At 44.8% G+C, this 71,547-nt stretch overlaps 3 protein-coding genes across 4 annotated transcripts; 1 reads left to right on the top strand and 2 right to left on the bottom strand.

Moving 5' to 3' along the window:
- Nucleotides 1–28,552: 28,552 nt before the first annotated feature.
- Nucleotides 28,553–42,147, top strand: LOC112893057 (protein MICRORCHIDIA 6-like). Of its 2 annotated transcripts, XM_025960212.1 has the most exons (20): nucleotides 28,553–29,181; nucleotides 29,308–29,382; nucleotides 30,147–30,181; nucleotides 30,426–30,504; nucleotides 30,596–30,685; nucleotides 30,770–30,845; nucleotides 31,412–31,491; nucleotides 31,786–31,811; nucleotides 31,922–32,056; nucleotides 32,583–32,681; nucleotides 34,229–34,330; nucleotides 34,416–34,562; nucleotides 35,365–35,457; nucleotides 35,934–35,985; nucleotides 36,065–36,176; nucleotides 39,262–39,482; nucleotides 39,554–39,636; nucleotides 40,232–40,302; nucleotides 40,851–40,893; nucleotides 41,483–42,147. In XM_025960212.1, exons 1-20 carry the CDS (start codon nucleotides 28,854–28,856, stop codon nucleotides 41,579–41,581), a joined length of 2,046 nt encoding a protein of 681 aa, XP_025815997.1. In that variant the 5' UTR covers nucleotides 28,553–28,853; the 3' UTR covers nucleotides 41,582–42,147. The 2 variants fall into 2 exon arrangements, with proteins under 2 accessions (XP_025815997.1, XP_025815998.1); XM_025960213.1 differs by lacking the exon at nucleotides 31,412–31,491 and having other exon boundaries at nucleotides 28,555–29,181; nucleotides 31,733–31,811.
- A 10,474-nt stretch (nucleotides 42,148–52,621) lies between these two features.
- On the bottom strand, nucleotides 52,622–54,790 carry LOC112894867 (polygalacturonase At1g48100-like). The gene is made up of 7 exons (XM_025962695.1): nucleotides 54,611–54,790; nucleotides 54,201–54,509; nucleotides 54,038–54,079; nucleotides 53,720–53,927; nucleotides 53,538–53,619; nucleotides 53,245–53,353; nucleotides 52,622–53,135 (listed from the first exon to the last, which is right to left on the bottom strand). Exons 1-7 carry the CDS (start codon nucleotides 54,779–54,781, stop codon nucleotides 52,728–52,730), a joined length of 1,329 nt encoding a protein of 442 aa, XP_025818480.1. The 5' UTR covers nucleotides 54,782–54,790; the 3' UTR covers nucleotides 52,622–52,727.
- Nucleotides 54,791–67,837: 13,047 nt separating this feature from the next.
- LOC112892544 (trinucleotide repeat-containing gene 18 protein-like) lies at nucleotides 67,838–69,120 on the bottom strand. The gene is made up of 2 exons (XM_025959683.1): nucleotides 69,013–69,120; nucleotides 67,838–68,482 (listed from the first exon to the last, which is right to left on the bottom strand). Exons 1-2 carry the CDS (start codon nucleotides 69,118–69,120, stop codon nucleotides 67,838–67,840), a joined length of 753 nt encoding a protein of 250 aa, XP_025815468.1.
- Between the last annotated feature and the right edge of the window lie 2,427 nt (nucleotides 69,121–71,547).

The following is a 71,547-nucleotide window of genomic DNA, read 5'->3' as shown; positions in this document are numbered from 1 at the left end:
CGGAACGCATCATTGGCTTTAATTTTCACCAACTCCATGAATGGCTCGATTCTTCCTGACAGATTGGAAATGAATCTCCTAACAAAGTTTATCTTACCAATGAGTTATTGGAGCTCCTTCTTTGTAGTAGGTGGCACCATCGTTTTTACAGCTTCTTGACTTTTTTAGGCCGATCTCAATTCCCCATTCATGAACCAAAAAACCCAGGAACTGACCAGCCGATACACCAAAGGCACACTTCTTAGGATTCATTCTAAGCCTGAACTTCCTAGTTCGTTCCAGAACTCGCCGTAGATCTCCTAAATGCCCTCAGCCGATGCAGATTTTACCACCACGTCACCAATGTAAATCTCCACCAGCTTACCGATCAAGTCGTGAAACATATAATTCATGGCCCGTTGGTATGTAGCACCAGCATTTTTCAACCCAAAAGTCATGACCACATACTCGAATAATCCCACTGCACCTGGCACTCTGAATGCGGTCTTGTGGATATCCTCTGGAGCCATAAAAATTTGATTATAACCAGCATTGCCATCCATGAAACTCAACATCTTATGACCAACAGCCACATTGATCAACGTTTCTGCAACTAGCATCGGGTACTCATCCTTTGGTGTTGCTCTGTTGAGGTCTCTGAAGTCTACGCAGACCCGCCATCGGCCGTGCTTCTTCTGTACAAGCACAATACTGGAAATCCATTCAGCATACCTGCATGGCCTGATGAAGCCTGCTACTATCATCTTTTCGACTTCTTTCTTGACTTCTTCTAGGACTTCGGCCTTCATTTGCCGTGCTCGTTGCTAGAACGGCCGAAATCCTGGCTTAAGAGGGAGTCGATGCTCAACAATACTTCTATCCAACCCGGGCATCTCTGTGTAATCCCAGGCAAAACAGTCCATATATTCTCTCATCGCCTCTCGCAACTCTGGATTTAACTTTTTGCTGATAAATGTTAGCCGTGGCTTATCCCCACGACCAATATCTACTTCTTCCAGCTCGTCAGCAGATGTAAACCCGTATCCTATTTTCCCTTCATCCATCAAGTCGATACTGCAAATAAACAACGAATATGAAGCGGAAGGATTTGGCCGATCGCAGGGATCGGCCAACTTGTTCTTTGCAATAATGTGTATTATCTTACAATCAAATGGCCGGCTGCTCGAGCAGGCCTCTTTGTGATCATTATAACAGTGTAACATGGATGACAAAAACAACTCGATTCTATTTTTTGGGGGCCGATCGCAGGGATCGGCCTTTCCTGTTACTTTCCCATCTACTCCGTAAGGCCAGTTGTAAGACCCTAATGTAAATTTCCTAAATTTTAATGAATTTATTTTGGCTTAAATAAAATTTCTAAGGTTTTTCTTGATTTATCTTGCATTTAAACTAATTTTATATCACAAGTAATTAAAACTTATTTAGGAGAGTCAACATATTTGTGCATTCATGCTGGTGCATCTCTTTTGTTTGTTTGAATGGTTTAGTTTGGATTCAAATTTGAATTAAAATGGATTTGAGTTTGGAAATTAGGAAAAGAAATAGAAAAGAGAGGAAAAAAAGAAACCAGCCCAGCAGCCCAAGTCTCTCTCTTACCTAACCCGCGTGGCCCACCTTTCCCTTTCCCCTTCTCTTTCCCGCAGCCCGGCCTGGCTCTCTCTTTCCTCTCTCTTGGGCCGGCTCCCTTTTCCCGCGTGGGCCACGCCCGGCCCAGCCGCCAGCTTCCCAGCCCGCATCCTCTTTCTCTCTCTGGCGGCCTGGCCCCGCCTGTGAGTGCCCCGCCTTTCCCCTTCTCTTCTTCCTCCGGGCGCCCGAACCCCCCCTCTGTTTTCCCCCTCCGCCGGCCCGGCCGCCCTGTCACTGCCCATGGCCCCGCTCCGCCGCACCCCTTGGCCCGCTGACCAGCCGAGCCTGCGCCCCCTCTTCTAGAAGCCGACCCGAGCTTGGATGAGTGCGAGCTGCAACGACCCCGCGAGAAGCACGGACTTCGTTGCACGGTCGGCTCGCACGCCGAGGCTACCAGCCCCCCTTCTTATCCGCAGCCACCCCTTGGGGGCACCCTAAGCCGCCGCAACCCCTCCAGCGCACCCCGAGCCCCTGCACCGCCACTCCACCGCTCGGATTTGAGTAAGCCGCCGACGTTGCTCCGCCCCTGCTCCGCCACAATTCATCCTTGCCGGCGCATCTTCGGCCCCTCTAACCCCGGCACGACCTTCACCGCCCGCGTGCGCCGCTGACCGAGGTGCCAGGAGCCCTGCAGCGCACCCCGAGGCCCTCCCCCATGAGCGCCGGCCTCTCCTCACCGCCGGGCTTCGCCGAGGGCACGTCTTCGCCGCGCTGCAACCATCCCGAGCCCACGGTGAGCTTTCTCTCTCTCCCTTCTTGGTGTAGAAACGGCTAGCGTAGCAGCAACCCGATCCCGAGGGCACTACGCCATCTCCGGCGAGCCCCGCCGCGCGGATCTGCCTCTCTCCGCCGGACGCCTCCCCCTGGGCCTGATGCCCCGTGCCAACCTCTTGAACAGCTGCCCAGTGCCGCAAGAATGCAGGATCACGCTAGGATCAGCCCAAAGCTGAGCCAGAACCTTAGCCGCGCGGATCGCCGGTGATCCCGTGCCGCCCCTCGCCGTGGTGAGCCTCGGCCAAACCCTAATCCGCCGTATAGAGTGCCTAGGTGAATCACCCATGTCGCTAGGCCATTCCAGACCCGGGCTCGAGTAGTTTTGACCCCCGGAGCCTCGAGTTCGAGGAGCTCTGGCGAGCCGAGCCGCGCGCCGCCGTGGAGTGAGGTCGCCGGCACCTTCCGCCGCCCACGCTCCTGATTCACCCTGGCCGCCCGATCGAGATCCAGTGGGCCTGAGCAAAGGATACTGGTTCGTGGCAGGGGATGGGTTAGAGCCGTCCGATCCGGGACCGATGATCCAGATTAGATCTAGTTAAGTAAGGGCTCGATCCGTTAGATCAAGGTCCTACAACTGATACACGTGGATACCGCTTCGCCGTCGACATTAGATCTGGACCATTAGCGTTAGATCCGGTGGCCCAGATTTAAAGATACCGCTTCAGCCCGCCAGTTTTGCTAAAGAGCCCCTTTGTTTTCCAGGAATCAACCCGCAGTCCACCCCTAGTTCAAAAGTACTTACAGTTAGGTCCTATTTTTAAGGTTTAGGCCCCTGAGCTTCCTAGCATTAGTACCCGCCGTCCATGCCTTGTGTTTTTTTGCATGTTAGACCCTAAGTCTAACCTTTAATTAGGTTTAAGCCCTTAGTTTTTGTGCAGAACCCCCTGGAACTCCTATTTTTCTTATAGAAAAGCCCCTGGACCTTGTTTTAACCCTAGTTTTCGCATCTTAGCTCCGTTTTAGATGGTTTTCGCGCTCACACGATCGTTGTAACGCGTAGAATGGCTTTAGCTTGGTTTTGTGTGCTATTTTACTGTATTGTTGTACTGTTTCTTATCTTTTGCCATTGTTTGCATGTATGTGCATGTGTGGACCATGTTTTGGACGTTTCGTTCGTGAGTAGACATTGAGCCACCGGAAGAGTACCAGGAGCCACTTTCTTCAGAGCCCTTTGAGCAGCAGCAGGAGAACTTTGAGGAAGGCAAGTATAACATGAATATCCTATCACTTTTAAATACAATTTCATACTGCATTTTAATACTGTATGCCTATAAGGATTTCCTAGCCACTTTTATCCTTTATATAAATACCTTGGGTTGCATTTTGGTTAGTTGTGCTAGGTGCTGCGCTCTCACATATAGCGGTCCTTTTTTTATTAAATTTGATTAATGGCATATGCAACTTGATTCTGAGAGTGGCCCTCTGTGCTGTGTGCTTGAGCGGCTCACGTCTCGTTAAAATATGTTTTTATAGAAACATGGTTTAGGGGGCCAGCACGGAGCTTAGTGCTTGGTTGGCCACTCTCCATAAGGACCGGTTCATAGAGCGACAACCTGGGACAACCGCGCAACCACAAGACTGGAATGGGACGGTCTTGACTTACTAATTAGGTCATTTTGGTTTGAGAGTAACTTACCTGCGGGGCAAGAGGGGTGGTAAGCTTCAATGGTCCCTGCTCCTCCGGCTTGGTCTGTGCTGTGTGCTTGTACCCCCATGAGGTGGGCCCCATCGTCGCTGATCCAGAAACCTTAGCGGTTACACCTTACTAACGTGATCCTTTGTAACGGTCTCGCAGTGCGCTTGCTAGTCATCTCACCTAAGGAAGTGTGATAAACAACTAGCGTAGCTCACGACTTGTGGGTAAAGTTGTGCAACCTCTCGAGAGTGTAAAACTGGTATACTAGCCGTGCTCACGGTCATGAGCGGCCCAGATCCTCCGTCTGATTAGCGGGGTTTACCTTTGGTGGTTTTGGCTTGGTTCTCAGTAGACTCATGGTTAATCTTGATTAATTATTATGTAACTTGGTTTATGGTAATTCATCCACTTGTAGTAAATAGCTTTAATAAAATTTGCCAAGATTAAAAGCTAATGCAGTTGGGTCAGCTAACCTTAGAACCTTATAATTCGTGTTATACTTGTTGAGTACAAGTTGTGTACTCACACTTGCCTCCTCTACTCTTCTGTTATCTTTGGGGTATCTTCGACTGCTGCTCAGTACCAGGCAACGTGGAGGTCTACATCAGCGGACTCGAAGATTTCTAGGCATTGTCTCCCAGCCGACGTCCCTGTGGCGCCCTATTCTTCATGTATTTATTTTACGCTTCCGCATTTCTTGAACTGATTCTTGATTCAGTTGTAATAAAAATATTCATTTATGATTTATACGCTTTTACTTCGAGATACGTGTTGTGATATCTTGATGATTCTGTTGTATATATGCGTGACTTGATCCTGGCGCATATATGATTGCTCGATTTATGTTCTTATAAATCTGGTGTGACACTAGTGGATAAGACCATCCTCACCCTGTTTTTTGTAGCTTCCACGCGGTCGCAGCCCTCCAAGCTAATCTCTGAGATCGGCTCCTGGTCCTCCGCATCCCAGACACTCATGGCGGCATGTGAAACTTCAACAGAATCGTCCGCGTGGAGTACTTCTACTTCATCTTCATCCCATTGAACTAGACACTGGTGCATTGTAGAAGGGATGCAGCAATTGGCATGGATCCAATCTCTCCCAAGCAGAACGGTGTATGAGCCCTTGCTGTTGACTACAAAAAACGACGTAGGGACGGTTTTACCTCCTACCGTCAAATCCACGCTAAGGACTCCTTGCGCCTCTGAAGTTTGTCCGTTGAAATCACTTAGCGTGATGTTGGTTTTGATCAAGTCCCTAACAGAATGCCCCAACTTGCGCAGCACTGAATACGACATTATATTAACCACTGTTCCTGTATCGACTAGCATCCTACTGACAGGCTGGCCGTTTATGTACCCCTTGAGATATAAAGCCTTCAGGTACCTGTAATTCTTTTCTTGGGGCTTCTCGAATATGACTGGTCATGGCCCCAAGTCAAGCTGAGCCACTGGCACCTCCTCATGTCCTGGTGCATGAAACTCTACAGGGAGAACAAACACCATGTGTGCATCAGCCGATGTTTTCACATCGGCTTTCGACTTCTTGGGTCGCCATACCTTCTTAGAAGAACTCTATGCTTTTTGAGGTTTGTGGACCTTTTGCGCCAAATCTGGCCGCGCCTTCCTTAATTTTCCAAGTATTGGGCCTCGGCTTCTTCCAGGCTACGTAGCCGCTGTACCCTCCGCTTCTGGGACCGGTTGAGCCCATCAGCACACCAGCGTGGTCGGTGATACTTGTCCTCCTCATCTTCTAAATTTCCCACTGTATGTGTCAACTTGTCTTGTTCATGGCGGGGTTGCCCTGGTCCCAAACGCTGAAAAACTGAGGTGCTTCTTGTATCTTGCTTCTCAGAATTGCACTCTAGGCAATCCTTAAGGGTAGGTAGCCTTTTCATACCAGAATCCCAACAGTATTTGAAGAACGGGCAATGCCAATGATCTCGTGTATCCTCTCGCTTCCTGAGGCATTTCCCAGTGCGTCGCTCGTACTCTTCTTCTTCACTCTCGCATTGGAGACGCTGTTGATACTGATACTGATATTTTCTCAGAAGATGAGAGGAAACCGGTCGTTGATTCCTGACGTGCCTGACCTGTTCTTCGGTGATATAGTCTTTTTCTTCTTTTTGGGGCCGATCGCGGGAATCGGCCTCTTGTCTCCTTGTATGCTGTCGTTATGCATGCCCTGCCAAGTTAATACCGAGCGTAAAATCCAGCTGTCGACGTGTTGATCGGTCGTACCCTTCCACCATATTTACGTTCGGGAACAGTTGATTATCGACCTTCATGGCGTACTGTCCCAAAATTAATCGGCCTTGCTCAATAGCCGATTGTAACTGTCACCGGAGTTCCTTGCAGTCACCGGTACCGTGGGTGAAAGAGTTATGCCACTTGCAGTATGAACTCCCCTGGAGCTCCTGGGCTGTTGGGATCTTGAAACCTTCAGGGAACTTCAACTGCTTCTCCTTCAAGAGTAAGTCGAATATCTGTTCAACTTTGCTCACGTCAAAATCAAATCCTTTTAAAGGACCCTGTTGTTTCACCCACTTGCAGGGCACGAGCTTTGCCCCCCGTGCCCACTCCACAACAGCGATCTCTTGGTCGTCCTCAGAGTCTTCGGAGTCTTCAGCGTCAACCATTACTACTTGACGTTTGAACTTGTCTTGGTATAATTCTGGGTGACGCTGCTCGTATACTGTCATCTTTTGTACCAGATGTTTGAACTCCAGCTGGAAAACCAGATCTCTGACCGGTTTTACCAATCCCAAAGACGCCAATTCAACTACCTCCTTCTCTGAAATTCGAATCGAGTAGCATCGATTCTTGACTTCCCTGAAACGCTGGATGTACTCTGCCACTATTTCTCCCCGCTTCTGGCGGACCTGTGCCAAATCAGCAATCCCAGCTTCTGCAGCTTCTGAATGATATTGTATATGGAACTGTTCCTCTAGCTGCTTCCAAGTGCGGATAGAATCAGGACCCAGTGATGTGTACCATCCAAAAGCCGGCCCTGTGAGAGACTGCGAGAAAAACCTCACCCGCAATGGATCCAACACCGAAATCATCCCCAGCTGCGCCAGATATCGGCTCACATGCTCTATGGAGCTGGATGCTTCTGCTCCGCTGAACTTGGTGAACTCAGGTAGCCGATACTTAGGCAGCAGAGGAATCAGGTCGTAGTCACTTGGATACGGCTTCGTGTAGCCGATCGCTCGCCTTCTTGGGAGAATGCCAAATTGATCTCTCAAAATGGCACTAATTTGATCCACTGTATGAACTTCTGGGGCCGAGTGCGTACCTTCATGACTCGGCCCTGTTGCATAAGTAGCCAGCCATGCCTGTTTGTCGGCATCGACTGCAGATGTTCCTCCAGTTGTTCTCTGCGTGGGTTGCGCCGGGTTACCACCATCTAGTATATACGCACAAATATATCCATGCGGTACCTCCTTGGGTGGTTCACTGAAGAATTGGTGATCAGCAGGGTCACCTCCCACCTTGTATGTGACATATATTGGAGAGTTCTGTTCCTCTGGGGCGGCAAATGCGTAAGGCACTGGTGGTCTAGACTGAGAAGGCAACTCCCCTTTGTGACTCCCTAAAGCAGGTCCTGTTGGAGAGTACTGGTGTTTCATAATTTCCTACACCATGCGCAACGCAACGCGCTCGAGGGTGTTCACCAAACTCTCAGAATGTCGATGTAATGAGTGAGCCACCATGTAGCTGACTTCCTGGCGGAGAGCTCGCGTACATTCTTCCGTAGGAGTAGACAGATCCACTTTGTCGAGTGCCCCTTCAGATGAAAATCCCTTCCATCTGATGCCGTGGTGACGAGTTCTTTCAAACGAGCCGATGAGATCGGTTTCAAAAGCAACTTTTATTTCATTATACCTCTGCTTGTGCTCATCGGACAAATCCTCAAAAGTAATCGGGTTCTCGTCCGGCATCTTGACAACGGAAGTCGATGAAGCCGAAGAAGATGATGCAGTCGGTTGTAGTCTATGTAGTCGAAGTAGTCACTAGAGTAGTCGATGTAATCGGTGAAGTCGATGAAGTAGTCGATGAGGTCCCACTAGGCGTGCCAGAACGTGTTGTCGGTCGAACCCCACCGGCGAGCAGCGACAGGCAACACGAGGAGCCGGGAGGCTTCCGGGACTGCTAGTGGGTCCCGGTCCCTCGGTCAACGGCCCAGAAGCCCGGCACACGCCCTGGCTTGATGAAGTGCTAGGCGTGCCACCTGACCTATACCTGATCAGGAAGCTGTAGAAGTCGTTCGTCAGCTATTTTCCTGCATGCACAGCCACATCAAACATTAGTCCGAGCCGTGATCGGCTCTTACAACGACCCCGAGATCAGCTAAAGAAGCTGACGGAGTCACTGTACTAGATCGAACCTGTCTTCGTACCAAGTTAGACCTTCGGCTACCTTTCAGAATTGGCTACAAGAAGCCGATTGCCACGTTTAACAGATCGGATCTACCAATATGTGAACGCTTTATATGAATCCGATAGAAAGGATAAAAGCATGCTTTGTAATTGCCAAGCTAATCCAATCTGCGACGGTAAAAGCTTTCACCGTATGACCGGAACATCCTACGTGTGGTTAAGCCTAACGAACATGAAAGATAACAAAATGCTAACCCAAAGAGAGGCCTAAAAACCAACTATCAAGTCGATTCCCGGAACAATCTCTCGTTAGATTACCATAAGGCAGCCGGAACATTCAACCCGTTTCAAGGGCCTAATCATACGGATGTTAAACCAATTCCTTGTAACACAAAGAACTACCATAACAGATTAGGTCTACTAAGCAATAACAGAGCAAGGCGCTGCCCTTGCACCTGAGATCACGTACAAGAGTAGCTAAACGATTACGAACAACAAGAAAAATATGGATTTACTATTCAAAACCAATGCAGCATCATAATCGTTCAAGATAACTAGTATTACTCGCCATCAAAAACGCTTCAGTACGAGGAACACAAAGATAAATAGATAAATACAACGCTGCTCCGATCATGCAGAACATGATCGGAGCAGCATATCGATTGTGGTAGAACCAACCTGAATTATACCGGCTCAAGTACGCGAGTCCATTCCTAAGGGCTCCAACGTGCTTCAAACGGTATAATCCCTTGGTCTTTCGGGTAATGTCCCGATAAACCACCGAATACAGGATCAAATAAGGTTACCTCACACGAAGGTGAGTCCAGAGATACAGTCACCATCATATTTTACATCACAGAGAATTACATTACAAGGGTTTCCAAAAGGAGTACGAAGTTTTAAGTTTAGAGAAAACATTACAAACTGTTAAAGTTATGGTTTTTGGCAGCGGAAAACATACGCGATGATTTACAGCATGTCATGCTAAGCCCGGGCACGACATCACTCGGTATCATCAGTGTTGGCCGGGGACGGATCCCATTCCATGGACCAACCATCTGGAAGAGCACAGAGCCAAGGCAGGGAAAGAGTAGGGTCTTCAAAGACATTACCTGAAAAACATATAACTAGCAAGGCTGAGTATATAATACTCAGCAAGGCTTACCCGGGTTTGGGTATACTTTAGCCCATAACTAGACTCATGAAGGCATTGCAAGGGTTCTGAGTTATTTTTAGCCGAAAAGCAACTAAGAGTCTAACCTACTTTCAAATTTTAGCTTTCAGATTTTAGCTTGATTAGTCATCTAGGTAAGCACCTATACTAAATAAGCAAGATAGATATTATCATCCATCAAGATTATTTCATCAACAATTACACTTTTTACTCTATGTGGCAGAAGGAATAAGCAGTCTCAATCTTCGTCAGAGGCGGACGATTCTGAATCGAATTTAACCTTGCAAGGTAAACCTAACACACACGATTGGAACATCTACAGATTGTTCTGAAGCAACCATTTGCCTTTCATTCCGGGTCGTGGATCAGGTCCACCACAAGCGACTGTAGGACCGTACACACACCAATTGTGCAGGACATACGTCTGTAGCGCGACTACAAAACTCGTATTCCTGTCTGCCTTGCAGAACGTACTCCCGCACATCGGTGCGTGGGAAGAACCAAATTACGAGTGGTGGGAGGTATGTCCACTTGCCGGGCCGATTGGTTACTAGGCTTACCGCTTACCATATTTCGCGGTATGTGATTAGTATTTTCAAACGCTTAGCCACCACTACCACATGCTGCGACCTTAACCACTTTTAACAAAACAGACAGGGTAAACCTTCAGGTCATGATATAACACACGACCCTGTCCATCATCCTTATAGTGGTTGTAGAATTGTAAACAAGCAACTCCTATATCGCGCGAGTGACAGGAAATCACCCGACTTTTACCGGTCCTATTTAGCAAAGCATCTAAGCGAGAAGGACTTGGGTACAATACATTGGATTCCTAAGATTTTATGCAACTAGGGTTTCATTTCAACTCCTAGACGTAATGCAAGATATATAATATAATAATGAAATTGTAATACATTGAAATATTGGGATATGCATCGGGGCTTGCCTTTATTGGTGGGACTGAAGTTAGTAAAGTTAAGATCTTCCGAACTTTGGTTTAGGGCTTTAAATAATCCCTTGGTGATGTTCACTTGGTCTTCAGAAATATCCTCTGCAGACTCCTGGGAGATCTTGTAGGTACCGTTGTGGAAGTAGTCGTATCTACATGCAATGCAATATTACCTTCAAAGTGTGCACATGAAACTATCTTACTTCATAATAAAGTTGCAATCCAACATTCATTTAACATACTACTCACGTAACAACTTAAAAAGATCTGAAGCTAAACTTAGATAGAGCTTTAGGTGGACAACTAATTAAGATGGGCTACTTGTTGAAGATTACAACAAAGTCTATTGGAAACAACTGGGTTCAGCCGATAGAATCGGCAAAGGAGGGAGTTGTCTACTTTGCCTTAGGAAATCGGCTGATTTTCGTTTGAAAGAGAAATTGGCAGGAGTAATCTTAGTATATGAGTAGAAAGGATTAGCCGATTTGGTTCACCTGAGGTTAAATCGGCTGATATAGAGAGGAACATTGAAAGTATAGTACTTCAAGTACAGAAAAAGGAAGCATCTTGCCGATTGGATTATCAGCATGTCTTTGGTCTATCTAATTGGTTGGTGCATTGGTCTTGGCCTTAACCGATGAGGATGCATCAGGTTTAGCCGATTGATGTGCTTTGGTCGTGCCTAATAGAGGCGTGTCTACTGTGTTAGCTTACTGATCTAGGGTTGTGTACTTTGGCTTGTGTAGCCGATTGATAAGTGCATCGGGTTCCTAAATGATCGATGAAAGCATCGATTACTTTAGCAGAGGGGTGATTCCTAAAGCAGCTGTGTCTTAACTGAGATGTGCTTAAATGTTATCCTAGGTAACTAGGTGTGGTTGTATCGGCTCGATTACGTCAGCACAACAATTGAGTGACGTACAGCCGATTGGAGTGTGGTTGAGGGTATGTGACCAATAGATATATAGCCGATCTCTCAGTCGATAAATCGGCTGATAGAAGTGTGTGGATAAGGATGGGAGAAACTAAGGATTGTTCGTCCATATTTGACCGATATGGAAAACAACTAGAATCGGCTTGGATCGGCCGATAGCAAGAATCCTAAGATTGTGTGTATACCTTTAATACATCGACTATGTGCAGCCGATGTAGGACAGAACAACAGAATTGTATCAGCAGTAGCCGACATTAGCAAGATATCAACCGTATCAGCTAACCAGCCGATGGTAGAAGCATATCAAAAGAAAAGCATCGGCTGATAGCTGTTACACAGAAACATCATAGACTCAAAGGAAACGGATGCTTAGCGGCTGAGCTGGTAGCCGACGCTGAAGCATAGCTGCATAGATGTATTAGCTAAGCAGCAGATACACACGAATTAATAAGGATCCTTATACGAAAAGGACCTTAAGGAAACGGCAATCAAAACAAGGATAAAGTCTTGATGGCAGTGATATGAGCACCTGTGTGAAAGGATTAACTAACTATCACACATCTCCACTTGAGACATACATCCTATGCTTTACCTTTCAGCTACAACATATGCACATAACATAAGGTACAATAAAGTACTCATTCCCTAATATTTAACTTAGACTACAAATCAAAGACTTTCAATTCAAAAGCTCAACATAAAACTTGTAGATTTGGACCTAAGGATTCAAACAAAACTGATTTTGTATTTTTATGAACTTCTTACGAATTCCTATGAAATGTAGAAGTTCACTGATTTGAAATAAAGAAGGCTTTGTAAATTTTACAAAGAACACCCTAGAACTTTCTAAATCAAAGCAATTAAGTCCCTGGTCGGGGAAAACAAAGAACAGGAAGATAACGACGATATTCCGTCAATGGAAACGCCGGGATTAGGAAGATTCAGTGGGTCAGGGCAAACCTTGGGGTAGCCTTGGTTGTGGAGGACAACGGGTGGAAAGTGAATTCTCGTGGCAAATAGGATCGGTGGTGAGAAGTGCTCGACGGTGACGAGGTTCCGGTACGGGAAAGACGAAGAAGCTTGCCAGGGGATTGTACTGGGTGGAGGATAACCGGAGAGGTATTCCTCACGGTGATCCGTGGCGATGGCGGTTGGCTTTTGCCACGGCGACGATGTTCTGGCGAAGGGATCCGAAGAGGCTCGATAAGAGGGTTCACGAGCTTTCCTGAGGTGTTGTGGTCTTGCTCGGATGATCGACGAGGAATAGGAGCTGCTGGACGTCGTGGATCATGGGACAAGACAATGGAGCCAAATTGGTTCGCTATGCCATCTCCTCCGCGAACCTCAGGGTTTTCCTGCTCACAGGCTAAGCCTCCACTGCTCACGCGCGTGTGCTACTGAAACACAATCGGCACACCCGCATAGCTTCCTACAGAACCGCCGCGCCTGGTCGCATCTCCTGCGCGCTGTTCCCATTCTGCTCTCACATCACTCGCTCTTAACCTGCTCGCGCGTGGCCTGTTGCCTTGCACGCGCACTCGCCTGCGGAATCGAGTCGAGCCGGCCACTGGCAAAACACTTTCGCTCACACTCGTGAACGTGCCGGTTCAATTCCGCTCGGACCTCCGGATCCTGTAACTCCGCCGCCCTCTCCATCTGCTGTGACGCCATCCGGGTTGACTTACCGCCGCCGCCGATCTTGCGCTGCGCGTCAAACCTGCGCTGCGTTGCTTCTGCCCTAACCGCCTTGCCGCTGCGCAGCTGCTCCTTCCGAATTCGCCGCGCTATAACCGCCGCCTTCGCTTCACCATCTCCCCTTCCGGCTCGCCGCCCCTCGTGCATCTCACGAGCGAGCGAGCTCGCGTCCTCCCTTCCAATCCGTCGGGCTTCGTCGGGCGTGCTCCATTTGTGGAGGTGCCCCTGTCTGGTGGCCGTCTCCTTCCCGTGCCTGCCCACGTCGGCGCCGGCCTGAAGATCGGGTTCCCGTCCCTGAACAGCAGCCGCCAGCGCCACTCCTGCGTAAGCCCGAGCCGCGCGCATCCTTGGCCCGCGTCACGTCTTGCCTGCATTGCCCGTGCCACACCACACCCCGCGGCGCACGGCTGCATGCTCCAATGCCGCCTGCGCTGCTCGCTCCAGCTCCTCCTGCACCGTTCACGCTCACACGCCCGCTCCTGCGTTCCAGCGCTTGCCGCGCGCCTGCGTCGCGCGCACTCGCTCGCGACTGCTGCGCCCGAGCCGAGACGCCCCCGTGCCCGTGCGTCCGCACCCCGCGCGCGCGTCACCAGCCTCCGCTTCTGCTCGCGCCGCCCACATCTGTGCCGCAGCCTGGAGCCGCGTGCGCTGCCTGCCGCTTGGGGCCGCCCGTGCCAGAGCGCCTGCCCATGGCCGCGCGTCGCCCGCCGACCTGCGCCAGGTCCAGCGTCCGCCAGCCGCCCAGCCCGCGCCAAGCCGCAGCCGCCCGCTGCGCCTGCTCGCGCGCTGCTCCAGCGCCGCCCGCCGCTCGGGCCGAGCCGCTCCCGCGCCTACCGTCGCCTTGGGCTCACCCTGCTGCTTGCTTGGGCCGGCAAAGGAGAGAGAGAGGGAGGCAGGGAAAAGGAGCGCCGCTTGGTGGAAAAGAAAGAAAGGAGACGCAAGGGAAGACAAAAGGCAGACAGAGAGAGAAGAAGGGAAACAGAGGAAAAGAAGGAATGGAATTCCCCCAAGGACTTGTGCGTAAATTTAGAAAATTACAGGGACCTCTTGGTAAAGTAAAATTTCTCATCCATCTAAAACCCTAAGGAAGAAATGCCCAAAACGAAAGTTGGAGAGTTTTTCAAACTCTACAACATTGCTTTAGGGCTCAAGTTCAAAAACTCAAAACTTATATCTTTACACATGAAATTTTGAATAAAAGTTGGATTTGAATTGATTTTGTCCTAAAGAGTGTAACTTCATAAAATTTAGGACCTAAATGCAAGAATTTATGACACGTCATGATGACGGGATAGACACGTCATAATGATTGGATAGACATGTCATAATGACTTGCACCTTTTACACTTTAGTCCTAAGTAACTTTGAAAGTTACTTTTGTAAATCAAATACTTGCATAAAAGGACTTGTACTTTATAAAATTACATAAATACCCCTATTTTCACAACTTTACCCAAAATTTCTACACACTTCAACACATACATTTCAAATGAAACTTTTGGATAAATAAATATATATTTTTTTACAGAGGATAAAATAAGAAAAACATGTTTGCAAAACCACCCTTCACTTATTTTGAAATTACCTCCTGTCTAATTACATTTTGCAAAAACAACCCTAGGTTTTTCTGTAATTACAAAAATACCCTTTTTACTTGCACTTTAAATTTTCAAAAACTTCACATAAACACACACAAGCTTTACACTAACAAGCACATACTTCACACTAACAAAATATATATCTAGCATTACAAGTACATGAACTGTCATAGCCTTCCCCCCTAAAAAGAATCTCGTCCCGAGATTCGGACGAAAGACTCTTAAGGGAAGAGAAGCAAATCACCCATCAAAAGTAGCAGGAAACAATCACACCGGAAGAGATTGATGTTGATGGTAAAAGTCATTGGAGTATGACGAGATAAGTATGGCGAAAGCATAGATAGATTGTACATGGATGAGTTTGACAAGAGAAGAGAGAGAAAGGTGATCAAGTTCTCATAGAGCTAAGATCTCAACATGAGGACGATAAATGTCGGCGACATTCATCACAAAACTTATGGATAGCAAGTGAGGGTAGTACGAGAGATTGATAAGTGATGTTTGAAACATTTCTGCTCAGAGTTTATTACCTGAATGATTTGAAAGATGTTGATTGCAAAACATGTTCATTTATACCGATGCAATCAAGGCGTAATGACAAAATGCTCCAACTCACAGTGCAATGCTTAATATATATAACCATGAACGTGATGCACTGTTGACATGTATGATTGCTCTGATGGTGCAACACCAGGATGGAGGATTCCATGCACGACCAAAATGATGCATATGACACAATGCAATTACCATGATGCAATGTTTACACCATGATGCAATGATGATGATGCTTGCGATGTATGCACGTAAGGAATGCATAAAGTATGATGCATGAGTTGATGACGCACATGACTCGCACCCTGCAACTGTTTTCTCGTAACTAACACCTGGGTAGTCCTATATCCTTGAGCGAAGATCAAAAGTTAGGACACTAGTAAGGTTGCATAAGAAGAGATTGCAGTGGGGTTACGTCACATATACCTAGTCACCAGTGCGCTCCTAATGGCTCAATCATGTGGCTACAGCACACCTGAGGCCTTAGGTTCCGACACGGCATCATGGTTATGTGATTAAACACCACCGCAAAAGAGGAGTGACAACCCTGTAGTGCCAACAGCAACAAGATAGATCTTAGGAAACCCAAGACAACCCGAAGTTGTACTGGAGGCACACTCGTTAGTCAGTCTACAGATTTTCGATGATGATGCAACACCATGCACTGACCAAAGATGGTATATGTTATGATGCATGACTTTTGCCGGGAGAATTGTATTCAAAAAGTAATTATTGCCATAAATCTTTTTAATTTATCCAAAATTATCTGAGCAAAAATTGAAGGTGCAACTTTCAGATGTTATAACCAGAATAGCCAACAATATAAGGTACAACATCAAGAGAGGATAGATGGTTCACTGAATGATGGATTGAAGGGTTTGCTGACAATTATCAAGGTTTAACCATCAAAGGAAAAGCTCAATGTTTCTGCCGAAACAGATTCAAAGCAAGATCAAGGGTTTGATTTGGCTGTCAAGCTAAGATTGGTGACAAGGTCCAAATATGACCCAACCCACTTGATTCACAAAAGACTTTCTTAACTCTAAGTTAGCCTAGCAGATTACGTTGGCTCCCACAACACAAAATCTAGGCGGGCATTCAGATACAAACAACATATTTTAATACAACAACATAACAAGCAAGACAATCAAATCCATCCAAGATAATATGATGTATGCACGTTCTACACGTCCTCACAAACAAAAATAACTACCAAGTAATCTTGGTCTTACGTGGTTAATTACGGTGGCACAATATAAATACGTCTCTCCCTGTAATAACTAGTCGTTCTTACGTTCAAGCTTACGCAACGAGGTTAGCATACCTACAGAAAATCACAATATGTATATACTGAACCTTTCATGCCAGCATGTCATGAAAGCATTTCCAGATATTACTGAACCTTTCATGCCAGCCTGATCAACTTCGATTCCTTGTGGAGTGACGGCATAGCAAAGAAAAGATACTCGATCTGTGCAAAATGTGCACTTCTCAAGGTTACCAAATAAACGTGCATCACGTAATGCATTAAAAACAGCACGTAAATGATCAAGATGTTCCTCCATGGATTTGCTATAAATCAATATATCATCAAAGTAGACAACAATAAATTTTCCAATGAAAGCACGAATAACCTCGTTCATTAATCTTATGAAAGTACTAGGTGTATTAGTTAACCCAAAAGACATGACTAGCCACTCATATAATCTGAACTTAGTTTTGAAAGCAGTTTTCCATTCATCTCCCAATTTCATATGAATCTGGTGGTACCCACTACGCAAATCAACATTGGTAAACATAACAACACCACTCAATTCATAAAGCATATCATCCAAATGTGGAATAGAATGTCGATATCGAATTATGATATTATTAATAGCTCTACAATCAACACACATATGTCATGTTCCATCTTTCTTGGGCACTAAAATAACCGGAACAACACAAGGACTAAGGGACTCACATACATAACCTTTATCGAGTAGTTCTTGCATTGTCGCTGGATCTCTTTCGTTTCTTCCGGATTGGTCCTGTACGGCGCACGGTTGGGCAACGACGCACCTGGAATTAGATTAATTTGGTGCTCAATCCCTCGTATTAGTGGCAGCTCCGTTGGTATTTTACTTGAAAACACATCAGAATACTCCTGCAAAACATTAGCAACAGCAGGGGGCAAAGAGTGCTGCATATCGTGAATGTAAATCAAAGCATGTTTGCACACTAAAGCATAGGCAACAGAAGTGGCAGTAATCAATTCATTAATATCAGATTTAGTAGCATGCAAACAAGTTCCTTTTAATCTTATTCCATCTTTCTTATTAGCAACCGACTTGATAATGTTATTGTTCTTACTTTTAGCTTTGGCAGCTCTAGCAATATCATCATGCACAATAACTTCAGCAGACATAGGAAGCAACATAATTTTCTTGTCATGGTGCAAGAGTGAAAACTGATTTGATCTACCATGATGCACACAGTCCGTATCAAATTGCCAAGGTCTACCTAGCAAAATATGACAAGCATGCATAGGCAAAACATTGCATTCAACAACATCATGATATGATCCGATTGCAAAATTAATGCGCACCAGCCTCATTACCTTAGCTTTACCATTGTTGTTTAGTCATCGAATATGATAGGGATGTGGATGTGGTTTGGTGCTGAGTGCAAGCTTCTCCACCATATCGCTGCTAGCCAAATTATTGCAGCTACCTTCATCAATAATCATACGACAAGAACACTCTTTAATCTTTAATGACACACTTGCTTTGGAACAGCGTGTGTCACTGATTTTGCTCCGCCTTCTCCATTTGTGCACTAAGCACACGCTGCACAATGAGACTGATATGAACCCGCTAGGGTTTGTTCCTGATCTTTCGATGAGGAGCGTGGGATAACTCGATTTGGGGATGGAGATGACGTTCACGGCCTGACTACATCCATCCAGGGATGCATCTTAACTACCGATACACCACCTCCAATGGCTGCCGCAATCTTTTGGAGTGCAACACCCGGCCACTAGGGCACTCGTTCTGCAAGCAATCGAAAAATAAGCAAGAACAAGTAGAATAAGCAACTCAATTGCAAATATGGAGATAACAACAAATCTAAAATCACAAAGGTGGGGTTCTGAATCAAGTAGAATGGATTATCCAGCCGATACACGTGTCTACAAGCAAGTAGCAATGGCTGATCTTTCAACAAAACAAAATTCAATCTGTTTGTGGCAGCTATGGAGGTATATGAGAGGGTAGAGGATGACCAGGACGTGGTGGAGGTCGTCATCTTTGGGTAAGAAGGCACTAATATTGTTGTATCTCTGGTGGTGATGTCCTCATTAGAGACTCTCGTAGTGTTCAGCGTCACCTACATTAATATGCTCTTCTGGTGTTCTCTCGTCACCTGCATGGTCAGCAGCAAACAAAGCAAGTGTATCTTCATCGAAATCACTAGCGGAGGAATAGGCACCATCAACTTTGACCACCAAAACGCGCTTGCTAGGACAGTCACGCTCCACGTGCCCAAAGCCCTTGCAACGATGACACTGAACATCTCTTGTTCTATCCGTGGATGCCACCGAGAAAGTACTAGCGGTTGGCTTCTGGACAGGCTTGATTGCTGAAGTGGTGGGAGGAGCACATGGCTTGTCGCTGGATGGAGAAGGTGCTGCTGCACGACTCGGTGAACGAGTTGGTGAAGATGCACGTCCGCCCATAGAAGTATTCGTGCATGGCTGCCATGATGTAAATTTACCTGCAGAAATATTAGGTCTGGTACTAGCACGTCATCATTGCACTTCCCTTTCAGCTTTACAAGCAAGATGAAACAAACGGGTTTCATTAGTATAATCTTTATAAGCAAGAATGTCCTGAATTTCTTGATTTAACCCTCCCAAAAATCTAGCCATAATAGCTTCCTCACCCTCCACTAAATTACAACGTAGCATACTCATTTGCATTTCCTAATAATATTCTTCTACACTTTCAGTGCCCTGTCTCAATTGTTATAACTTAACAGATCACTTGTATAGTAAGAAAGAACAAATCTACATCAAAACACCGCAAAAGAGCAGCAAGACTCTTGTCAATATTGTCGACTATTGTCTCCAGTCTTGTAAGCTTGGTGTTGGTGGTAATCTGCATGGCCTCCAATTGTCCAATCTTGTCATTCGTCACCTGCATATCATTATCAAGTCTCTCTGTGTACAGCTTCACTTGCCTTTTAAAATATTGTATGATGCTCCTGGTGCGTGGAGACTGCTGCGAGCTATGATCCTCCTCCTTGGAGCCTGGCATGGTGAGAAAAATAAGGACAACAAGAAAACAAGCGAAGTAGTAAAATCCCTACACCTAATAGGATGTAGCTACTGCAAGACGCTCACTCTTAACTTATTCCACAAGCTCTTACTAATTCTTACCTTGCTGCCAGGAGTGGTCGACAACCAACAAGACCGCAACCGTGGAATGAAGTGTATCAGTGCTGCAGCAACAATACCTGTATAACTGTAGTCGAATATGTGGAGCTGTAGGTGGCCTCGAACAAGAAAGTATTAGCACCACGTTAGTTATAAAAGTAAGCTGAATAATCATTCAACGGTGGTACTGCGCTGGTCTTAGCATAAATTATGCTAGAGAAGTCTCAAAGCACCACCCACAATAGAAGAAAAAAAACAAACGCAATAAATCAGCCCCTTTCTTTTCTTTCCTTTTTTTCTTTTCTTCTCTTTTTTTAGAGGAACCTCCAAAATAGATTCTATGAATAAAGGAATATAAATGAGCAAGTCACCACACATATTCTCTCTTTCTCTGTAGTAAGCCGAATAGCTAAAAATATATATGAAGTGTTATTGCCTCTATTGCACAATTCGGACTCAACCTGCACCGATTCTAACTTGGACTTGATAACCAAGAGGCACTTAGATTCGGCCAATCAAGAGATGAAAAGGCTAACCGAATTCAAGTCGGTCTCGGCCAACACGCGCATAACCGATTCCAAGTGAAACTTGACAGGCAAAGTATATTCTGATTTGATCAAAACAATAATTAAAAAGGTAGCATTCGTGACCAAACCTGACAAGAACTCAAAACTCTAAAGGACTAGAACTAAGACCAGGAACTCGACACAACCGATGCAACCGAAAACTCAACAAGCTCTAACTAAGCAGTACTAATAAAGGCTCAAAAGGGTCTATCGAATTACGACTGGGGGGATTCTACTATTTTTGGCTTTTTCTAAACTGTAGGAAATTAAAAAAATAGCGAAGGATTGGAAGTCTCTCACCGAACAAGCTTGCTCTGATTACCAACTGATATGAACCCAATAAGATTTGTCTTGATCTTTCACTGAGAGGCATGGGATAACTCAATTGATGGAGGAGACAACGTTCACGGCCCAACTACAACTCCAAGGATGTTGCGCCTTAGAACCCAATACACCATCTCCTATAGCTGTCGCGATCTTGTGGAGTGTGACACCCTGACCACTAGGGCACTCATCCTGCAAACAATCGAAGAATTAGCAAGAACAAGTAGAACAAGTACTGAGTTACCGGATGCAAATGAAAGTTTCAAACTCAATCTCCAATAAGGTGGGGTTCCGAAGATAGGAAGACGAGCGGCTGATCCAGCACGTGCGGTTACCAGCAAGTAGCGAGAGCTAAACTTGATCTAAAGAAAACCCGAGTGTTCTTGGTGGTGGCTAAAGGGTATAAGAAGGTGGGAGAATGACAACAAGGGTGCTGGGATCGTATCCCAACCCTAGAACGCGTCCGAATTGGACTCAACTTGATACACGGCCCATTGGGCCAAAATAAGGTGACGCGGCACCATGGGCTGAAAAGAACTCTATAGTAAATCCACGATTGCAGTTGACTCCGAACACATATGGAGGTAATTTTAGATCCATTGGAAAGTAGATTTGATAAACTTTCCAGGAAGTACTTGAACGCCCAAAACGGAGTCCGGATGAAGTCGTGGAGACCATCACAAGTCGTGTCTATCCTCCAGTCTGAATCTAGTGTGCACGATGCCTCTTCCCTTTTGATCCACTCCATTATTCATGAGTAAAACAAGAGTGCACGTATCTCCATTGTCTAAATATGATGAACCTGATCTTAAGAGTGAATTTACTAAATGGGTAAGTCGACGAGCACGAGCGCGAGTAATAGGACCATGTGGTGTTGGTGAAGTAGATGCTGGTATAGGTGTGGATGTATCGTTGGTGGTGATGTCCTCATCAGAAACAGCATCTACTAACACATCGGACACTAGCATTGGATAATCATCCATCAGTATGGCCTTGTTCAAGTTCTTGAAATCAATGCACACCCGTAATTTTTCATTCTTTTTATATATGGGAACCACATTGGAGATCCATTCAGCATATCAGCATGGTCGGATAAACTTAGCTTCAAGTAACCTAGTGATTTCAGTCTTGATGCCAGGCAACACTTCTGGTTTACATCGCCTAGCACCCTGTTGATACGGCCGATACCCTAGTTTAATTGGCAACCAATGTTCAACAATTGATCGGTCTAATCCTGGCATTTCATAATACTCCCAAGCAAAGCAATACTTGAATTCTTTTAGTAAGTCAATTAACTCTTGCTTACATTCAGGATCTAACTTGGCACTAATAAACGTCGGCCTAGGCCTATCACCATTTCCAATGTCAACTTGTTCCAACTCACCGACCGACGTGAACTCATGCCCAAGATTACCTTCATCATCTAGTAGGAAATCATCCATCAGGACGATTCTTCAGAGCCGACTGCTTGGATCAGCTTTAGACCGAAATCGGCCATCTTCAAGAAATCTCCTTCCCAAACTTTACTCGAGATGCACTCCACTCCATCATATCCTTAGACTTGAGGATCGACTGTTGCAATGCTAAGCGACGAATCTGCGTGTACCACTTCAACAACATCTTCCAACCATTGGATGAGGCATTGATGCATGGTGGATGGAATACAATAATTGGCGTGGATCCAATCCCGTCCCAGGAGTAGATTGTATGAACCCTTGCCATTAATGATGAAGAAAGTAGTGGGGGAGTCTTACTTCCAATTGTCAGTTCAACATTGATTGTCCCCCGGGTCGGTGAAGCCTTGCCTTCGAAGTTCTTGAGCATCATGTCAGTCTTAATAAAATCTTCCTCGCCTTTCTCGAGCTTCCGATATGCGGCGTATGGCATCACGTTGATGGCAGCACCACCATCAACCAGCATCTTGGTCATCGGCCAACTGTCTACATATCCCTTAATGTACAGGGGCCTCAAGTGCCGACGCTCTTTATCCTCTGGCTTGCCAAATGCAGCTTGCATCGGATCCAGAGTAAGTTGGGCCATTGCCTATTTGTCTGGCTCTTCGTCATGGGTTGGAGCTTTCAGCTCCATCGGCAAGACGAAGATCATATTAAAAGATGCTAACGGAGCAGTTTCATCGGCTTTTTGCTTGACGCCCCACACTTGGGACTTTATTGGCCTCTTCTCTTGAGCGTGTTCCTCCTCTTGCTCTCTATGGCGAAGCCTTTGGATTCTCCTCTTCTGAGACTTGGTCAACCCTATTGGGCACCATTGGGGATAAGTCTCAAGATCATAGCAATAGTTGCGTTGAAGCTTGATTTCTCGATTCAGAGGCCCTTCATCTGGAACTCGATCATCGGCTTCATCTTCCAACTGATCTTGGGCTTCAACCCTGCCCCCCAGCCCATCACGTACGGGGACACGTCTTTCTCCATATTCACCTCTGCTGATCGGCCTTCGGCCTCTGTCATCAAAGCACTGCCTCTTGAAAGTACGATAGTCGTCCCGTGGTCTGCTACCTTTAGGGTAGGGCAGTTATCAACAGACGAGAGCCTCGATCCTTCGTTCCAACAGAAAACAAAGAAGGGACACCACCAGTTGTCCTCATAACATCGACTCCTTTCTTCCTGGAGACGCCTTTCTCTATCTTGCCGACGTCGATACTTGCTTATCAATATGCGGTCCTCTAGAACTCTGCCCTTGCTCGTGTCGGCTCTGATTCTCCAATCCTTCAGCCGATACTTGCAGTCTTAGGTCCACTACTCCCGACTGCCTGGCTCACTCAGAAGTCATTACTTTAGCCTTACCCTCACTAACCTCCACCATGTTTGTAGGAGAAGGGTGCCTATCTATCTTCATCGGCTTTGCAGGATTATCAAACTTGATTCTCCCTTGCTCGATAGCTGATTGGATCTGCTGATGGAAGGCTTTGCACTCATTGGTGTTGTGGGACACTACATTGTGCCATTTGTAGTATTTGTGGTTCTTTAACTCTTCGGCTATTGGGATCGTATGATTGGGAGACAATTTGATATGTCCCTCCTGTAACAGGTCAAAGATCTTATCGGCCTTGTTGATGTCGAACCCATACCTCTCGGTATCCTTCTTGGTGAATGGGTATGAAATCGGCTCTTTCTTTTTGGTCCATTCTACCAAGCTGATTTCGGCCTCTCCTTTAGAATCAGAAGAGTACTCGATGTTACTAACCTTCTTCTAAGGGTGTCCCCCTAGCATTCTGCACACGGACCTCAACATTCAATAGCCTCTGAGCAAGATGACTCAAGCTATCAAACTCTTGTGAGGAAAACCTTTTCTTGATGTGAGGCAATAACCCTTGAAAAGACAATTCAGCTAACTGGCTATCGCTGAGAGACAAGCTATAGCATCGGCTTCTGATATCTTTGAATCTTTGGATGAAATAAGGGACTGGCTCACCGTTCCTCTGCTTCAAGGTCGTCAGATCTGTGAGCTTCATCTCTTGAACCCTGGCGAATAAGTATTTGTGGAACTGCTTTTCCAGATCGGCCCACATGATGATGGAGTTAGCTGGCAGTGAAGAAAACCACGTAAAGGCCGATCCAGACAAAGAGAGCGGGAACAGACAAATCTTCAGAGCATCGTTGCGAGATGCCTCTCCACACTGGACCAGGAATTTACTGATGTGTTCAATCGTTGTTACATTATCCTATCCGGAGAACTTGGTGAAATCTGGCACTCCGTACAGGTGAGGCAATGCAATCTGTTCATAAGCTTCAGGGTAGGGCCTTCGGTACATGTACATTTGCTCTTTAGGTTTCAAGCCGAATTGATTTCTCATCACATCAGCTATCTTGCTGGCCCAATCAATATTCTAGAAGCCATTGTCCTGTTGCTGGATCACCGCCTGCAGCTGCTGCACCGGGGGCTGAAGTTGATGAACTAGTTGTGGTTGGATGGGTACTTGCTATTGGTAGCCTCCTTGTTGATCCATATGATTCGCCATCGGCTGAGAAGCTGAGGGGCCTTGCTGATAACCACTTGCCTGTGGCTAGTATAGGACCATCGGCTGTGAAACCGATGTTGGTGAGTGGGGTCTACCGGTCTGTAGCGTAGAGACCGGTAGCTGGGTGGAAGGTGCTTGTAGCTGTGTATTTTGGGCCGAGCCACCTGCACTTGGAAATTGCTAGGCCTGAATCGATGCCTCTGTGCTGGTCAGGATCATGTACTTAGGAGGCATCCCTAGAGATGGGTTGGGGATGAAACCAGCGGGGATGTTGAAGTAGCCACCATGTGCCGATGGTGCTATCATCGGCGAAGTGGGCGTAAACACCGGTGTTGTCTGAATTAGAGACGCCATTGGTTGATAAGTCTGCTTCTGGAACATGTGTGGTGGCATTGGGTAGCTTTCGGTACTCGGCATCACCGTGTTGAGCGATGGCGGTTGGGTGCCGAAACCTGCCATAGCAGCGTTCCTAGCTCTAGCTGCTGCTACGGGCAATAACTCTGGTTGAGAGTAACACGACCCTTTGTCGCCCATCTGCGAGCCGTCGGCCATAGTTTCCCTAACAGACATTCTGAATTGAATTCATCAAGATGTTCAACTTGTTGTCCATTGCATGATGCATAGCTTGGTCGAACATCTCTTGGAATTTAGCCGAGTCTTCAGTGACTGTGATTTCTTTTGGCTTTGGGAAGGCATTCTTCTGTATGGCTTCTCATCTTTTGGTAACACTAAAAGTCCCGAGGCAAGCCTGTTTGTAGTCCTCTATTGCCTTCTCCAACTGTTGTGTGGCCACACAGGAGGACCTGAGAGATTTACTTTACTCCGGTACAGGCTCCAATTAGCTTCGCGTAGGTGCTAGGCGTGACGGTCAATTTGGCCTGTAATTGACAAAAAATAAGGCGTCAAATACTAGAACGTATTGGCTAGATTTCCAAACCGTTCCAAAGGAGTATCGGCCAGAAACTTGATACACATATAATAAGAAATCAGCTAAAAATAGCCGATTCTACTATGAGAGGCAATACCGATTACTCAGTACTACTTCATGAACAACACTTAGATTCAGATATGATCGGCTATATTCTATGCAATAAATTAAAATAATAAAGCATAATCGCAGCCGATAGAAAGTCTAAGGTCTAAACTAGATAACTTGTGATAAAAGCTAAACTACACAAGATTAAACGAATTAACCTTACAAAGCATAGCAAATATCGATAACTGATGAGTAAATAGATCGAGAAGAAAGCAATACGCCGTCAATCAAAGATCTAAATTGCTCGATAAACACGAAGCTTACCAGCAAGCTGGAGATTGAAGCGATGCGGCCTTGCTACTGGAAGAACTCGTTGAAAAGAAAAAACTACGAAACTAGGATTTGGCGAAGTCGCCAATAATGAAGAAAAGGGTTTGTTGTATTGATTGTACGGTGATTTGATTACAAGCCCATAGGCTAATATTTATAGGCTAGCTAACAAACCCTAGTCGATCACGACACAATATGACTTGACTAAAAGGAAAACAGACTTTCTATAACTTATCAACTAGCACACGACTCGGACTCCACACGACAACTTGCTGATGTAAACCATCAGCACCAATTCCACTCGATCGGCTGTTGACACCATATCGGCCAGTTTGTCCTGCTTCCATCTGCTACTTTCGAAAAGTAGTCCTCTTGATGTCTTCTCTCTCCAACTGCATGTTTTCACCCACACATTTAAGATTCACATACACGCAAACACACACTCTCTCTCTCTCTCTCTTATTGGGAAAGATGTATTCCTCCGTAAAAAAAAAGAATGCAAGTCTGGCTTCCTAAGGAGCCAAACAATCTCAAATTTGATCAAAATTATACAAAAATTAATGATACTTATGTTACAAAATAAGCACCATTAGATTAATCATATAATGAATTTTCATACTAAATTTATTTGAAGATATAAATGTTAATACTATGTTGTATATGTTATGCATAGTCTCAAAACATAATTTGATCATGAATGGAAGTAAACATAAAGGTAAAGAGAATGATGGATGACACTGATTTATAAAGCCGTTGTTACGATCATGATGATTTATGATAGTTGCTGTAGTGGATGGTGTCCACTTACAATTCAATGCTCTTTATACAGCTTCAATGTCTATAGGCGGTAGGAGCGCAGTAGAGTGCTTTCTACTGTTAAAGTTCATGTTTATTTGGTTAGTCTTCCTCTTTTGCAAGGGTATCAAATTTGAAAAACTCTTAGTGTACATTAGCTATCATGGACGATGTTATTTATCTAACGCTTTAATCTAAAATTTGAAAAACAATTATTGTATCTTTTGTCTCTCATGAGTAGCATGTAATGATGTATAGTACAAAACGGTTTCGTTCATGAAACCTTAATTCATCATGGCGAATCATGTGATAATTTTATTTCTTACCCGGCAATTATTTTTTTCTAACTTTTTGTGTTAAATTGTATAGTGCAGACCACTACCATGCGTTAAATTGGTCAAGTTTTTTTTATGCATATTTAATATGTGCCAGTTGAATCTCTATACGCTCGCCATATGTTGATGCTTTGTTGTTTTTTTCATATTTTTTGTGTTAACTGCAAGTTTTTGAATTTTGTGCCCATATTTATCGCTAGTCTATATATATATGTAAAATTTATATACTTTTAGGATGAGGAAGACTTACGTTTTTATACAGGTGATGTCATTATTTTTTATAGGAAGCGACCAGACAGGTTTGATGAACACATCATATCCTTCAATTGACGATGTTAGAACTATGAATATATGTTGAAAAGGATTCAATTGACGATGTTAGAACTATGAATATATGTTGAAAAGGAAAAACTGAAAAATATGTATCACGAAATTGTGAACTAATAATTAATAATTGTTTGTAAGAAAATATGGTTAAAAGTGACATGTATAGTTTATTGTAGTTTGAGACTTATGATTGGGATGTGTTTGCTCTGAATTTCTGTTGTGGATAAAATTGGACGATACGTGTCAACCAATTGTGTATAGGCTTGACACATGTCAATCTTTTTTTTGCATGCTTAGCACGTGCCAATCTAATATATTTAAGATTGCCATATGTTAATTTTTATTTTGCATGCTTACCATATGTCACTGCAGTCTATATATACCTGCCATATGTTATTATTTTTGCATGCTTACCACATGTCATTCCAATCTGTGCTATCATCAATGCTTGTCTTATGGTGTCAGTCCAATATATATATAGACTTTGCTATATGCCATTTCTTTTGCATGATCACTACGTGGCTGTTTAACATGTATAGATATGGCATATGTTGCTAATTGTTTTTATATTTTTCTTGTCTCGTTAGTCCACTATCACCATGTGGCAACCTCCTTGATGCATGCTTACCACATGTCTATACATTATTTAATATATGGAAAATTATCTCTTTTATATATATGCATATAAATATTTCTAAACTGCATATATAAATTATTGTAGACTTTAGCTAACACACACATCACCTTGGTATGTTTAAGAAAAGAATATATCTCTATCTCTATCTCTACTATATTATATATATATATATATTTAAAGCAAGCAATAATTTCTTGTGCCGTCGATCGGATTGACAAATCAATCGGAATTCCAGTCAGAACCCTAACAAATCAATCGGAATCCCAATTGAAATCTAAACTTGCAATACCTCATGCGGGTACTGTACGGTCTATACATGGAATCAAAGAGCATAAAATTATCTCATATAGATCTGGATAAAATTTATATTACTGATAGCAATCACGTATCACGTGGGCGCGCGCTAGTTTATAAAAATATATTTGACATATACCATATAATTGTGGACGGAGAATTTATGTTTGCAACCCCCGGCCCTCCCCACAGGGGACAAATTCGGGCGAGATCTCGTGGCCGCCCGCCCGCACCCAACTACCCAAAATCTGAACAAATCCGGGCGAGATCCTCGTTTTCGTCCCAGCAAAGTTTTTCATCGTCATATTTTCTGAAAGCTGCATCGCGTTTCGAATTCGCCATGGCCGGAAGTGGCCTCTTTCCCGTCTAGCGCGAAGTGCCCCCACAGGCCACAGGGAAGGAAATAAACCTGGGGCAGGCCACGGGCGCTCGCCACGAGCTCCCCAACGAAAACCCAAATCGAGCTCCCTGCCCAGTCCCCCCACAGAGAAGAAGGGGAGCGAGCGCGTGCTTTGACAAGCGTCGATCCCTACCGTAGCCTCCCGGCGCCGGCGATGAGCTCCGGCGCCGAGGTGATCGAGCTCTCCAGTGACGAGGACGAGGAGCCCGTGCCCAGCACCACCGCCCTCGCCCGCCGCGCCCCGTCCTCCCCGCCCGACGTCAAGCCGCGCCTGCTCGCCGACGCCGATGTGAAGCCGCTGCTGCTCCACCCCCCGGGCTACGGCGCGCTCGTGCCCGTGAAGACCGAGGAGCCCGTGCCCGTGCCCGTGGCCACCGCCTCGCCGCCGCCCAGGGCGCTCCCCCCGCCGCGCGTCTGCCGCCAGTTCTGGAAGTCCGGCGACTACGTCGTCGCGCGCCGCAACCCCGACGCGGACGCCCCTGGTAGGCTATCGGCCGGGGAAATCTCGCCCCCGATTTCCGCCGTCTCTTCGCTTTCTTTCAGATTTTTTTTTTTGGTTGGGGGCAGGTGAGCATGCTGAGAGATTTGCGATTTGGTGGTGCGTGCAGGTGGGCGGAACCGACTGCGGATAAACCCCAAGTTCCTGCACTCGAATGCGACTTCCCACAAGTGGGCTTTCGGAGGCATGAGACGATCCCCTTATTGTGTTTTGTTGTAGGATTGGCTAGATTACTACTCAAAGCAACTGGAATTTAGGAATGCTATTGGCTTGATGAGCACGAATAAGTAAACTGACATAACTGTAACCCTGTTCTTCTATCTGTCTCTTTTTTAAGAAAATTGCGATTATATATGCTTATTATCATGGGTCTATTCTTTTCTTCATGTTGACAGCATCTATCCATTTCTGGGAACTTGTAGTATGGATTATTGTATCTTCACTTAAGAAAATTAAACTCAATTCTAAATGAAGTACCCACTTCAGTAATACAAAAAAAGGATATTATATGTGCTTTGATAGTTTGAGATGATTAAAATGGAAATTTGTCTTTGCTGTAAAATAGGCAGCCAATCCCATTTATTCTTACAATGATCATGCTTGAAATATAGGTGTACATTTTGAAGTTTGGAACTGGCCCCCCAAGAATGTAGCCAGTTATATGTTCTTTCCGTAGAATTCATAAGTGGAGATTTAAACAATTGTTCGCCTATGAAAAAATTAGCTTTTTTACAATCTAGCAGATTATCTTGGTTTCTACAATTTTTTACACAAACTGTAGGGTTCTCCTCAGTGCAATTTTCAGTTATATCATTCTTTTTTGGACATATAGCATTGTGGTTCAACACCTTTTGAATGCTTTAATATTTTACTTGTTTTGCTTTGCATTATATGGATCAATCTGTAAATGATCTGTTCAATGTTGTTCTCCCCCATATTTTCCTGCAGCCATTGCTGAGCTTCTTGATAATGCAATTGATGAGGTAATCATTAAGGATCTTTTTTCACATATATAGAAAGAAACTACTCCCTCCATTCCAAATTATAGGTCGTTTTGGCTTTTTTAGATACATTGTTTTTGCTATGCACCTAGATATACCCTATATCTAGATACATAGCAAAACTATGTATTTAGAAAAGCCAAGACGACCTATAATTTGGAGCGGAAGGAGTAAGATATAGCATGAGTTTTAAGTATTGTTATTTTTGTGTCATCTTTTCTCTCAGGTGAACAATGGGGCAACATTTGTTCGTGTTAATAAATTTACAAACCCACGTGATGGGAACCCCTCATTGTTGATTCAAGGTTGCCATATTTGCAATTTTAATCTGTTTATTTTGTACGAAATGTTATCTGGATTGTAAGTTGTAACCTTGTGGTGTTTTCCATTGATAAGATGACGGAGGGGGGATGGATCCTGAGGCACTGAGACGTTGCATGAGCTTTGGATTTTCTGATAAGCAGTCTGATGCTTTCATTGGGCAATGTATGTCTTGGTGTCCTTTCTTCTATTTCTTTTTGAAACACGTCTTGAGCCCTACCATTGAGTTTATATTACTTCCTGTATCAGATGGAAATGGTTTCAAGACTAGTACAATGCGGCTTGGAGCAGATGTGATTGTTTTTACACAAAACCAAAATAATGGGTACATTTCCTTTCCATTCATCCTGTCAGTATTCCTTTTGACATTACGGGCGTGCTTGGTTCCCAGCCACAGGATTGTGGCGCCGTTTCTGAGCGCCACGCCTGCCACGCTACAGTGGCGTGGCAAGTTATGGCGGGGAACCAAGCAGGCCCTACATTAGAAATAAGCATTCATGGTGCTAAATTTAACTTTGGTAACATAAGGGGCTCGGGAAACTTGACTAACATCTGCTCTTCTTCAAGAGCGCATACTATTAAGTTCTAAGGAATAGAAGTGAAATAAGGATAAGCGTTGACCAGTAGCAGTTGTAATATTTCCTTTCCGCTCCTCCCTTTTTGAGTAGATATGTTTCTGTTGTAATTCTTACTACGATTTATAGAAGAAAATGGTGGCATGTATCTTTTCAGTTTTTGTATACCTGGAAACAAGTATCACAAGAATCTGATTATGATAACAATGTGTTTTATACATTATTCACTGCATGTTGCTGGTCAGACAACTGCCCATGCTAAGTTCCACTCATCCCACTCCTTTAACTATTGATCTTCTGGGCCTGTTTGGTACAGCTCCAGCTCCCAAGAATTTTTGGAGCTGGCCACCCCTAGGTCAAAAAAGTTTGGAGCTGGAGCTCTGGGCACATCAAAAGGTGTTTGTTTAGTTAAGCACTTTTCATATTACTTTAGGTTAAACACATGTTTAAACTGCTTTATTCAAACTCCAACTCATGCATGGATATCAAAATTGGAGCTGTGCAAAACAAGCCCTTTAGTCATTTATTAAAACTGGACGACACCTATTTAGATTTCTTTCTAGCTCTATTAAAATGTCTCTCCACCTAGTTCATGTATATACTGAAGTTAAATATTTCTGTTTCTGACTTTCTGTAGGGTGCCAACTAGAAGTATTGGCCTTCTTTCTTATACATTTTTGATGGAAACAGGTTGCGATGATGTCTTGGTGCCAACGGTGAGTTTGACGTATTCCTTTTCGGCTGATTGCAAGTTCAGTCAAGTTGAGCTATTTTTCTAGTGTCATCTACCAACTTGTGACCTTGTGTTTGCCATGCTGTCTTGCAGGTGGACTATCAGTATGATCTAACGACCGCTTCATATATTCAGATGTTGCGTCATGATCAGAAGCTCTTCTCTTCTAACTTGAGGATCCTTCTTAAATGGTCCCCTTTTGCTAGTGGAGCTGAGTTGCTTAAACAAGTATGCAATGAATATCTTTATCCCTGAGATATTTATTGCAAACTGTTGAATGATTCCGATAATCTTGTAAAAAAAGATGAGTTTTACAAAATTTATGGACAGTTGGGAGCTATGCCAAATTAACTAGTAGCCCTAAGGAAGGAGATGTTTTAGAATTGTTATGATGCCCAAATGATTTTGTTGATTCCTAAAGTTTTACATGATTTTTTGCTAGCATTCTAGAAATGTGTTAAGACTAGTCAGTTGTCACATGATGCTTGATAGTTGATTCATATATTTACTAATTGAAAGTCTGAAACTATATCTGAATTTAAGTTTGCGAAACTTACAGCAGTATGCGCTTTTGGCAAAAGTTTAATGGATGTATTTTGTAGGTTCTGTCTTTCTAATTTCACCAAGTTGTTTTCCTAGTTCACATAAATTCTTAAGGGGGGCAATTGCCTTTTAGAGTATGTGTTACCTGTACTTTGCTGGGTATCTATTGGTTAGGGCCATCTAGTATAGCTAAGATTCACATATGACACAGTTTGATGACATGGGAGAGCATGGAACAAAGATAATTGTATTCAACTTGTGGTTCAACGATGATGGGGATATGGAGCTTGATTTCAACTCTGATGAAAAGGTTAGTAATGTCGACCTCTGACATCCTTGGATAAAAGTGTGGAAATCAGCTATCCACGTGCCTTTTTTTTTCTTCTTGAACACGCAGGAGAGCTGCGTATCTTTATATTATAGAGAGTAAAAAGGAAAAGAGTCCCATACAAAGCAACCTCTTTACCTCTCCTAGCAGGTAACAGAATGTTGCAAACTAACACAATAACTTAGCACCTTCTGTACATGTAATACCTTACTAAGCCACTCACACTAGATCCTCTCGGCCACCAACTATCCATGTGCCTGAACCATGAAAAAGGCTTCATATACTGTAATAACATTACTATTATTGATACCTCTGATTTTTTTGTTTTATTTTTTTTCTTCATTTTTTCTCCTTGTTGGTGGATCATGTTGGGTTTCATCTCTAGCCTATCCCAACTTGCATGGGAGTAAAAGACTTTGTTCTTGTTGTAATTAGCCTCTGATGGAGCTATATTAGTTGCTACAGGATGACAATGATGTTTTCAGTTGTCAGCTCCATAAGTGTTTCATGTATATTGTTTCTTCCAATTTTTTTCAATGAAAGATTTGAATTTTTCTTCCCTTTACCTTGGCTTTTATGGTCAAACATAACTCACGTGATAGCGACAAGTGACAAAGTTTAACTTCTCAGGTCATTTAGTATGTGGAGAAAGGAAACTAAAGAATAACTGTTTGTTTGCTCAAAAAATACATTATGTTAGGAGGAAAGTAGATCTGACTTGAATTAGAAAACCAACCACAATCGGACTTAGCAAAAATGACGGCCCTTCTCCTCCATCGGTGCCTGATTAGTACCCCCCCCCCTCTTGATGGGGTGGTCATCGGTTTGCTGATGGAATTGAGTAAAAAATGTAGAAGTCTTCTTGATCTGTTTGATATGAACCATTGGAGTAGAGATCCTTCTGTTCTATTGTTGCCAATGTTGACTTCTCTCTAGGCAAAGATGCCATTATCTCTTTCTTCAGCATACAAGGAATGGATGCACCAGGCTTTTTTTTCCTGGTTGTCTTTTTTATCATTTCTGTGTGAAGAGTGCTATGCACTTTATTATATCAGCCATACGTACATGGGACACATCTATATAAATTTTGAAATAAATATCATACATGTTTATCTAACTACAGCTTTGATAGTGTATCTTGAGTACGTGTTTTGCATCCACTGATCTACATACAAATTGAAGGAAACAATATAGTTGACTGTTTAGTTTCATAAAGACTTTAAGCAAGACAGCTATAGAATAGCACAACAGGAATACAAGCGAAGGGTGCTGCCAACATGGAAAAATTGCTATTAGAGACATTAATTGTTGACTAAGAAGCTGGCATGATTTAATGCATGCTTAAGAAAGTATTGTGTCAATGATACTCTCACAACATGCTACCTTATGGAATTGTTTGTTAATCCTACACGTAACATGTTTTGTACTTTTATTGGTCTTCCCTTGCATTTGTTTTTAGGGTTTATGACCATATCAACCATTCCCTGTACATTTATCATTGAACAGTTGGTCTATACCTACTATCTTAGGATATCCTCATTACTGGGGCACACAAGAAGGTGAAAACAAATAAACTGGAGAAGATCGCTACGCAGAACTACATTTCAACTCGGCTTCGCTATTCACTTAGAGTTAAGTACTGATTCACATTTACTGATTTGCCATTGTTGTTTTCCTTCTTGCGCTCACATTATAATTCCTTTTGGATTCAAACAGGCGTATGCATCTATCTTGTATCTTCATGTACCTGATAATTTCAGAATTGTCCTGTGTGGATGTGATGTGGAGCCGCATAATATAGTTAATGATTTGATGTATCGTGAGTGCGTGTTGTATAAACCACAAATTGCTGGACTTGCAGAGGTACATTTAAATCGCAATTGCAAATCATGTTGTGCATTTCTTACCATTTTGATAGTCAGAATAAACCCTTTTATTGCCTCTAGCTTTTTTTGAAGCTTGTCTCATCAATGAAATGGACATATCTGGATCCAATCATTTAGAATTACATATAGTTTTCTGGGTTTCATCTGTGTTTTATGTTCTATTGGTATTGTAAGAATCACGAACTACTTTATAGCATGTGGCTTACTAGTGCCAATAGATTGTGCATTTACTTTTTATAAGTTCCTCATGTTGGTGGCCACTTATAGAAGTGTGACCTCCACATGAAATTCTGTGTTAAACAAGATAAAGGGAAAATCTATATCATTGTCGGTTATCTAGTTCTTTTCCCTCAATCTCACCAATGTAGTGCAAGGTACATTTTTTTTGGGGGTGAAGTATAGTCAAGTCAGGCTTAGTGTTTGTTTTTTAAGCTTTTGTAACTTCGCATCGATGACCATTATGTATTCAAGAACTGCCAAATGGATTTTGAGGTGCTGTCATAACTGTCCTGTGATTGCTAGTTTTCTAACTCATTTTATTTTTAGGTAAATAAAGATATTAAAATATTCTGTGGGTGAGGCTATATCCTAGAAAGTGGAACTGAATATGTCCTAGTTGATGGATCGGGCAGCACTTTAACTGTTACTCATTTATACTTGAATGAATATGTTCTGATTCCTTTGGTCACATGTGCAAGTGTAGCTTATGTTTTATTTTTACTATAATCTTAATTCCATAGAAAGTCTCTCTTATTAGTCTCATGTTTTGAGTTTTGTAGTCATCTGTAATCACGACCATTGGGTTTGTTAAAGGTGCTCCAGATATTGATGTACAAGGGTTTAATGTGTATCACAAAAATCGTTTAATATCGGTGAGAGCTCTCTACTTTGTATGATATGCATGATATTTCAATTTGCTTTCCTTTTGTGTTGCTCGCTTTATATGTTTGTTGTGAACCGGGTCATTCGCTTGAAGATTGAAGCAGAAACATTTGTGTGTTAGTCAAATCCTTGCATAGCTTGGAAGCCTTTATGTGTATGTTAAAAATTAAAAAATGTTATTTTAATTTGTCAGAGAGTGGAATGGTTCTTCCAAATAATTAGTTTAGAGATGTAGCCTGTTATATAGTAGAGTGGCACACATAGAACATCGAAGTATCCACTTGTACTTTCTGTTTCCCATGAGGTTAGGTATGCTATCAACTTCTATAAGAATTTTCCCTAGGATGTAATTAACTTGACAACCTAGTTTAGGTAATATGTGATACCATTTTCCAGAATGACATACTTGGTAATTTTATGTTGCTTCTGCTTAGTGGATAAAAATGTCTCATTGTTCCTTTTGCAGCCCTTCTGGAAAGTTGCAAACAACTCGTACGGGAAAGGGCGAGGAGTAGTTGGTAAGAAATATTCCACTGAGTTATCCAAAGCAAGATCTCAGATAAAAAAATGTTTATTTTGTTTTGTCGGTCTTTTCAGGCATTCTGGAGGCCAACTTCATCAAACCTACCCATGATAAGCAGGATTTCGAGAAGTCCGCCCTTTATCATAGGCTTGAGATTCGCTTGAAAGAAATGACCTATGAATACTGGTAAAGCTTTTAGCTGATTTGTTCCTTTAAACATCTGCAATGTTGATGTAAACTTTGTCATATTCCCAATCTCCTATGAACCCACCTACCCGCATAGATGGTTGTGCATTCATTGTACACATAATAGTATAACACAAGTCTGTGCGTGCACACTTGAAGCATGCAAGCAACCACATGTGCATGCGCACACAGTTCACACTGTACATTTATGGCTCAGAAGATTAAGTGCTTTTCGGACTAGTGTTACTTGAGAACTGAAGAGTTCACTTTCCAGCAAGGTTTGTACCAAGGGCCTGACATTGTGCTCGGGTACATTAGGATGAACTGTATAATACCTTTGTGTTGCTAAAAAGAACAACGTTTTTTTGATCATGTGAGATTATGCCCTAGGCTTCATGCTACCTTAAATAAAAGAGCAATAGGGTGAATTATGTAAACATTTAGAGTTCTGACAATGACACAAGAGAACACTATTCCTTGTCTCAAAAAGAGGTGAGTACTAAGCTACTCACACAGCTTACGAGTGTGCGCCCTCTCGACCGAGCTATGCTCGGTTCGCGGTTTCCAGTTTGTTGGGTTGACTTATGTTTGGTATCCATTTTTCGTCAGTGTTTTTATGCAGTATCCATCTAGTCGTTTACGCAATTAGCACAAACTTGTTCAAGGCCCCTGGCTGCTCTTAGTACCTTTGCTCCTCTTATTCCAAACTATGCGGATTGCCCAAGGTATCACCATTTTTCAGGCAAAGTATCACCTATCTATTGTCCTAGAGGAACCATGCCCTGTTCCAAGTGGAACCCTTTGCATACTACCAGCTTTTACCATAACTGTAATAGTCGAATAGTTGCCTTTATAATCTTGCCTTTTGGGCACAGCAGTAGTGTTGGTATCACGGGCATAAGGGACACCCTTAGCTATGCACTTAAGTCTTGATCGGGCGGAGGGCAGCCCCACGGCCTGGCAAGAAGGCCTTACATGGTGGACCGCGGACGCCACGCCAGCGTGAAGCAGAGGACACGGCTAGCAGGCCTGGCCACTTCCCTTAGGGTGCAAGCGGCACATTCCTGTGTGCCCTTAGGATGGCCCGCGCCTGACCACGACCAGAGTGGTGAGCATATGACCACGACCAGCAGGGAGATCTCCAAGCACCCTCAGGGTGGCCTACACCTGACCCCGACCGGCGTGGTCGGAGCACTGCTACTGCTATGATCAGTATGGTCGGTGTAGGGCACCCACGGGGCAGACCACGACTGGTCGGAGGCTGCCCTTCACGAACATGATAGTGCACGCCATGCGCTGCAAGCAGGTGGGCCCCTCCTCCTAGCGAGAGGGTGCAGCAAAAATGTGAGCGAAAATGTGCACCCCTGTCCCTTGCATTAAATGTGAGCGACAGGATGCGCCCAGCACAGGACATCCTACATCACTACTTGCCCCCGGTCTGGCAAGGCATGGAGACCCCATCCCGTATTGGATGAGGCTCGAGACGCGCAATAGTGGAACAATGCCGCCCCCGTCAGCCACTCCCCTTCCTGTGCAGACAGTGATGTGCAGGCTTCAAGTACAAAGCGGTTAGGAGGAGCGAGGGACCCAGGGCAATGATCAGTTAGGTGGCACAGGGTTAGAATGGCATATTGTAAAGAGTACTATGGAAGAAGTGAAAAAGGCATGTAGAATAGGATATGCGATGTATTTGTAGGGTGGGCCCAGGGTTCTCCCTGGTTGGTATACAAGGCCGGCCCATAGGAGGACTTTTGAGCAATACACAACACAAAAGCAATACACAACACAAAACAGGCCGGCCCATAGGAGGGAACTTGAACCTGGGTAACCCACTTCATGTTCTTAGCTAGATCTTAGCTCCAGCTCTTCAATTCCCACTACCGAACTATAAGCCAAATCCAGGATCTGCAGTGGAAACCCCAACAAATACTGTTCCTCTTTCTCTTTTAATGTTTAATAATGTGATTTGAGTACTTTATAATACCACACCTCCTATACTATGGACATCTGAAAATGGCAAAGGCTTTGGTCAATCTGTGTGAACAACTGTGAACTTGGCGTGGTTAGGGTTCCAGGTTTCTGGCGAGGGAATTGAGCCCTACAGCCTTACAAAGAGAGCTGCATGGAGTAAGGAAGGCCCTGCGGTGGAGGCAGGAGCGGGGATGGAGCAACGAGGTGGCAAGGCCTCCACCGGCCACGGGCAGTATTGGATGGCCAGTGGGCCGGTGCTGGTGTGTGGAAACTTCAAAACGGATTGAACAGGGCTGGAGGGCAGCGGTCGCTGCTCTGGCAGCAGGAGCGCCTCCGGAGAGGGGTGCAGGTAGGTGTGGCGGGGGAGCGTTGCGCCTGTTTCTGTGGAGAAGAGCAGGAACAGAGGAGTGGGAGGAAGAAGATACACCTGTGCTGTCAGATTGCAAATCAAGGTCTCAGATCGTCAACTGAAGGAGATGAAGTTTTCAGGCTCCTGAAGGATAGTGACACCCTTATAGTACTGGATAGAACAAAGCCAGTGCCAGCTCTGACATTGCTGGCATCCTTTGGCACTGCAGATTATGAAAATTTTCAATCATAAGTTGGAACTATGAAATTTGCATGCTTCTCGATAGAATTACTTGTGCCAGAATCTCTTCATAAAATTTTGATTTACTATTGTCTTCAACTTTTATGCCTTTGTTTTGCCACATTTTGTGTCAGAAAATTCGTATTTTCAGTTATGAATCCAAAAGTAGTCAAAATAGATATTGCCGACGGAGATGCTAATAGTTTGGTCTTCTATGCCAAATCAATTTATCTGCTGAGACACTAGACACTAGATTTCATTACTTGTTCTAGTCTGAAACTTAACTAATCTCTTAAACTTGTGAAAAAGCTGCATAAAACTAATACTTCATTTATAATAACCAGCCGTTAACCTCAACTCTCCTTGGATTTCCATAAAATTTGTGTGATAAATATAGTTACTATGAGACTTCTTAGTTATTGATCTGTTATTTTTGCTGTGTCATTCTCATGCTCTTATTTTGAGGGATGTCTTAATGTCATATTGTCATTTACTAATTCATGCCTGAACTAATTCTTTGTGCAGGGGCCTTCATTGCCATCGTGTTGGTTATGACAACAAAAGTTTATCTAAAGCAACCCGCGCACTTAATCGTGCCAATCATATGAATGCTGGCAGTTCTCCAATAAGTGCTCCACCTCGTTTGCTGGCGGCTAATATTCCAACAAGCAGCTGTGGTATACCTAGATTATCAGCCTCTGCAGCAAGGGAAAAGATCAATAGTCTTGGGTCTCATTCTAATAGCAGTGAGTAATCCACTCTTTAGGTTCACTTTGTAAAAAGCCACTATGTTTATTAATGTATTGACTCTTAGCAGAGATGGGATTGAAGAGGAAGTTTGATTCCTATGCCATGACGGATAATGCTGATCACGATGGGCAAAATCATACAGATGGAGTTGTAAGTATTTATACGACAGATGCAGATGAAGACTAACAATGCCTCCATTCTTTTTTTAATCATTTTACGTTGTCAAGAGTGTTCTTTTTGTTTGTCATTATATGAATCCGAGGAGAGACATAGTGGATTGTCCTTAGCATATTTAGTGTTTGCTATGTTTCCAAGAATTCATTCCTTCATTGGTCGCCGTGGGTAGCTGGGGAGACAAATAAGTTCACAGCTTTAGAAAAGGGACTCTGTGCTTTTCATAATTCCTTTGCACTAGTCTAAAACAACAAACAAAAAAGAACAGAGTATCTGATATGCACAGCCTAAATTTGTTGTGTTTACTGGTCAGCAAGAGCTAAATGGGCATCTAATTCTGTCTGGCGTCTACAAACCCATGTCCACCAGCCACCTTCCACACCACAAAAAAGGGGAAAACCAAATCACTTCGTTTTCTGGTGCAATCAACCTATAGACATGTGTATGTCAGCATTTCCAAATAATATAGAAGCAAGTTTTTTTGATGATAGATCATAGATGACAATGTCTAGTATAAATACTTAAAGGCTTCATATATGACTAATTTGTTGTTCTTGTTTGACAACATCAGGATGTTTGCCAACGGAAACGGTTTAGTGAATACAGGACTTTGACCCTGGAGAATGACAAGCTGCGTAATGAGTAAGTACTACCAGAACTTGGACATTTCTCATAGATACTTTCCTTCTATGTGTTGTAATGCCGTTTTCTACTAACTACCGGGAAAAATGAAGAGAAAGCTTCTTCCTGTGTGCAATTCAACTCTTGCTAATGCACCTTAGAGGAATATTAATGCTTTTGCTGGTAAAGAGGGTTTAACTGCTCATTTATATCTGAAGTGCTATTGTGCTGAGCTTCTCTTGGTAATGTGAGCGTATTTCGTGAACCAAATGGAAATACTCACTTAAGAAAGGAAGTGATAAGGCTCCTTCAAAATAATAATTATATTTTCCTAGTATAGGGCATTAGGCATTGTTAGCTGATTACCTGCAAAAAATAACAGTTTAAGTATTGCTTTAACTGTATCATGTCCTGAGTGTCCAATTTTGCTTCGTCTGCGTTATTGAACTTCAAATACATGCTATTTTTGTTAGTGCTTGGTTTTCAGGAAAAAATGTTTCAGTAAAAAGTAGCAGAGCTGCAAATACTGGATGGCAGTTCTGGGGTTACAATTTCTCTTTTTTTTTCAGATGCTTACAATACGAGGAATCAAAGAAACAACTTGTAATGAAGGTATATCTCTTCTGCAACTAAACTAATGTTGGAGACATAATTACTCCAATCAGTTGAAATTACATAGTGGCCATCATGGCCCCAAATATGATAGTTTGCAGTGTTTCAAAGGCGACAAGGTGACCAAGGTGAGCTGGGTGCGCCCGGACGCCTAGGCGACGCCTTTGAAACACTTATGGTTTGACCAATTGTGGATTTATTTACATCTCTTGCCAACTTAAGAATATGGATTTTTAGCCTTGCATGATTCTCCCTGCATTTAAGGTTTTGGAGTGGTCTTTTCACATCATCATATCAGCGCCTAAATGACCTCCATACTGTTTTGTTAAAATGTGTGTTTTTTACTGTTTGTAACAACTTACTAGCTAATTCTTGTGTTTTCAGTAGCGCCTAAGAGCATGCTAAACAAACTAAAATATTGCACTTTGTAAAGCATGGTCCACTTGAACCCTTATTTCTCCTCAATGTTCTCTCTAGAGCTTTGACATTTTAGTGAACTCATATGTTTCTCCTTAAATGTTCTCTGGAGCTTTGGCATTTGGAGGACTGATTTATAGAAAGAATAAAAATATCATTCTGATGATTTTAGGAACAAAAGCTCCGATCTGAAATCGCTGAGGCAAATAAGAAGTATCAGGAATTGTTAAAAGAGCTTGGATCATTAGATGTGAAGGAAGAGAAATCGTGAGCAGTTTTCTCCACTTCTGTAACCGCGATGATTACTCTTCTTGCTTCTCGTCTGACTTGTGAAGATGATGACTGGCGTACTTTCCGAGACCTGCAGTATGGGAAGAACTGGCCTCTGGACAACTGATAGCTGCCCATTACCATATTAACTCGGTACTTGGTAGGGATGTACAATTTTGTGTCACTAATCTTTGTAGGGTCTCCGCGATGATAGAAAGTGAGCATGTATTGTGTTGCAAAATTACATAACATTTATCGGAGTGTCCAGCAGCGGTCTCATGATAATTAATGCCCCACTTTCCTGCGACAATACATTTCCCGTCAAATGGGGTGAAGATTTTGATCTGGCACTTCACCAGTCTGCGGTGGATAAAGAGTTAGAATTAGGCTTCTACATTGTTCAGTATGGATAGTGTTTAACATTTCGTCCTCGTGGCGATCGCAATCTTTGTTATTTGAGTTATGAGGGGTCAAGCCTTTGTTCTTTTCTCACCAGTTGTTTGTAGGTAAACTAAATTATAACTTGAACATGTGGTAAATAGTATTAGCTGTCTGGCTATTACTCTCTTTTTTCAAAATTCCTATTCTTCTAAGTAATGAGGCGGAGAGTTTGTACCTTTGTGGGACATAAAGTTAGTGTTAGTGGATTCATACTTGAATGTACATTCAAATAACCGTCGAGGCTTGCTCGAGCAAAAGATATAAAATAGCATCGGTAGCATATATGGTTTTTCATCCAGAGCAATGTGTAGGGCTGGGAAAAAAAGCTCGCGGCTCGAAGCTTGGCTCGGCTCGGCTAGGAGCGGCTCGTGAGCCTAGAACGAGCCGAGCCGAGCCTCTTTTCTCAGCTCGCTAAAACGCCGAGCCGAGCCGAGCCGGCTCGCTCCGGCTCGCGAGCCGGCTCGCGAGCTGAGGCCAAACCAATGAAAGCCTGCGTGTAGCTGTTTATGATGCCCTTTATGCATTTTTTTCTTGCTGTTAAACACTTAAGAGTCAGAAGTAAGTTAAACTAAGAGAACCTTACTGTGGTCCTGTTAAAACCTTGTTGCTGAGTTGTTGTTATAAATGCTTCTTATTGAAACCTTGCTGTTTTCTCCAAAACTTAATCTGTGATGCAATAACTAGTTGTGGCTCGCGAGTTGGCTCGAGCCGGCTAGCGAGCCGATAACGAGCCGAGCCTCTTCCACCAGCTCGTGCGCTAGATGACCGAGCCAAGGCGAGCCGAGCTCGGCTCGGCTCGTTTCCAGCCCTAGCAATGTGTGGGCATACAAGGTGACTCTCTTCTCAGTTTCCGTGCATGCAAGCTTTAATACACCTCCTCATAAGCACCTGTTCTACTCCCTCTCCCTCTCACGCTCCATTTCCATCATTTGCATTGCTTAATTACTAGTACCTCTCTTTCCACAACCTTAATTTGATAGTGGTACTATCAAATCTTCGGGCATGGAAGATATATCCCAACAAAATCCAAATTTTTTTGCATCATCCACTACATTAAAGCTGAAAAAATATTGATAAATATATCATAAACAAATAAATAAAAATAGAAAATAAAACTAGCAGCATGCGATAAAGCAAAAGGCATCGCTGAAGCATTGCATGGACGCAATCATGAACTTGTGCCGTCCAAAAGAATCCATGCACCAAGAAACTTGTGCCATTCAAAGGTAATCCATGTGTAGGCCAAACTCCAATTAGAAGCAGTTCGGGTCATGCAGCAATAGTCCGTGCTATACCTCAACGATAAAGATCACCGAAGAAGATAAGATCAACGAAGGCAGAAGTGCTCTCCGCGGCACTATAAAAGGAGGTGTTGTTGCATAGAACAGAATCATTGGACGAGAAACCAAAAGCTTTAGAAGCGAAGAAACTTGCGGAGTCCCTAGCCAATATTCTTTAGTAGTAACCCTGTAAAATAGTCACAAAGCCCCATTATAACATATCAATTGTAAGGTAATATTTTTCTTTAATTCTTTGAGAGTTTGAGGTTTCCGAAAGAAAAAATCATATATAAGCTTGTTTGTTTTAATAAAATAGTTTTTTTTTAATTTTCTGTATCCGCTGGACCAGATGCGCGATATAAGTTTATGTGTTAAAGATTTTATAGGAGAAACCTCTTCACCAGTTCTCGTTTAAGCCCATATTTGACAGAGAACCTCATAGACGTAGACAGTTCCCTTTCAGTGGAACTGCTTGGGAAAATGATAAAAATCTAAACATCGTAATTACGTCCTTAGATATCTAGAGAAAGGAGGTTGTTTATTAAATAGAAGCTCGCGATAAGTATGATGAGTACCGAGTTAAATACTACAACCACTTGAGTATACCGGCTGTCCTGTTGATCTCGCCATACTGAAAAGATCATGCGAAATATATAAAACTAATTAGTTCTTAAGTATATAAAATAAAGTCTTCAAGAATCACAAAATGACAAGAATAATCCTACACATAAATAAATAACATTTTGCATATTCTAATCCAAATGTTTTAAGCATATAAGCTAAACATCTCAATCTAAATATACTAATTAAATACTCTTATACTCTACTATTTTATTTTCTATATCTATCTAGTATCGGAGCCAGATCTGTCTCTTCCCTCTCTCTCCCGTCTTCCCCTTCCTCTCCCTCTCCCTTTTCTTCAGTATGGAGGGAGCTACGTCTTATTTGGCGGGATAGAGTATATACTTAGTAAGAGATATAAACGGTCAAACTTTGAGATTGAGAAAGTATCAATTATACATATATCAATTATACATAGTATAAGAGCAACTCCAACATCCTCTTTATGGATCGGTAAAAAAGAAAAAGATCGGTAAAATCGTCATCCAATAACAGGCTCGGCATCGTCGTCCCCTTGCCATCGGGCTCGGCATCGAGTTCCCCTCGCTCGTCAAAGATCGCGAGCCATTCCGGCTCGCCATCTCGCTCGGCGCGCCCCTCTCCCGCCCTCCCGTGCCGAGTCCCCTACCGGAGGAGCCATCCGCTGGCGAATCATTGCCTCTCTTGCCATTGCCAGCCCGGAATAAAGCTCGCCGCCCCTTTTTGATTCTTCCCAGCTTGCCCACCAAAATCCAATTCCTCGCAACCACAGCTAGTCCACGACGACCTCCACCGAATCCCACAATCGGCTGGCTGCGCGCACCATTGGAGCAGACGCGCGACGGAGCTCCCTCACCGCCAACCATGGCGCCGCTCTAGTAGCACGGTGAGCCCCCATCCAACTCTCAAAACGGGGCCAACCAATACCCAAAATGGGTTCACCTCGACGAGTAGATCATGGTGCTTCCTCTAACTCTTCGCGTTCGCAGATGTTTGGCGAGGAACCTGCTTCGCCGCCGATGCGCCGCTGCGGCCACGCCGTCAGCCTGCGCCGCCGCGTTCTACCTCATCTCCGGCGAGCTCCGGCCATCCTTTGTCACGACCCAAAATTTTAAATAACGAGATTAAAATTTAAAAAAATCATCATGAGCATCATCCAAGCATCAAGGAGCATCATATGCATTTAATTATATAGTGATCAACCATTTTCTTGTGTGATTTAAGTGTAAGTTGAGAAGCAAGTTCAAATCTTGATATGTAACTGTGCCTGCAAAGATTTTATTCAAATACTAGATTTCAAATGGTGATTTGTAGATATTTTTCCTCAATTTTTGGATGTTTCTTTCGAGCCATAAAATTCTTGGAAATCTAGAAAACTGCAGTTTTGGATGAATTTTTGTGGGCAATATTTAATGGATTTTTGAGATTTTGTGGTTGAATTATGTTCTTGGTAGTGTGTTCTTGCTTCAATAAATTTTTGGTGAATTTTGGAGCCTGGGAAGTACCATTTTTAGATTTTTGAAGTTGGGCTTTTCAATTTCGGGTAACTTCCTTCCACCCGGCCCCACCCATCAGCCTCTCCTCTCTCTCCCCGCGCGCCTGGGCCCGCGCGTCAGCCGCCCCCTCCGTCTTCCCCGCGCCTCCGCGCCCGCCCATTGGTCGGCCGCGCGGCGGGTGTCGCTTCGCTCCCGCCGGTTGGCCAACGCGGCCCGACGCGGGATTTACCCCGCGCACCGCCGCTCTCTCTTCCCCTCCCTGTTTCAAACGCCACCGTTGCCACCTCCCAAACCCTAGCCCACCTTTTCCTCTTCCTCCCGCCGCCGCTTCCCCTTTCGCCTGCCGCCGCATTCCGCCGCCGCCGGTAAGCCCCCGCCCGATTGGCCGCGCCTATACCACCCCCTCCTCCTCGTTCGGTTCCGACCAACCGCCGCCGCTTCCTCCGCCCGCAGCCCCCTTCCCGACGAGCTCCTTCCTCTGCTGCCGCCATGCTCCGTCGCGCCGCCGCTCCCCGCCTCGCCCCGCTCGCCCGTGCTACGGGCGAGCACCGTCGTTGCGCCGTGCTGCTCGCCCGCACGCTACCCCCGCCCGTTTGCGCCCCCTGCCGCTCCTCCGCTTGTTGGCTGCCGCGGCGTCATGCCGCGCGTGGGCCGCACCGCCAGCGTGCGCTGGCCGCGCCCGTGGCGAGTCAAAGCCACGGCTGGCCTTGAATTCGCCTAGGTCGCGCGCCTAGCCGCCTGGGCCCGCCTGTCGTTGTGACATCTCAGGTATGTGGGAGCCAGACATAGTGCATTATGTGTAGGATGTGCTCTTGTATGCTATTTAAGGACAAGTTATTTTAGGGTGTTTTCTGTAATTTTAAAAAAATATAGGGCTTAATGTGCAAAATGTGTGTGAGGTTGGATAATTTTGAAATATAGGAAGGGCTGATTTGCCATGATGCTTTTACTTTTAAACCACTGTAAAAAGTGAAAACAAACTAGGGAGCTTTTTGAAATGTAAAATTCAAATAGGTTTTAAAAGAAATTTGACTAGTTGTATGGTTTTTAAAATAACTTTGAAACCTCAACTCTCCTAAAGTAGAACCCTAAAGCAAAGTTGTAAAACTTTTTATTCTCTACACGTTTTGTTTTGGGAGCATTTTCATTTGAACTCTGGTTTGAAAGTTACTCAAGCTTTACAGTAGAGTCCCTGGGTTTCTCAGTATTTGCAACCGGGTCCTGTCTTCCACCTCCAGCCTGCTCTGCTCAGACCGTGAGCTGCTGCCGCCGCTTTAACTCCGGCGAGCTGCCCCGGCCGCCACCTGCCCTCGTGCCGCTCGCCGGTGCCACCTCCACCTCCAGCGCATCGCCCCCGCCGCTTGCCAGGCCCTGGTGGCCATTTCCCGAGCCGCCACGCCAGTCCCCGGCTCTCCACGGCCGCCACGACATCGCCGGCGTCCAGCTCCTCCTTGCCGCGCCCTAGTGCTTCTCTGAGCGTATAAAGCTCTTCAGCACCTCGTGAGCAACCCCTTTTGCCTCTTCCTCGCGCCGCCGCCGTCCAAGCCACGCCGCCGTTCGGCCTCGCCGTCGGTAGCCTCCTCCAGAGCCTCCCACCCTCGACCCAGACCTCCATCAGCACCACAGCTACTCCCTGAAGCTCATCGCACCGGCCAATTTCTTTTTCCCCCACCGGAGACGTCTGCCCGCGAGCACGTCGGAGTTCTTCCTCCGCTGTCATTCGGTCTTGCCGTCGGCAGCTCGATCCCGAGCCTCCCCTCTCCGATTTCTTGCTCCACCAGCACCACATCACCCTCCTGAAGCTCATAGTGCCGGCCATTTTCCAATTCCCCCACCGGAACGTCCTGCCCACGAGCACGCCGTCGCTCCTCCGCCGCCGCAGCTCGGCCTCGTCATCGTCCCGCTCCTCCAGTGCTTCCCCGCCCCGAGCAAGCACACTAGCAGCACCACGTCATCCCCACGAAGCTTCCCAGGAACTTCTCGTCCACTCTCCGGCCCTTCGATCACCGGAACGCTGCCACCGAGCTTTCAAGCTCCGCCGCCGCCTCTGTCACCGCCGTTCCGCCGCTACAGCTCCTTCCCCGCCCAACTTCGGCCACCCACGTGACCGCCGTAAGCCCCTGAGCCTTTTACCCTCCCTTGGCCCTCGCCGCCGACGAGCTATCTCGCCGGAATTGCTCGCCGTCGATCTGTGCCCGAGAAGAAAAACCGGCCAGGGACCTGATTGCTTTGTTTCAAAACTTTCCAGGGGCCTTTTTGTGAAGAATCAGTGCCTTTTTCTATTTCCATTTCAGCCAGCTTTGAAAATTCATAGGGAATTGTAGAAAAATCCAAAAATGGCAAAACCAGTTTCGTTGTGTTCATAAAAATGAGATCTACAACTTTGGTTACTAAAGTGTAGTTTGAACTCATTTAGTTTTGCAGTTATTTAAATATTTTCAAAAAGGGATCTTTGTGTATAACTTGTGTGATTTAATTTTATTTCTTGCAATTCTTGGCTACTAGTTAGCTTAAGTAGTGTTTAGTGTTGTGTGAAAAATTCACAACCAGTACAAACTTGTAAATTGAATATTTTCAAATTTGGTCAAATTAAGTTCAAATAGCTAAGCTTTAGGTATAATTAATGCTAAATGTATTAAACCTATGATTAGAAATAACTTGCCTTAGCTTGATTGATGCTTACTTAAGGACAAATACTTAGCTGCTTAATGAGCTTATCTTTTTGTTGTTAATGATGGATGTGTGTTAATTACAACTTTACCATAAAGTAAAGACTTAACATGTTATCACTAAACATCAATCCTTGCATTTCATGTAGACTCGCCGATACTTGAAGACAGAGACTACGAGTTAATCTTGGAACCCGAATCCGGGCTATCTGAAGACTCCGTCCAAGTTACTGAGGAAGTGACTGAAGCCCCAAACCAAGGTTCGGAAGTCTTTAACTCGTCTGACCCTAGCTTCGCTTCCGAAGGCAAGCCCCGGTGCATAACCCAGTTTTCCAATTTACGCACTTACTTTTTATTCCTGTATTGTGCATTTAAGTTCTAGGAGTTATAATGGAACCCTAGATGCATGTATCCTAGGAATCTTTGTAATGCTTATCCCGAGTCCTCTCGCATAGATGCCTTGCTAATAGGACCGGTAGAAGTCGAGTGATTTCCTGTCGCTCGCGCGATATAGGAGTTGATTGTTTATCAATTCTGTCAATCATTATAAGGATGACGGACGGGGTCATGGTTATGGTAGAATTGATAACAGCATACCCCGTCTGTGTTGATGAAATTTGTTAAGGTCGGAAAGTGTGGTAGTAGTAGTCAAGTTTTTGAAAGTACTAGCCACATGCCGTAAAATATGGTACACGGTAAGCCTATTACCTGATTGGCCCGGCAAGTGGACTTACCCCACCACTCGACTTTGACTTTTGTTGCACGCACCGACGTGTCGGAATACGTGTTGCAAGGGCAACCAGGAGTACGGGTTTTGTAGTCGCGCTACAGACGTACGTCCTGCACTTTGGAAGTGCGTATGGTCCTGCAGTCGCTTGTGGTGGCCCTGATCCACGACCCGGAATATGATGGAAACGGTTGCCCGGAAAAATTAAAATTTCCGAGCGTGTGAGTTAGGATCCCTTGCAAGGTATTGAAATTCGATTCAGAATCGTCCGTTTCTCGCGGAGATTGAGACTACTTGACACTTTTGCCACATGGAGTAACAAGTGTAACATGAGGGATACAACTTGTTGTTTGATAAAGATTTACCTTGTTTGATTAGAAGTAATGCTCACCTAGAATGGATAAAACTACTAGAATTTGATGGCTAAAATATGAAAAGTTAGTTCATACTCTCTGTTGCTTTTCAGCAAAAGAAAGTTAGAGCTTCCAACCAAGCATGGTCTAGTTTCTGGGACTTTTCCTAGAACCCGGTTAAGTCTTGCTGAGTATTTTTATACTCAGTCTTGCTAGAATTGCTTTCAGGTATGCCGGTTGAAAACCAGGCCGATAGTGCGTCCTTCCCCTTTGCTGTTCCGCCTGGCTGGTCCGTGGAGTGGGATCCGTCCCCGGCCGGCATTAACCCCTCGGAGTGACACCATCGACTGGGCTACGCATGGTGTTGCTGATGGCGACGTTGTTAGTCGCGTTATCTTTCCGCTGTGACTTTGGTCAATGGATGTTTACCGTTGCTTTTAAACCACCCTTTGTTAATTGCTCCAGTCAGGGCTGGAGAAAAACTGGTTTGTAATAATGCTACTTACTCTGTGGTAAAAGCTTGCACTGTTATGTACCTGGAGCTTATCTTGTATAAGTATAACCTACTTCGATCCTATGAAACCATGGTTGTATCATGCGGTGACCCGACATACCCATGGGTTGTTCCGTTTGAAGTGCATTTGAGATCATCTGGTCTTTGTAGCGATGATTAGTGCACTTGAACCGGAATAATTCAGGCGGTTCTGCCACAGCCGGCGCCCAGGGGCGCTAGATCCGGGTGGATCTAGCGCTTGCCAGCTTTTTTTCTTTTTATTATTTCATGCTGATTCTTGTAAATTGCATAGAAAATGTTTTAGGTCCCAAAAATTGTGAAACTAGATTTGTTTGACTCCTCTGTGATGGATCTATTTAGAGAAATTAAGTTTGGGCATGTTAAAGTCCTGTGCCTTGAGTTATAATTTATTCTTTCTAAACCTAGTTAAATGCTTAACTTATTTTGTGATGCTCTAAAAATGCTAAATCAAGTTTTGTTAGAATCCTTACTGAAAGTACTAGATGATGCTACAGTTGATGCAAGTGTTTTCATGCTGTTTGCTAGAGTTTTAATGTGTTTACTTAAATTCTGCCTGCAAAATTGTTTATTGTGTAACTTTTGATTGAAAATTGGTAAAATGATAAAACCACTTCTGTTACTTTTGTTATCATGTCCTCTATTTCCAGTAATTCCTTGAGAATTTATAGAGATGCTTTGAGTAGCTTTTAAGATTTAATTTGAGTCTAGCAGCTGAAAATTATAAATAACATAAGTAATTCCACAAAGATGTTTTTAAGGCAATTTTAACTCTCATAAGTTTATTTTGAGACCTCTTGTGTGCCCAATTTAAATCATGATTTATGCTTGTTAGATGTCTTGCTAGGCAAGTTCGCCTCGGTCCTAGAATTAAAATTAGAAATCGAACTTGTTGTGCCATGATCGTATTGCTTTCGCGATGGAGTGACATTTTTCTTCTATTGCCATGTCATTGCATATCATCTCATTCCACATCATTGGCATCATCCTAATGCATACATCTCATTCATATATTATATTGACCGAGACGTCGGAGGACGCACCCGTTGAGCCCACCGAGACCGTTGAGACCGAGCCAGGAGCCGAGTGTGTTGTTGAACAAGAAGAAAACCAAGGCAAGCAGCTAAGCATGATCCCTTGACCCTTTTTAACTTGATTAGACTTAGTTATCTCAATGGGTATATATGTATATTCTATATGTTTAATTATTGCATCGTCGATCCTATTTACTTATCATGACCTTCCTTGTTTTTGCTCTCATGTCCTTGTCACGTGTAGTAGCAACCAAATGATCTAGCAAAGGCTTAGTCATGCTTAGAGTTGGCTTTTAAACTTGCAAGATACATTGGAATAGGGTTACCTTGTTCACTACACTACTCCTAGTATATTCATGCTTATTCGTTGATTGTCGGAAGTTTGGGAAAAAGGGGGTTAGTGAGATGGTTATGTCATGATTCGAGCAGAAGGTAGGGCCTAGGGAAAGGAGTCTCGGAGGCACAGTCCTCTCGAATTGGTTAAGGACCGTCCGTGGATTACTTTGGAAATTGAGCACTTACCATACTACCACATATCCATTCGTGGGGTGGATAAACCGATTACCCTCTAGTTCTAATCGTTGATGCACGGTCCTAGATGCGTGGCCATAGGGCTTTGTAGAGAGGCTTAGGGGTGTCCCCGGTGGACCTAGGTAACTCTCCGCGCAAGTTAGGCGTGATGTTCAACGGTTACAACTTATCGGGAAAGGTTGATGCGAGTACCCCCTTGCCCAACGTGATCGGTTGGGTGAGTCACATGGTCCTTGTGTCGTGTGGGTAAAGATGTACACCCTTGCAAGCTTTTTGAATCAATTCGAATTGCCGCGCTCTCGGTTATGAGCAAGCTCTTTATCCTACGAAATCTTCGTAGAAGTTTCGGTCATGTGGTTGGTTACATATTACCTCTTGATGATGTTTAGGGATTGGTTAATTTAATTAACTAAAACTTGAGGTGGGTTGGGAAAGTTAAATTAAAATGCTAGGAGGCTAGGTGTGGAGTTAGGGAGCTCATGCTTATTTAATATTACTTAACCCTAAAGCCTTTTTGTGAGCTGTCATATGCATATTCCTTGATTTATATATTCGCGTAAGTCTTGTGAGTACCTTTGTACTCATGTTGCTATATTATACTAAGTTGCAGGTGAGCCGAAAGTGGTGTTTGGCCATTTCTACCCCGCCGAATCCGGCGTGGGCGAGGAGTAGGCCAATACGGTCAATGGTGTCCTTGAGCAAGACGCCATTATTATTTATCGTTATATTTTCCGCTGCGTATCGTACTTGAGGTTATCATGATAAACTTAAACTCTATGGTTTTTATCCGTTCTAATGCTATTTGTGAGTCTGAGGCTTGTATCCCTTATTTGCACCTTTAAATTTTAGATTTGGAACCTTCCCTTATATTAATGTTGTAATGGTTAGTTGTTTAATTTTATATTAAAATTTGCTCTTTGTGGATCATTGGTGACGTATGAGCTTGTGACAGTATGTGCATGTGTATGATCTTGGGCATATGTTGGAGCACATACCGGGACTACCGGGTTTAATATTATTTTCGGCGAAAAGTTAAGTTGGTCCTTGGTAGTTTAGATGTCGGTTAACCCGTGACGCGCCATTTGCGCGAGCTCGAGTTAGCTCTTATCTTCATGATAAGGACCGACGGATTCGCTTAAAATGATGTTAAGTTGGACGGTTCTCACATCCTTCGTCCGCGCCAAGTGCGTCACCACGTGTGCCTCGACTTACTAAACACCGTGGTATGCCCCTTGATCGCCGGCAATCCTCGTAGTTCGGGAACGCCGCCCTGAGAAAACGAACCAACGTGGAGGGATTTAAATACGGAGAGTTTGATTTGGCTAGTTCCGTTCGAGTAAAGAGAGAATCTTGGCTAAATGGATAGCTAAATGAGAATATAGATAGTGAGATTTGGGTAGATTTTTGGAGATAATCTAAAGAGCAAGTAAAATATAGCCTCTTCTTTTTTTGTTGGAAAATGAAAACTATCCAAATTACAGGACTCAGCACGTGTAGTTAGAAGGCTGGGTCAGGGGCATCGCGTATCCGTTGCTCCTCTGCAAGCACCCGACGCCCAGCGGCTCTATCGTCCCCGACGCCTCGCCGTAGGAGTTCCAGCAGAGCGGCGCCACGGTGCCGGCCGGCGCGCTCGCCGCCGGCGACAGGCGCACGTCCACCATGCTGACCCCGGTGCACGGCCGGGCGTCGCTGCACGCCAGGCGCACCGGCTGGAACGAGTACGTCCCGACGACGCGCCGGTACGCCACGCCGGTGATGGCCACCGCGCCGGTCCGGTTGGCGCACCGCGCGCCGCCCCTGTCACAGTAGAACTGGTCGATGGCGATGGGGGTGGCCACGTTCGCCACCCGGACGTTGGAGAAGGTGACGTTCCGCACCGAGCCCACGCCCCCCTGATCGAGGAGGACAAGATGACCATGTCAATTTTGTTCGTGCAGATGCAGGTGAGCCATGGCGTGCGTGACGAGCTAGCTCTATGAATTTGTACATGGTGACCCTTACCTGCCATGTCTTGATCCTGACACCGTACAGAGCGTTCTGCACGTTGATGTTCTCTGCAACTAGATCAGAGACACAGGCCAGACTGTTGTCCTTCCCCAGTCCTCCTACACTGCAGCAACAGCATTCCAAGAACAAACGTTAGGCCTGTTCAGAACACAATGTGTTTTCTTGAATTCTGCACAAACTGAATTGTTTTCAACAAAATTCCTACAGTTCCAAACACTCTCTCTGACACTGAGCAGAAGCAGTTGGTTATTGTAGAAGTACAATTGGCATTGCTCTTACTCACTCACCTGATTCCATGGCCTGGATTGCAGACGATGTTCTTCATGTGAACATTAGAGCACCCAGTCTGTATCGACACGCAGTCATCGCCTGCAATTTTTTTTCAAAAAAGATGCATAGCTCAGACTTTCTGGCCCATATTTGGGGAAGACTAGGGATTCGCAAGATCAGCATGCATTTTTTTTTTTACCGCAGCCGATGCGGGAGCTCCTGATCTCGACGTCCCTGGTGTTCTGAAGATGGATGCCGTCGGTGTTGGGGCTGTCCCCGGGGGAAGAGATGGTGACATTCTTCACCTTGATGCCTCCGGAGCTGTCGAACTTGAGGTGGCACTGTGGGCTGTTGCTGATCCGGATGTTGCGCACAGTGACATTGAAGCTGCCGTAAAACCTTACAAGCTGGAAAAAAAAGGATAAAAGTTTTGAGTATGAATGTATGATCCTACGATCCAGACCATGGTGCAAGTAATTATAAAATGCATAGACGCAGCAGGCTCGTTTGTTCATACCGTAGGCTTGGCTCCTGATGAATGCCAGTGCACCGTAGATCTCTGCAGCACAAGACATATATAAAGGATACACAAGATCAGTCACCATGGTGCTGATCATCATGCATGGCCTGAAAACTCTGAAGATAATGAATTTTCTTTTCATGGTGTAACTAACTATGACCTGATGAGGAGCATCAGCTGGTGACGAATCCTGCAGCGAAGTGATGCTCTGGCCGTCGACCGTGCCAGCTCCCTGGATGGTGAAACCGTTCAGCCACTTGAAGTTGAGCCACTGGAGAGGCCTCCTGGACTTGGGCCAGGAGTCCATGTCCGGTGGCGCCAGCAGGGTGCCGTCCACCTGGAGCGTGAGCCTCGTGCTGCAGGGGCCCTGTAGCGTCACCGGCGAGACGAGGAACCTGTGCCTGGACGGGAGCAGCAGCACGGTGGCGCGCGGGACCCGGCACGCCGCTCGCCAAGCTGCCACGAGTGCCTGGAGAATGAAGCAGGAAGGAAGCCCAGCTTGATCATCAGATGTTTGACTCCATCATTCTCGACGCAAAACACAAGCTGTTGGACGGAAAATTCTGGTACCTCCGCGTCGTCGGTGACCCCGTCCGCCGCCGCTCCGAACGACAGGACGCTGAGCGTCGTCCTCCCCGTCGGCCTCGCCGCCGCAACCGCCGGCGCCGGCAGCGCCGCCAGGCACAGGAGCGCGCCGGCCAGCAATGCAGCCGGCGGGACGACGACGACGGAGCTCCACATCTCCGATCCGCACACCGTACCGAGCTTGATGCTACTTGGAGCAAATTGAGTATGGCAGATGCCAGATACATATACTGTAACGTCTTTATAGGCTTCTCTATCACTTTTCTATCAACTTGATACACATCTAGTCTACGGATTGACAGTCTTTAGCATCTTGGTTCACCTCTTTTCTATCACTTTCTTTACAGGCTGTGTGCATTCTTGTAATGCAGAGGTCGGAAATGTTAAGTATTTTGTATCAACTCGCTGCAAAAGACTTGAATTAATAAAGTTTCCCTTATTGAAAAAAAAACATATACTGTAACCGCGCGCCGGATCGGGCATGCATGCATGGCTGATGCGCAAATTAAAATTAAGAGGATCCGAGGAAAAAGGCTGGAGGAGGCCTGCTTTACGTTCGCGCGCGTGGGTTAGGGTTAGGCAAATTAAATGTTAGGCGCCATACCCTCATCAGCTTTTCCATTTGTGGAATTAGCGGCGTGCGGTGTCCCTCGGCAATGGGCCTCATGTGTGAGCATCTGCTAGCTAGCTGCTGGTACGTACCAAGAGCTTATTAGGGCTCTGGTTTTTTTTCCCACTCTCTATTTTAAGCTCTTCTTCTTTTTTTTTTTGCACTCTCTTCTGCCTCGCTCTATTTAACATGCACCTAACTACCCATGTAAGATCCTCACTGCTAATCCGATGACAAGATCTAGCAACACCTACGCGGTCACATAGCCAGCGAATTTACCAGAGCATGGATTGGTAACTGCGAGCATGCATGCTGCAAGACGGTGAGATTATTACAAGTGAAGTCCTAGATAGCCACTTGGATTAATATAACTTCACATGACGTACAGTAATAGTAAAATCTATTATTACTTCTCCATCTGTTTCTGACAATATTATTAATATAACAAACAAATAGGTCCTTGGCCCTTATTAATTCATCAGAGTGTGTGTATCAAAGGTGCTAGTTATTTCAGTGTGATGTTTGCTCAGTGGACATGTGTCTACCAAATATCGAGCCATCCTCATAGACGACGTCCCCTGGTATACGAAGAGGCTTGCTAATTGTTCAAGTCAAAGATAGACTGGGCCTGTAAGTTTGTGCTCCAGATGAGAAAGTTATGGTCATTATGAAAATCCGCACCAGGAAAACCGATTCAGAGGTTCCGGTTTTTGCTCCAGATGTCACGCCCCCAAAATATTTGATAGTGCCGCACAAGACGAAAAAGTCGACATCAAATGCTAAAGAGAACAGACGGCAGGTTTGATTCAAGCAACAGACTAATAAGCAACAAAACCATCTACAGAGCAGTTACCTCCCCGTACACCGACGGACGGGCAACAGCTACAGAGTGAGTACTCATAGTCACCTCACCTCCCCACTGTACAGAAACTGTTTGAAAGAACTGGTTTTAAAGAACTGGTTTTGAAATGGGCTGAAACCGTTCCCAGTACTTTGGTTTGGTTTGGTGTCAGACTGCGAGGGTTGGTTTGGTTCGGTTTTTGGAGGGGAAGCGGTGGTTTGGAGCAACACTGATTCTACCCAACAGTTTGGTTTGGTTTCGGCGGGGTTCTACACCCATTGGCAGGTTTAGCACTGGCAAGCCCGTCGTGGCCATTGCCGGCCGTGTTGTCTTCACCGCAGCCACCCGCCGCCGTCCCCAGCGTGTGCCGCCGCTACTAGCGCCCTGCTCCCGCCGTCCCGCGCACACACTTCACGCGCGGTGGCCATCAAACTGCAGCACGGACACCGGCCGGGCAGCAGGAGCAGAAAACGACTCGCTTCCCGTCAGCCGTCGCTGACATCAAGCTAGCTGCAGCTCGGCTTTTATTTCCGCCATCCATCGCAGACTGATATCAAGCTAGCTAGCTGGTGCCCAAACCCAACATCGGATCACTGACCTTGAAGATCCCTGCAGGTCGAGCTGAATTTGTCACTCCATTCGCTACAGCACAGAGCAAGCACACCGTGCACCAGTCCTCAAGCCATTAAGAAGCAAGAGCATAATTGTCTTTTCACGTCACAGTTAAGGGACATACAAACAAAATCAGCCTCGTTGAGTAAAACATGATGATAGTTCAAGTGAAATAAAAAACAGATATTGCCTTTGAGAGTTACCATTGATTTAAACTCAAGTTTAGATAATAGTGGGACAACTTGAGAGTTAAGGATAAGAAGAAAAGGGGCGGTGCCCTCACCTAGCACGACGGGTGGCGGCGCAGTTCCAACACTTTCAATCGAACATTTTCTTAGGCATACCAAACAATGGTTGCTGAAAGGATGACACGGAACTAGTACTCCCCTACTGAGCACGGCAACGCAACATCCACAAATTACAGGACAGGAGCAAAGACACTGAACAGGGCTAGTCTGATCTATCTCAGTCGTCACAGTCAAAAGTCCTAAACCAAAACAAAGTTTTGTCCTAACCTTGACCATCAAATACCCTGTATGGGGCTAGCAGCTCCGGGGGGAGCCTAAGTGTGCTCTCCTCTGGGAAGGTCACTTGGACTGCTCATTGCTTGTTCGGCTTCATATGCTTCTCTAGCCTCTCTCACGCGGTTCGCGAACATTCTCAGCATCGTATACCTAAGATTGCGAGCCTAAACCATCTGATCAAAGACTCTCGAGCAAGACACCTTACATATTCTGTCTTCATATTTAGGTGCATCTTTCCACAACTGAACACACACCTCTTCAGAGAAAATCTGAAGAGAAAACACACACACACATTGTCAGCTACCCAAATGACAGTTTTTGTCAAATGCAAAGCAACAAGCTCAGAACACATTTGCAAAATATTATTGTTTACCTTTCTGGGATCGCCAGTTTTAAGTTGTTGATAAGGGCAGCGTACCATCATGAGTGCAGTTGCAATCTTCATTAAACTCCAACCTTGAGGGTTAATGCCAGATATCTCCTCAAGGTGCTTAGCAGCATCATGTAAGGATTTAGAATGTTTGGCCACACAATAATCACAATTGTACACCACGCATGTCACCTCAATGATACGCTCATTAACCTGGATACAACGAGCATTTCTACGTCACTAATAGAGAAGAAACACGAACAACAATATTTTGTGTAAAAATATTGCATCAAAATAATTTAGTCAATGAAAATCGAGCTAAATTGCACCAAAAATGTAACAGTACATGGCAGAAAGAAGTAAAGCTTATGCTCTCCTTGTCAAGACATGGAAAAGGAGGTGCTGTAGTGAGCTCACCATCTCTGGTTTGACATCAAAGCCACAATCATCTAGGACTTTTTTCATTCCTTTGCTCATCTGGAGGCGATCCTCCTTAGCCAGCTCCAATTCTTCACCAGGCACTAAATGATGCATGCAATTCTTCAGGCCCCACATCAACTCCAGCACACAATCATCAAACAAACAAGATATTCCCTGAAAAATCCCGCAGAAAAATTGATGCTCAAAATGGTTCACAGACATAAGGAAACAAGGGAGCTAACACTGACCAGGTGTTCTTCAATGATTTTTTTATACTCAAGACTTCCAACAGCTAGTTTCTGATCAGGTTTGATGTGTTTCTGGATCATCTTAGCAAGCTGTTCGTTAACCCCAGTATCAATATTAATAGCACTGGCTTTGTCCTCAAAAGTTTGGAATTCCTTCAGCCAAACAGCCTGAAAACAAAATGAACAAGGATAAGAATGTTAGGAGTAACAAAACAATCAGTCAAACCTCATGCCATGCATCTCCATCAATACTATAGGGGGATAATCAGTGGGCGCATATGCGTCAATTTGTAAAGCGATATAGCTTGCTCATCCCTAGCTAGCAGTCGTAGTTTAGTGGTCAGCCTTGTGCTTCTCGAGAATGTCACCAAAAATTCATCATGGATTAGCATGTTTCTTGTAGTGCATTGACATATCCCACTTTGCTGCTTGGGCTCAGCAACACATTTTTGACCTATAAGCTTACCATAAAAGACATAAATAGTTTTAATATAGTGAGATCATACATTGTTCACAAAAGGATACATCTCCACATAGTTTCTTAAAAGCCAAGTTAAACTTTGATATTTGAATACCTCATGACATTTTTGAACTCGTAAGAACCTCAAATTTGGACACAACCTTACCATTATCTTCCTATTCATAAGTGTGATTTTACTTAGCCACTTGTTATGCAAAAAAGTTGGTTTTCTATTTTCTATTTGGGAGGAAGAAATCAAGCCATATGGAAAAGAACCAAGAAATAGCAATTAACATACTAATAAACAACTTTAAATGAAGGAGCGTGATTTTACAAGAAAGTAGGAAAAAATCATCAAATTTTGAGTTACTATGAGAGAGAAATACTAGTTAGAAATTTTAATTTTGGATTAAAAAGAGAAATATAAATAATTTATGTATCTTAGATCTGCCACGTGGCACAACTTGATTGGTCTAACCGGTCGCACGCGGATCTCCCTTGGCATGATCCGCGGTGAAGCCGCTCAGCCCGTAACTTGCTGCCACGTGGCAGGAAGTAGCTGAACATGCGTCAGAAATCTAGAAGCTCGAGGACCAGCAACAACCTCAAGCGGGCTATGGTTGTAGTGGTAGTGCGGATGCTCCCTAAAGTGGAGGTTATAGGTTCGAATCCGTGTATGCCCTAGTGGTAAGGCATTTGATTTACTTCTGTGATGATGTCCAGAGTTCAGTTCCCACCACTCCATATATTTTGTCGGCTGGTGACCCGAATAAAATGAGGGGAAGTAATCCTATATAAATACTGGATGGTGACGTGAATAAAATGAGGGGAATAAACCCTATATAAAAAGGTTGAGGACCAATAAAAAGAACAAAAGAACAAGTGCCTCAGTGGTAAGTGCGATGCATTGTCAACCTGAGGTGCTAGTTTGATCCCTTGCCGTCCACCCTTTTTCTCTAGTCGTTTTACTTTCTTTTGGCCGGCCCCTTTCCAACCTTTTTTTGTTTTTCTTTTTTCCAGTATACACTACAAGAAACTATTTAATCTGTGACAGAAAGAATTCGTCACATATCGCTAAAAAACCGTCATAAAGCAGTGTCCATGACAATTTCAGATAACATCATGTATTGAGCGTCATACACTAGATCAATCAACAGTTTCTCCGTAGTTGTCACAGATCATCCCAATCTATAACATTTCTTAACCGTCACAAAACGCCCTTAGGCCCGCGCAGCCCAGCCCAAGCCCAATATCAATGACAAAAATAAACATCACGGATGGTTGCCAGTAGATTATATTGGTCATGGATAAAGTAGCCACATCACCCATAAGTGACATGGATGTCGACGTGGCGGCTGACATCGCTAGTGATGTGTGACATGGATGCTGATGTGGCTAGTGATAATGACGTGGACATTAACATGGCTGATGATGTTGCTGGTGACATGGCCAATGTTGATGATATTGATATTGACATGGCTCTTGACCTGTCTGCTGACATGGACGATGACGTTGCATTCTCAGCCCGTTTGTTAACAGACCCATTTTAGAACTAGGCCACTATATTGTGCTATTTTTTTGGCCCACTGTTCTAAACCAATATACATAGCACATTAAAAAAACATCCCACCAAAAAGTTTGGACCAATGGTCCAGCCCATTAATCAGAATACCAATTCAGCCCAAAAATCATACAGGATATTCAGATAGTTTATCAGAATTACAATCTGATACTCTCTTACATCTAAACAACAAAAAGGCAATGAAACACATATCGTAAACAAGTAGTTTCTAAAATCGAGATCCACAATTCACCCTGAAAAGTAGCAACCAGGTTGTCATTTCTGGAGCTCGAAGAAGGGGAATGTCGATGGACTGGCATCGTCATTGTTTTCTCCATAGAGAGCAGATTTATTCCTGATAGATAACAAGAATCAAATTAGTATCACAACTATAACTAGGCCAGTCTTAGGCCCAACTGAAATTAGTATCACAACTGAAATAGAAACAGAAGAACAACCAAATTATAGCAATTTAAAGGTTAGCACGACTTTCCTGAATAAAATGAGGCACATTTGCATTATTGTGTATCTCTACGAGCCATGTGAGCTTTTCAGAACTAATGCAGGAAAGAGTGTAGCATAATCAAAGTACTGTCGTCAAGTCATGAAGCAAGGTCAATTCATTAAACATGATATAGTCACAAATAACAACATGACAATCTCTATTCTCCTAATGTAATTCTTATAATAGTAATCAACCAATCGAACTTTAATTGTATATATATAATGCTTCTAAAAAAATAGAAAATACGGCTGTAGCTCAGTGGTTAGTGCCAACCTTGGTTGTGTGGAAGGTCTCAGGTTTGACTCTCGCTTTAGCAGATGTGTATTTTTTTTCTATTTTATCTCTTGTGCATCAACGAGAGAGAGAGAGAGAGAGAGAGAGAGAGAGAGAGAGAGAGAGAGAGAGAGAGAGAGAGAGGAGAGGACAGGTGTGGTGCTATGGGCCGAATTGAGATAAGCTGGGCTGCATCGTTCCAGGGAAAACAGTCTACTTTAAAATAGACAAAAAAAAAAATCTAAAATGCCAAACTAAACACCACCGCAAACGTAGCCCACAAGGCGCACTGGAGTGCACTCCAAGTTCTCAGGTTCGATCCCCTCTAATGTGCCGTTTTTTCGTTTTTTGGGTAAATTTTAGTTGGCAACCTGGGCTGGTGTGGGCCGAGTTGAGCTGGGCTGCGACAGCCTTAGGAAGAAAGGAAGGCAGCAAAGGGCTTGTGGTTTGAGTAAAATTACATAACAATGCTTACCACAAACGACGAGGTGGCCTGGTGGTATATGTGGTCAACTCTAAGCCACACCTACTGGGTTTGAAACCCCACTCTTTTGTATTTTTGTGACGTGGCGTCCTTGCCGGTGGCTGGTGACTTGGCGTTGGAACAGGGAAGAGAATGTATATAAAAAGACTAAATACGGAAAATAAGAACAAACCAAGTCTCATTAAGACTTTTTTTTTCCTTCAACTTTTTTTCCATATTGTTCCAAAGTCGAACCTTGGCCTCCACAACTTTTTTTTCCATATTGTTGTATTTTTTCGGTACGGGACATGACGGTTTTTAGTTTATTGTTCGTGATGAATTTGCTTAAATATCACAGTATTTTGGGCCGGATCATGACGAAATTGATAAAATGTCACGGTTTTTAGGCTTGGTATCTGTACCTATGAATCCATGATGTTCTCCAAAAATATCATGAAAAATCTGTCACAAATTAAATAGTTTTCTTACAGTGATACTACAAAATGATGCCAGAACTTTACACATGTTTAGTACTAGCGCAGTGGTCGATGCCTGAGGTTGTGGGATCAACTCCCATTCTCTAAGGATTTTTGCTTGATTTTTTTCTTTTTTTCCTGCGACCTCCAGTATACGTATGGTTATAGACCCGCGGAGAGGAAGTGGGATGGGCCCACAAAAATGTGAGAGTTATAGGCCTTTAGGAAATATATTTGTGGTGTAGTCCCGGAATAATGCATCTACAAGTTAAATAAATTATGTGCCCATATAATAAACTCTGTCGCCGCTGCTATCTGCGCTGCTAATAGGTTTTGGTGGCGTCCTTCGTTCTCGCCAATTTTGTGATACTCGACATGGAGGGCAATTTGGGAGTACAACTTATCCTTGGACGACCCTTTCTGAGGGACGCCAACGCAAGGATAGATTTCAGGACCGGAGAAATCTGTTTCCACATCGGGATCGATAATATATTCTTTAAATTTTAGAACAGGAAAGAGCAGCGCTTTGTAATTCATCAAAGCCACGACGGGAGTGAGATCTGGGGAGAACCACTACCCGAACCTGAAAATCCACCGACCGTACCAACACGAAGGAAGAGAACAAAGAAGGTGTGGCGGAAGGTGGAAAGTGTGTCTTCATTCTACTTCTCCAAGATGGGACGCCAAATGGTAAGCACACTGGAGAAAAATCCTGCTCGTCAGACTTAAAATGACGAGCCCTTGCCATTTCCATTGCATATTTGAATTTTCCAAACCTCTCTTGCATGCTGGAATTTTCTAGCCACTTTTCCCTTTTTGAAGAAAATCCAAACAAAATATTTATGCATAAATTTCTTTGGAAAATCATTTTGAAAATATTTTCGGAGCAAGTTTGGCTGAAGCACCCAGGCATCAAAGCTTATAGCCGTTGGGGAGCAAGTGGGCTCCAGCTGTCGGCCAAGGGGGCCACCCAGGGGTCGACTGAACCCTTGGGTCGGCCAAACCAGGAGCAACGGCTCCTGGGTCCCACCATCTCCAACAGCTACTAGCCGTTGTTGCCTGCATGTTCCCGGCTGTTTGAGCTCGTGGCTCTTTAAATAGAGCCCGAGAGGGGGTGTGTTTCACTCACACTCATTCTCACTAACTCCCTCACTCTCTCAAACTTTACTCTCGGGATTTTATTGGATCTTTTCTCAAGTTTGAATTCAAGAAACCTCTCGCTCCCATTTCTTTGCTGCAAGATTGTTCACACACTTGGAGGAATAATTCTCAGGTAAGAATTTCATTTTGGTTTTGTTAACGTAACCTGATTTGAGTTGTTCTTGATCGTTCTTGTTCTTCAAGCATGAAAGGCATATGGCGAAGGTTCTCCGGTGCATTGAAGAAGATGACGGGGATGAGTTCGTCCCATTCAAGGGGTGGCTCAAGCTCTCGCCACACTCCCAAACCTTCACCAAGCCCGAGCATGATGGACTAAGAAGAAGAACAAGAAGGACAAGAAGAAGTGCAAGACGAATTGCAAGCCCAAAACATGAAGATGGACGACGATGATGTAGCCTACCTCGACTTGCGAGACAAACGCGAGCGGCAAGCCAACGCCATCCTCAAGCATCAAAACTTTGGTCATACTAAAGCTTTGGATCTGGGCCTCCTCGAGAAAACAGGTATGGACGTAGACTTCACTCGTGTTTGGCATGCTGTTTGGTGGGGTGATTTTGTGCCCGTTGAGGAGAATGGTTCTCGTCTCCTCATCATCCAGTTTCTTTGCACTCTCTAAGAGGTGGATGACGGTGTTTCTTTCTGACTTTTTGGAAACAAGTTTTATCTTGGAAGAATTTGTTGGTTTTGGCACGCACTTGCCAGTTTCCCTTAAACAAGCTAGCCGCTGTTTTAATCATCATGAGTTTTGGGGTTTCATTTCGGGTCAAGTTGTCCATGGCAAGTTCGCACCTAGGTGCAACGACATTCAAAACCCAACTCTTCGTTTGATGCACAAGTGGTTGGCCATCACTCTGTTCCCAAAGGATGATGTTAGGCCCATGCGCAACGATAAGTTGATGATCTTATACACCATGGTCAACAAGATCAAAATCTACCCCGTGAAGGCTATGGTTAAACAATGGCTTACAAATTTCAAGATGACGGATCATATTCAATGCACTTCTTTGGTTACGCGCATCGCTTCGAGCGTCGGGGTCTTAGGTAGGAATTCTGTTCCATTCATTGAGGATCCTCGTGTTCTTATCAATGAAGCGTATTTGATTTATGGTCACACACTCAAGAAAGGCCCGAATGACTCTTTGATCTTCTTCTCTCTTGGCTATGCAAATGAGATTTCGTTGCCAAACGTGGGATATCATTTGTATAATTGCTATTCGCTAACCATCCCTCTTGTCCCACAAGAGGTGGCCCACAGGCATAGTGTTTCCGGTTTACTTGGCAGGATGACAAGAAGCAGGGCCAGAAGGGACGCCGCACCGACGCCACCACAGCCTCAGCCATCATATCCATAGGAGGCGGGTGGATCGTCATGGCACAGCGTAAGTAACGAGTGGGCATGGCAAGCCCCAGGGCGCCGATCCACCAGCTCCAGCTCCAGCGGGGCCTCACACCTCGCACGACGTACGGCCTCGACCCGAGACTTCAGCTCCATCACCCAACGGCTAGGCGAGCTTAGGGTCTAGGCCAATGACATCGAGGAGTCATTGAACCAGCACATCCAGACCAACCAAGCATGGCAGTGACACACCGGTGAGAGGATCCACGCCATGGAGCAGAGGCAGCTACAGCAGCAGGAGGAGTGGAGGGTTTACTTCCGTTGGAGAGGGTATAACCCCGAACAACAGCAGTGAGCCTGAAGCAAGATTGGGGGAGGACCCCCACGAGAGATACCTTGTATCTTGTATCTTTACCACTTTCAAAACCATATGCATGAAACAAAACAAAAATCTGCAAAACTAAAAACAAAATAAAAATTTGCAAAACTAAGAAAAGACCAAAAATACTTGCTTTCTTATGTGTAGTAAGCATGGTGTAGTTTTCCTTGTTGATGAATAGTTGCTCCGTTAATTTCCTTCATATGCTTAGTTACAACTTGGTGCTCTACTTAGTTTTGAGTTTGTTGGTTAAACGATCAAACCGTAAGCTCGAAACTCGTGGGTAGCAAAAGCATGATCCAAATCTAAGTTGTTGTGAGCTATGATATGGTTAAAATAGAGTTGCTATGATCTTCTCCTACATGATGCTTGATTTTTGGAGTATTTAATTTTTGAAAATAAAAAAATAAAGTTCCTCAATGATTTAAATTTTTATCCGAAGCCATAAGATGATCATGTGAAAACCTTCCACATATGTAACTTGTTATCTCATTGAGCTTTGTCAAATTGTTGTGACCCTTTGTGAGATGCATTTCATACTCCCATGATCAAGATCGCATACACATCTCCACCACATGCTAAGCTTCTACACTGGAAGATAGAAAGCATTCCATCCATCCACCCACAAAATAAAACTCCACGTTGTTTCATGGCCACTCTCTCCAAAGTTATCATCATAAGAAAAAGGACATGGGGCTATGCAAAAAGAAATAAAGACACATGCTCAAGAAAAGCACCATGAAAAAAAAAGAGTTGGACACATGAAGATCAAAGAAAAAAAAGAGAAGAAAAAAGAAAAAGAGAGATAAGTAGCCCATGTCCAAAGAAAAAGAAAGGGAGAGAAATGGTCCATGAAAAGGAGTTCATACACCATCCACCAAAAATATCCACACACATGCACATCTTGATCAAGGTTTATGACTTGTTTGTCCTTCGGATCCGGTCTTTGACTTAGCAAAATATGAGGAACAAGTATGCCTTCATTTGCTCCATCCTACAGCTCCACAAAAAAAAAGCCATTAGAAGTACGATGAGAAAGAAAGGCAGGATAAAAGGCCTTGGTGAGGAATCAAACACTTTGAGCGATCCGAGAGATCATTCGAGGAACTTTGCTTTTGAAAAACTTTATAAAAACCTCCGGATTGATAGTTGAACAAAGGGGTGAGTAATAGGCACTCTACAGGACCATTCTAACTCTCAACCGCTAAAGATGTGGTATCCGCACCGGTGGCAATGGCGGGCGGTCAGAAGGGGCAGATTCCGGCTGCAATGGCGGGCGGCGATCAGAGAAGCAGCAGTGAGGCGCGTCTGGCTCAAGTAGGCCTAAAGGATAAGGCAAGGATAGAAGGGTCCTTTGGCGTGGGATGTGCCGAGACACGTCAACAACCTATGCTTAAAGGCATTGTGAGTGAAATCCGGAATGGATGGATATTACTTAAATATCCCTGAGCATCCCCACCCTCCCCTGCCTACTCCTCCTCCCCTTCCTCTACCTCTTTCGACTAGGCCAAACAAGGTGAGCGGAATGATCCCCATCGAGCTAATTACCGACAACGACTCCGACTCTGCCATAGTTTTCCCCAAGGCGGCACATCTGCCAGTGCCGGCAAGGCACCCCCGTGGTCGCCCTCCTCGACCTCGCCGCCAGCCAAGCGACCCCGTGGTCGCCTGCCGAAGGCAGACTCACCCTCCCCAGCCTCACCGATGGCCAAGTGTCCCCGTGGTCGCCCTCTGAAGGCAGACTCGCCCTCCTTGGCCTCGCCACCGGCCAAGCATCCCCGTGGTTAGCTGCCGAAGGCAGACTCACCCTCCTCAGCCTCCCCACCGGCCAAGCGCTCCCGTGGTCAGCCACCGACGGCAAAGTCGCCCTACTCGGACGCGCCGCCGGCCAAGCATCAACACGGATGCTTGCCGATGACAAATGTGGCCTGCACGGCCTCGACATTGCCTAAGCGGGCCCATGGCCGGCCACCGAAGAAGGCGCCGTCCGAGGCCAAGATGTCTGCCTCCTTCGACGAATTGGAGTTCATGAGGAAGCGCATGCATGAGATGGGTGATGAACTATACGAGTACGAGAAGAGCAAGATGCTTGCAAAAGCGCAAGCCAAGATTGCTGCACTTGAAGATGAACTTGGGATTTGGAAGTCAAAAGCCAAAAAAGGCAGAGGGCACTTGTGAAAATGCAAATGAGGGAAGTGGATATCTAATCAGTAACAGTAACTGTTGATGTTATTTTGATGATGTGGAATTGCTAGCATGATGTATGAATTTGGGAAGTTCCTATCGAAGCCACCGAAAGAACTACATGATTTCCACTTCAATAGGACCCGGTAGCTCCGACGCGGTCAGGCCGTAAGCGGACAGAAGGTGAGGCACTTCTACCCGAAGATGGTCAATGCCGGTCGTCAAGGCCCTCCGGTAGTGGCAGAAAATTCTTGAGAATTTTTGTACTTCTTCTCAACTTCTACGGCATGGGCTTCGGTCAGCTCAAGGTGGACCTATGTTGCAGCCAGTTCATCAGAGTATTTGCTCTTAAGCTCAAGGGCGATATTGGGTTCGGCACGGGCAGTGACAAGCAGAGTATCTTTAGCATCACAAGTTTTTTGGAGCTCTAGCATCTCTCGTTCCAGGGCAGCAATTCTCTCCTCTAGTTCTGAAAGGCAGGAGCTAGAAGAGGCTTTGGTCTGAAGCTGGCGGGCAGCGCACCGAGTAGCAACAAAAGACTTCATCGCCAGATCTTGAGCGTATCGAAGCATGTTGGGCACGCCAGTCTTAATCAATTCTTTTTCCATCAATGGAAAACAAAATGAGGCCCCAACTTCAGATAAGAAGTTGTGCTCCTGGTCAAGGCTCTCAAAATGAAGGCTGCCGATGATATTGCAACTGATCAGTTTGGCTTCTGAAGCCCCAAGCTCGACAGCAACAACAACAGGATCCTCCTGGCTGACAAAGTAACTGTTGCTTTTGTAAGAGCTAGAGAAGAAGGGGCCGAGGCAAGCCTTCGATGGGGCGTGTGCAGCTGGGAGGACGAGTTTTCTTCTGGTCATCATCCTCCGCAGAGGATGTCTTCTTCTCACTTTCGCACGATGAAGATGACGAGCTAGAGGTGCTGTGCGAGCTGCTGGGCGCCTTGCGGGGGCACAGAACTGTTTTGGAGATGACGAGGTCACAAGACTTTGCACCACCGACCGGCGAACCCACAATGTCAACATGTCTGCCACCATCTTCGTCGCTCTCAGTCTCTTGGTCGCTAACATCCAGGCCAGGGAGCCCGCCGGAGCCGCCAGCAGATTCTTTCGGCTCGACCGAAGCAGGCGGCGTGGATGTCACCGACGAAGCGGCAAGGGGGCTCGCCTCCATGTCAGCGGCATCCTTGGAGTCCCCTTTAGCCTTCAGAGGCGAAGAGGGCCCAAAGAGAATATTCGCAATGCAGGACCGCTTCGATGAGGCGCTACCCTTCGCGCCAAGCTTCCTCTTCTTTTTTTCAAGGTGTGCAGTGGCCGAGACACCGCCGGCAGCTGTTGTCCCTTGAGTCTTCTCCTTTTTCTTCTTCCTCTTCTCCTCGGTGGCCTGGTGCCTGATGGCAGCAATGCGCTGTGGGGCCTCGATACTGAAGGCCTGGAACACTCGGTTGGTGCGAGTTCCACCCAACTTCTAAAAGATGGCCTTGTATTCGTCGATGGACTCAAGCCCTAGGATGTCGTTCGCCCAACTCTCCACATAGTTCGCATTGATATCTGTGCAAAAGAGCTAGTGTCAAAATACCAAACAAAATAGAGAAGCCAAAGGGTAACATTACAAAAAAAACTCATGATGTTTTTTTAATATTGAAGGAGGCGGCGAAGTCTGGCATGGGAATCCCTCCGGCCCATCGTGCCTCCGGCAACCAGGCCTTATCGGACCAGCCAGCTTTCAGCTGCCAGCAGCGACACACGACATACTCCTCAGTAATGTCATGTGTGCCGTACACCTTCGACACTTCCCGAAGCATCACTACAAAAGCCAAGCGATCCTCCTTTTCCTCGACATCCACCCGCGGGGTGTCGCTCAAATTCCAAAAATTGTTGGTGATGAAGGGGTGGCTCTGGTTGGCTTCATGTAGCGTAACCTTATGTTAAAACCAAAATAAAGTCCAATCCAAAGGCTACCTTGTTCATGTAAGCAGTCACGGGGCTCGAAACCATCTCCCGGAACGTAAAGTTGTAGCAGCCGTATTGGGTTTCGGCTTCACCCTCGTTGCCATCAGCAGTCGTCATGGAGATTACCTCCGGCTGATGGTGCACACGGTGAACGAAGGAAAAGTCTTCAGCTGAAGGTTGGAAACAGCAGGTCTTCACACGGTGCACACGGTGAACGAAGGAAAAGTCTTCATCTGAAGATTGGAAGCGGCAGGTCTTCACCAGCCAGAAATATAAGTTGAGACGCGCGATATAGTTGGGCGTCAGTTGGTGAAGGAACATGTTGTGAAGCCGAAGAGTCTCCACAAAAGAAAGCATCTAGTGGGAAACGAAGCTCCGCGGTGAATAAATTGCAAAAGACAACGACTTCATCCGCCTCCGGATGGGCCAAGGTCTCCCCGGACTTTGGGGGGTGAGGTTTTCCAGCAACAACCTGCCCTCAGCGGACCATGTCGGTAAGCATGGCTTCAGTGACGTCGCTCACCCCAAAGGACCGGGTCAGGGGCCTCGCGTGATCAGTCTTCGGCGCCATGACACTCAAAAGCGATGCGTAAGAAAGCGAAGGCTAAAAGAGGCAAACCAAGCGAGAGTTTGGACTGGAAACGGTGGAAGAAGGCTCGAATGCAAAATTTGAGTCAAGACTCAGAGGAAGCAGGGCGCAAGGAAAGTGTGGACAAAGCAATGGGAGGCACTGCTTATATATGGCGCGCCGGGGCAACATCGCAGCAAAAAGACAATTCCGCCCCTACATATCCTACTGTTGCCAGCAGACTCTCGCAAATAGCTGAGGGGCTTAGAGGTCTTTTTCCACACGGCCCCTTCACCATAATTTCCAGCATTATTATCAAAGTTTTCTTATCCAACCCCTATTTTTTTCTATTTTTTCTAGGTCTCCGTCATTTTTTGCAGTAACACATGGCGTCGACGATCCGAGGGGTGGCGCTTCAAGCCGCGTTGCATGCGATAGAATGATCGAGGCCTCAGGACTTCCGCAGAAGGCCCTCACCCTCGAGGGGCTAATGTTGGGGGCGCCACCTTCGGATCGCACCGATGGCCTGAAGACCGAAGGGGTGGACCGCTTTTCCGGGTGGCTCCCCGAACGGGTCCAGATCTTCGACCTGCACCGAAGGGTCGCGAGGATGAAGTCTTCCCGAAGGCCAGATGAGATGAAGCTGACTCCAAGTTGTCATTTGACCTAGCCGCTGATCGCGAGTCGAAGCCTGAGTACCGAAGATCTACGACGAGGACCATCGAGTCAAGGCGGACCCGAAGGGCGTGATGAGCTGTAAAGGGGGGTTAGATAGAAAATTATTGTATGTCCCTAGAATATTCGAGGAATACAGTGGTTGAGGGGTAAAAAGGTGTCAAAACGGAGGAGGGTTGGTGTAACATCCCTTATAAATACTCGTGTAACTGTAACTGATGGGATAGATCCCTATTGAATAGAGAATCATTTTCTACTCTGAAGGTGTCTCTTTCTTCATTTGCGCCGTTTGAGTTTGATCCACGAGCTATTGTGATGCTTCTTCACTCCGAATGGTACCCTCCACCAACACCATTGAAATGGACTACTAGCCTATTTATCTTGGTGCAGTGTGTCTTGCATTGTGCAGTTGTTCTTCATCTTTCTAGTCTGATATTGCTATTGAATTCCGCCATGAGATTCTTCCAAAAGTTTTCACCCTTTTGGGAATTTCCCTTAACTGAATCAACAGAATGGTGCAACCATGCACTAACTAGTTTCTAGATCCTCTTCCTCACTCCAATTTGTACGACCTACCTTTTTTCTTCACCATCGCTGGCATCACTACACTCTTGATTGCTCATATCTCCATTGGTTTGTGGTGTAGAAGATATAGGTGAAACTGGACCTGACCCGACAACACCTTGGCTATAACCTATGGACTCAACTGGTAATGAAGACTGAGCATCTTCAATTGCAGCTCCTCTTCCAAACACTCCATTGGAGGGGAAGCTAAAGTTTGCTTCCTATGGAATACCAAGATGAAAGCCATATATATGGTAGTTTGGTGGCACGTCATGTGGGCTACAGTTTCGAGGAAACTGAGATTGAAATTGCTGATTGAATGGAGGAGAAAAAATTACAAATTATGATGGCCGGTATCCTTAGGTGGATCGATTGCTTGTGTCTCCTTGCTCTTGAGGAGAGGAGTCTGAAGGGTTGAATGTGTTTGAATCATCTATTGAAATATTTGGTGGTAACTTTTCTTTTTCTAGAGAGGGTAGTGGGATGTTTTCTTTTCCTGGAGAGGATGGTGTCAGATCCGGGACTACGGGACTGTGTACATAACGTAGTTCATATAGGAATAGGGGATAAGACATGTCCTATATCTTATCTATGTTGTATTCTACTCGCATGTGAAGTAGAACTAGTCAATACAGAAGGAAGCTACTCGAGTTGTGTCGGTACATACAGACAGGGGTACCTCCTGCTAGGTTGACCAGGACCTTAGCGTCTCGCTATCCGTAATCTCCCCCTTGCCT

Source organism: Panicum hallii, chromosome 5 (assembly GCF_002211085.1).
Source record: "Panicum hallii strain FIL2 chromosome 5, PHallii_v3.1, whole genome shotgun sequence".
NCBI lineage: Eukaryota > Viridiplantae > Streptophyta > Magnoliopsida > Poales > Poaceae > Panicum > Panicum hallii.
This window is presented reverse-complemented; position numbering and strand designations above follow the sequence as displayed.

Excerpts from the sequence above, each read along its gene's own strand:
- LOC112894867 (XM_025962695.1), bottom strand. The coding sequence starts at position 54,781 with ATGTGGAGCTCCGTCGTCGTCGTCCCGCCGGCTGCATTGCTGGCCGGC. Across the intron at positions 54,510-54,610 it reads GGGTCACCGACGACGCGGAG|GCACTCGTGGCAGCTTGGCG; the intron begins GTACCAGAATTT and ends TTCATTCTCCAG. Across the intron at positions 53,136-53,244 it reads TCAGGATCAAGACATGGCAG|GGGGGCGTGGGCTCGGTGCG; the intron begins GTAAGGGTCACC and ends CTCCTCGATCAG.
- LOC112893057 (XM_025960212.1), top strand. The coding sequence starts at position 28,854 with ATGAGCTCCGGCGCCGAGGTGATCGAGCTCTCCAGTGACGAGGACGAG. Across the intron at positions 30,846-31,411 it reads ACACAAAACCAAAATAATGG|CTCCAGCTCCCAAGAATTTT; the intron begins GTACATTTCCTT and ends TGTTTGGTACAG. Across the intron at positions 39,483-39,553 it reads TGGGTCTCATTCTAATAGCA|AGATGGGATTGAAGAGGAAG; the intron begins GTGAGTAATCCA and ends GACTCTTAGCAG.
- LOC112892544 (XM_025959683.1), bottom strand. The coding sequence starts at position 69,120 with ATGACGACTGCTGATGGCAACGAGGGTGAAGCCGAAACCCAATACGGC. Across the intron at positions 68,483-69,012 it reads TGACTGCTTACATGAACAAG|GCCTTCAGTATCGAGGCCCC; the intron begins GTAGCCTTTGGA and ends CGAGTGTTCCAG.